Here is a 72,089-nt window from a genome sequence, read left to right as displayed (position 1 = left end):
CAAAAGGTTTGGTAGTGTCCGGAATTACTAATACTGGAGCGCTCGTCAGCTTCTGCTTCAACTCCTGGAAGCTGGATTCACACCTATCGGTCCAAGCGAACGGGTGATCCTTCCTGGTCAGCTGGGTTAACGGTGCTACTATCTTAGAAAATCCTTCTATAAAACGCCTATAGTAGCCCGCGAGCCCTACAAAACTTCTAACTTCAATAACCGAACGCGGACTCTCCCATTCCAAAACCGCTCGTACCTTGGCCGGATCAACTGAAATTCCACCCGCGGACACAACATGACCCAAGAACTGCACTTCCTTCATCCAGAATTCACATTTAGATAACTTGGCGTACAGCTCCTTTTCTCTCAACACTCCAAGTACCACCCTTAAGTGTTCCTCATGCTCTTCACAACTCTTGGAGTAGATGAGAATATCATCAATAAACACCACCACGAACTTGTCCAAATACGGCCTGAAGATGCGGTTCATATAGTCCATGAAGACTGCTGGAGCGTTCGTCACACCGAACGGCATGACCACGTACTCATAGTGTCCATAACGTGAACGGAAGGCTGTCTTCTGGATGTCTCCTTCCTTGACCCGAATCTGGTGATAGCCTGATCTCAAATCTATCTTAGAGAAAACGCTCGCTCCATGCAGTTGGTCCAGTAGATCGTCAATGCGAGGCAGTGGGTATTTATTCTTGATGGTCAGCTTATTCAACTGACGGTAATCAATACAAAGCCGAGAGCTGCCATCCTTCTTCTTCACCAATAACACGGGCGCTCCCCATGGTGACACGCTTGGACGGATGAACCTTTTGTCCATCAACTCTTCAATTTGCTTTTTAAGCTCCACCAATTCAGCGGGTGCCATTCTATACGGTTGAACGGATATAGGGGCCGCAGTAGTTACCAAATCTATGGTAAATTCAACTTCACGAACGGGAGGCAATCCAGGTACCTCATCCGGGAAAACGTCCGAGAATTCGTTCACAACCGTTCGTCCTTCAGCGTACTTATTGAACGAACGTTCACAACTCTTATCCGCCAACTCTCGGTCTTCATGCGTCATGATTAAGAAGCAACTGGCGCCTTCCATTATATCTTCTTTAATTTGACTGAGCGTCACTCCTAACTCTTCTTCATATTCCTCAGGAAAAATTAATTCCTTAGCCCCACAATCTATGAGGATGCGATTGGTATTCAGCCAATCCATTCCCAGAATCACTTCTAAGTCCTTGAGAGGCAAACATATTAAGTTCACCTTGTATCTACGCCCCTCTACTTCAACAGAACATCTAACGCACATGGTAGACGTCCTAACCTCTCCAGCCACTGGGGTTGACACCACCAAGTCGAACTGCATCTCACTCTCGGTTAATCCCAACTTATCAACGCACGCCTTCGAGATGAAGGAGTGTGTTGCCCCCGAATCATACAACACACAGCAAGGAATTCCATGAACTAAGCAGGTACCAGTGACGAGCGTACCTGAGCTCGCTGCTTCTGCACCAGTGATCGCATATACTCGCCCCACAGCTTGGGCTCGTCCACCTCTTCCTTGCTGAGTCCTCCCAGCATTCGGCGGCCTCATCACTGCACGTCCGCCCATATTACACTCGTTCTCCAGGTGACCATTTCTTTTACAACGAGTGCAATATTTCCCTCCAACCAACTGAGGGCATGAAGATCTGAAATGGGGTCCTCCGCACTGAAAACATCTGACCGGCCCTTGTTGATTTGCCTGTCCAGTAACTACCATAGATTGTGAACCACTCGACTGGACTGGACGAGCGTACGGGGTCCTGTTCCTATTCAAATTGGGTCTCGACATAACTGGTCCTCTCGACGCCTGTTGTTTCTTCTGCTGTTCTGCTTCCGCCATATTCTTCTCTAACACTTTAGCCCTCTCCACCAAGGCTGGAAACGACCGGATGCACAGGCTGGAAATCAATACCTTCAAATCGCTTCTCAACCCATTCTCGAACTTTCTACATTGCCACTCCTCACTAGCCGCCATTGTATTGAAACGAATCAAGTGCTTAAACTTGTTCGTATATTCAGAAACTGACCTTCCTCCTTGCACCAATTGTAAAAATTCCACTTCTTTAGCAAAACGGACGCTATCTGGAAAGTACTCCTCATAGAATTTACTCCTGAAAACTTCCCAAGTAATAGGTTGGTGAGCGTCCGTCAGTATAGCTTTCACGCTCGCCCACCAGTGGCTTGCCTCTCCAGTGAGTAAGTACTCAGTAAAAGCTAAGCGGTTCTCATCTGGACACCTCTTAGCGTTGTAAATTCTTTCCATGTCCTGCAGCCACTGATCTGCCTCATCAGGGAGACCCTTCCCATTGAACTTGGCCGGATGATGTTGGAGGAAACTTTCTAAGCTCCATTCAGCATGTGGTTGGGCAGCGTTAGAAGAAGACGCTCCTGAATGATGCCTAGTCGCTGCTAAGATTTCCATCAGTTGTCTTTGTGTAGTTTCAGAGTTGGCACGTGAAGCTTCCAAACTCTGCATGGCACTCTGATTTTGTTGCATTAGGGTAGCATTTTGTTCCATCAGTGTCGTGTTCTGCTGCTGTAAACGGTCGATCACTGTCTCCAACAACCTAGCATTGTTGGACGCATCAGGCTCGTTAGGTTGGGGTGGAGGAGGGAGTCTAGGTGCCATCGTTTTCTGGACCAGAGAAAACGAACGTTAGAAATGTCTAATAGTTAAAACAGTGACTCATTAAACACACGATAAGCACACAGCAAAAACGCAATGCACTCATAACCTACAGCGTTCTTAAGAGAACAAAACTGCTCTGATACCAATAATGTAACATCCCAAAATTATACAGTCATCAACTATATACTTAGAATAATCACATATATTAATAATTCAAAACAGTTTTAAAACACGGGGTTCAACAATAACGAAAAAGGCCGAACGGCCGTTAATGTACATAATTAAACGAGCATTCACAAAAGATAAGGACGAACGGTTTACAAAACAAATACCGAACGTCCAACTACAACAAACGATAAAAGAGCGCTCGCTCACAGCCGCTCGCTAACCTAACTAACAACCGAACGCCTCTACTGTTCGGCCTTTACTTCCACTTCTACGAGGTTGGCGTCCTCCAAATTTTCTTCTTCCAGCGTTTCTTCAAGTAACGCCTCCCCATCTGCTCACATCCACACGGATGATCATTGCATTCGACAAGACGGATATACATAGACAAGACAACACAAAGGAATTGCAAGGGTAAGCTTATTGAATTTAATTCAAGTCAAACATACAGTTCATACATACCAAACATATCAATTTATTCATAACACATGCATTCAAATTATACATTAATTCAACCAAATTCCTGATACTAGACCGACCGTCCGGACTGTATGAAACCTGTGTAGGTAAGGCGTCCGTGCACCCAGGTGAGTGACTGGAATACTCATCAGTAGCCACCTGAGGTTAGTCTTTTATGTTCAAGTTACAGTTATGAACTAGACCTCCTGCCATTGCCCCGCATGACATACTCATCTCTACTTGAGAACGAGCACTCACGGAATACCAGGATGGATCACCATCTAAGCTTACCACGTTCATACTACAAATATCAATATCCAGTCAAGAGTCGTTCCACCCTGGAACGCTCGTTCAAATTCCAAAATCATAATATCATTTCATATATGGTTCGCACATTTTATACTTCCCTCAACATCACATTTTCATTCTTAGTTGCATTTCCATAAAAAGACGAACGTTAATTAACTGTTTGGACGTACGCTATTTGAAATCAGGACGAACGCTATTTAAAAATCAAGACGAATGCTATTTAAAGATCAGGACGAATGCTATTTAAAAATCAATAATTATTCAATTAGTACGAGCGCTGGATAGGAGACCTTGCACGATTTAAAACGGACGCTCGTTATAAGGCCGAACGCTATCAAAGACTAACGCTCGACAGAGGGCCGAACGCTATCAAGGATGAACGCTCGACAAGGGTCGAACGCTATCAAGGACGAACGCTCGACATAAGGTCGAACGCTATTAAATACGAACGCTCGACAAAAGAACGAGCGCTATCAAGGACGAACGCTCGACATAAGGTCGAACGCTACCAAAGACGAACGCTCGACATAAGGTCGAACGCTATCAAAGACGAACGCTCGACATAAGAACGAGCGTTACTTATCGTTTACCTTTTTGAACGAGCGTTCGGTCTAAGACCGAACGCCACTTAGGACGAACGCTCAATTAGCATTTCAAATGGGGACGCTCGTTCTAAGACAGAATCCTTTCCAAATGAAAGAATTTCACTCTAAATCAATTTTAAAGAAACCGAACGGTATATGACCGTACAAGGACGAGCGTATTTTATCAATCAGAGAATATGTTATTTTCCAGATTTTTCAGTTTTCAATAACTTTACAGATTTCATACGATTCATAACTTATAATTTCTCTCCACCATAAATCTCATACATTACAAAATTCATATTATCATATTTCAGTTCATACTTTATACATCGTATCAACATATCGAATTACATACTTTATAAGATTCTCATTAATCATTCATACCAAGCAACCATCAGCATACGAATCAACCAATACGTACCACATTCATTCAGTGTAACAGCGATCGTTCATAACCAATACAACAGCATACAATTCATGCATACAATCCATACCGAACATGCATACAACACACAGTATAAATTAAATCACAATAAGCTTCCCTTACCAGGATTAAGCAGCGTGCTTTCGTTCTTCAAAAAGAACACAAGATTCCAGTATACTCTTCTACCCTTAACATTCAAAACCCCAAAACTCTTCCAACTAAAATTACAGGAAACCAATATTGGTTCAGAGACGGTGCATGCAGATTCAAAATGAAGCTTGCATGTTGAAAGTCAAGAGTAGTTGAGGACGTGAAACTTACCCGTTTCAGAATCCAAAACCGATCGGTTTGATGGAAAGCTCACGGTACAGGGATGCTTCTCACGGTGCTGAAACGTGAACGGAGCAAGGGATGGTGAGTTACAAAAGAGAGAAGAAGAAAGGTTTTAGAGAGAGAATGGAGAATTTAGGAGATCAAAAATTTGAGGAAGAAGATGAAATGCACAGAGAAAGGGGAAGAGTTTTCCAGAAAAATCATTTCTTTCCCCACGCAGGACGATCGTCCAACCGCCTGCTGCCACTTGGATTCCATTAACGTTTTTAGAACGTTCCAAAATGACACTTGTCAGCATGCATGCATTGTGAACGTGAGTGCGTTTTAAATGAAGGGTGTGCGTGTCAATGGAGGTGTACGCGTGGCAAGGTGCATTTATGAAAGTAGAGAGGTGAATCAGCAGAATAATTAATGGGGCGTGACAAATAGTATCGAAGCGGTCACCCATGTTCAGCTCCAATTGTTCAAATCTTGCATTCATGCTATTGAAGTTGTCCCCAACAAATGTTCGGAGATCGTTTATCCCTGTCATGACCTCATCAAATCTACTAGTTCATTGAACTGGTGGTAGTTGTAGTTGAGGAGGTGGTTCATTTTGAGGTTGAGGTGGAGGAGGAGAATTTCTGTGCACCCATCTGTTGTCAGCATTTTGGGTCAATCCAAATGATTGTATGACTCCTCCTAATATTGTCCAATGCCTAGTAGGTGGGACAGATATTTCATCCTCTAGTGGAACTTGAAAATGTTCCAAGATGCGGGTGACCAAAGTTGGATATGGTAAAGGAGCACCTGACCTCAAAGCCTTCTTCATCTTATGTCGGATGAGATGGGTCCAATTTATCTGCTTTGCCGTCATTATAATCCATATTATCAGAAGATCTTCCTCGGTTGCCTGTGCAAAGTTAGAAATACGTGGAAACAAAACACGACATATAGTATAATGTAATACTCTAGCCTCAGCTGTCATATTCCCTGCTAGAATTCTATTGGTAGGGGGATTGTGTGGCAAACAAATTAATTGTCTGGCTACATCTATATTGTATTCATTGGCCCAATCCTCAAATAATTTCCCCTCAAAGGGAAACCCAACAGAGGGAAGATCAGCTATAGAAGCAAAAATGCTGGGTTTGATAATAATTTGGACATTGTTCACCTCAGTTTTCATTGTTCCATTGTCAGAAAATTTGAGGTTACTATAAAACACACGTACCAAATCAGGATAATATGGAGCAAAATCACAACAAAATTCATCCAATCCCAAATTTTTGAGCATGCCAAAAAATTCAAAACTTTGGCTCTCAAAATAATCGTCATCTAGATATTTTGGCTCAATGATTTGACAGTCTTTAAATAGGGAGAAATACCTTTGGGCTAGTGCAGGAGTTGAAAATTGAAGATTTTGGTGTTCAGCAGTGGGTGACGGTGGTGGTGAGGGTGACAGTGAGTTTTTTGCCGGTGAAGGTTGACGGCGGCGGCGACGTCCCCCACCTGTAGAAGATGACCCCCTTACTCTTTGCCTTTTTGAAGAGTCCGCCATTTCAAAATCCAATCGGTGCAAATTGAACAAAATTGAAAGGGGAGTGAAAATATGGTGTTTTGAAGTGAAAATGGTGGAAGAGAAGATGATTTTGGACTGTTGACCCAAAACTTGTTAGCCGTTGCTAGGACTCGGGTTCAATCCCCAAATCCCCGGCAACGGTGCCAAAAACTTGTTAACCAAAAACTTGTTGGGCTCGATTTCGGCAAGCGCACCGAATCGTTCAAGTAATAAACCGGTAAGACCGGGTATCGTTTTCCCAAGAGACTCGTAATACTAAAGAGTTGTGAGATTAACAACTCATATAGACTCAAGAACATAACATCAATTTACAGAACAAGTGCAGAAACATAAATTCATACATAATTACAAAGTTGGACTTTGGTATTGAAGGCACTTGGAAATGGAAAAGACTAGAAATGGTATGAAATGACATTGTTAAGGTTAGTTTTCACCAATGCACTCTTGTGTATGACTAATTTCATCTCCTCTCTATCAATTTACTAAAGTCAATCCACTAAAACACTCTAGCCCTAATCCCTTAGGTGAAAGAGCCTAGGTTTTCCTTATCAAACTCCAATCCCTTGGACAATCTAACAAGCAAACCCGCATTAAAGAGCTAGGATCTAAGACAACATGTGAATCATCTTCCATCCCTAGAATCAATGAACCACAAGGACTCCTATTTCAGTTCTGGGTTTCATCTTACGTCCCCATAATCCATAAAACCCCAAAATCAAGTCATGAACGTCCCCATTACATGCAAGCTTTAAGATTGGAAACAAGAATACTAGCAATTGATAGAAAAGGCATATATATATATATATTCAAATCATTCAACAATTACACAAGAATTCAATGGGTACAACTAACCCCAACAAGATGGGTTTGGCTCTCCATTTCCATGGAGAGCCTTTAAGCTTACAAAATGGCCATGGAAGAAGATGAAGAACCCAAGAGGAAGAAGGGAGTGTTCCCACGAGCCCTAGCAGCCCTCCAAGCCCTCCTCTGAGTGAATTGCGCCTCCAAAGAACCAAAGACCCAAACCCCTTCGCGTTTTAGGGTTAAATAGACACTGTCTGCCACATCAGAAAAATCGCGCCCGGCGCCCTCTGTTGAGAGGGTCGCACCTCACACAAAAATTGATTACATATAAGAATGCAGTATAGTACTAGGAAGTGACTCCTAGGTCGTCTCTCAAGGACCAATTTTGGTTCAGTCTCAGATCAAACATGTAGGGGGAGGTTTTGTGAAAGGTTTGTGAATGCAATTTGACTAAAAATGAAAATCAAACACAAACGAATATAAATGAAAGCAAGAAAATAAAACTTCTCTACCATTAACCACTCATTTATCTATCAAAAGAAATTAAAAATTGTAATTGCTTATAAGGAACTACTCCATGACCGTGACATTATGTGGCAAGCAAAGAAAAAATATCAAAACAATTTGGATGTTTCTTCCTTCCAGACATGAACTTCCAACTTCTATAATCCTTTCATCGCATATGGTCCACTCATTTTTGCAAAAGGAATTTAAAGCAATTAAAATTGAAGCTATCACCGTACCTTGCTACTCCTAAGTTATCCATTCATGCTAAAAAAAAATAAAGGAAATGCATCCAATATCCGTGGGCCACTCTTCCAGCCAAAAACTCAAAACTTCTTCTCTCAAAATCAACCACCATACACAATACACCTACCCTATCTAATCACCTCTTCATCCTTCAACAATTGCTGCCAAATGTCCCATCATCCTATACTTCATACTAATCCACTCTTTTTATTCTTTGAATAAAAATAAAGACACCATCCACCTACCTTTCAATCAGCGTTCCAACAGCCGCATACCACTCTCTCCCCCTTGCGTGCTTCCTAAACGTGACACCATTTCACTTCTTTCTCCAAGAAAGAAATTAAAAACTCATTACCGCTTCATTCCAGGACGCTCCCATGCTTGTGCTCCAAGCCGAAAGAAACACTACACCGTGCTATTCTTTCCAAGTGTCCACCTTTCATTCTCTATTCCAGCTAAGCTAATAGAAATAAACTCCTAAAGTCAATCACCGTTCCATCTCTTCATGCAAGGTGAGTCACGCTTCACTTTTCTTCCAGCAAGCCGAGAGTGTAAAGTAATTCCCCTGCAAGCGTGCTGTTGTGACCGAGAGCTTCAGACCGAGACACGGTAGTTGCTCCAGCACGCTCCAGCACGTCCCAGCTCACTCTCCTCAACGCTGCTTCTCTTCTAAAGTTTCCAACTTTTCTTCCAAGGTGGCTACCGCATACTGCTGCTGCTCGTGACACCTTCCAACTCCACCTCACCAACACCTTACTGCTACCATTCTCTCACACCGTGACAATGTTGGACATAAACCTTGCACTCTTCATAACGAAAATCAAATAAACATTCTCATGAATCCAGGGGGCTTGCAAAAAGGAAATGGAAAAAATTCAAAATGTGCTTTTCATTCATGCTCCAAAACGTTCAAAACCGAGAGAAAAGGAACTAGTAAGCAGTGGCCAAAAATATGCAAGTGGCGGCTGGACAAGGGCCGTGTGTCCCTTTTTAATAAGGGTAGGGTCCACACAAAAAACCCTAGGGTGCCAAGTCACTAATTTCAAATTTTTGGGTCTAATCTAATTTACCAAAAATTGACCCAAAATATAAGAGTTGATACAGAAATTCTAAACTATTGAATTACAATTTAATTAATTCTAAAATGTCTGTGTGGAGAGTCTTGAATTTATTTGGCATTCTTCCTGATATCCCAAAATGTATTTCCGAAATTTTCCTGCACTTCAAAAATGCACTTAATCAGCTCAGAAAACCCAAATTAGCACAATTACAAATTTCCGACCAAATTAAGCAGAATTCGGAAAACGGGGAAATAACAAACAATTAAACACAATTCCCTGGTTTATTTAAGTGCAATAAACTAAATATAATTCAAGAAATAACGACTCATCACCCTCTCTGTCTCGCGCCTAGGCGCGAGACTCTCTGGAAAGTCACGCCTGGGCGCCCCATTTCTCACGCCCGGGCGTGAAACTCTCTGGAAAAAATCAAAAATCGCGAAAAGTCGCGCCCGGCGCCCCTCTGTCGCGCCCGACGTGGAACATTTGGATTTGGACGAACGTCCTTCTAGCTGGCTGAGCGTCCCATGATTTCTGGTCGAACGTCCTCTCTTCGTCCACAGGACGAGCGTCCCTTCTGCCAGATGAGCGTCCACTGCGCTTACTCTCTGGACGAGCGTCCTCTACTGCCTGGCTGGATGAGCGTCCTCTTCTGCCTGGCTGGGCGAGCGTCCGCTCGTGCTTCCACTTTGGACGAGCGTCCGCTCTTCTGCCTTCTAGAGGACCGTCCGCTTGTGCTTCCACTCTGGACGAGCGTCCTCTCTCCATGCTTCTGGACGAGCGTCCTAGTCTTTTCTGGACGAGCGTCCCCTCTAAACGTCCTGGACGAGCGTCCTCTTGCTGGCCACGAGCGTCTCTGCGTGTGCTTGCTTTGGTTCAGCTCTATTCTTTGTTGGAGACTCTTCCAAGCTCATTTTTAGCTACAAAACAAGGGACTATTGATGAAAGTACATCAAAGTAGCCAAAAACACAATTATTTAGAAAACAAGACAAAACAAGAGGATTAAGCAAGTTATAAGTTAGAAAGGAGTTGATTTTGCTACTAAAATGATGCTTGAAATATGGTAAAATTTAGCATTATCAAATACCCCCAAACTTACAATTTTGCTTGTCCTCAAGAAAAACTACTTCTCCTAGCAAAAAATTCAATCACAATGGTCTAGTAACTTTAAGCACACTTTCAATCAAATAAAGAAAATCAATCATGCTTGCTCAACTTAGAAATCACATTCAAGAGACAATATAGTCTTAGCAAGCTAAACTTTAATCATGGTGCTAACAGTTCAAAATCACATGATAGATGCAATTGATAGATCAACAAAAATGGAAAGATGTTTTCATTGAGTGCATGGAACCAACCTCACCAGAGAAAGTGTTTCACTCAAGCACAATGGTGTATAAGGATGTGTGTCTAACTCTCAAATATCACAATGTTACACAAATCAACTTTGCCTTTCGTTTCAACAATATCAAACACATTTAACAAGCAAGTTACATCACAAGGACTTTTTGAAGCTTGTATTGTGGCTGGGCTAAGAAGAAAATTTGATTTTTCTGGACAACAAAGCACCTTGAGATAAGAGACCAAACAATTTAGTTCATGATATAGCATAGTATCTCTTTTTCTCCAAAGTTAAATAAACCACTTCTCAACCTATTTCCCAACTCTTTTTCATTGAATTCATGTTTTTGTTTTTCTTCTTCTTTCTTCTTTTTCTTTCTTTTTAACTCAACTTATTGTTTTCTCAATGCTCCCCTTTTTGATAATAAGAACTCCCCCAAACTTAGACCATTCTCCTCACTCTAACATATATGTTCATCTCAACTCAAGGTAAGAAGGTTAGGGATTTTTCAATAGGCTTAAGGTTTCGGGAAAAAGAAAGTTTTTCTTCAAGGTTCAAAGGTTATACATTGGCTTTTAGGCTCAAAATGTAGAAGAGGTGGAAGAACAAGATGGCCTTGATCATTTGTAACATGCAAGTAACTAGTTCAAATAGAGAAACTTAGGCAAAATCAATTGTGATTCCAAAGTAATAGCATTCAACAATAAACTCTGAGGCACAACATCTCACAGGTTTACTCAAGGTTCCAAAATATGATAAACACCATGCCAAGAATTTTGATCACAATTAAAAGCAAGCATCTATCTCAACAGATACAAGCAACCACAATCTCAGTTCAACAAGCTCAACCACATAATCTCAATCAGATTTTCAAAATAATTCTCAGGGATAAAGATCAAGCACAACAGATTTGCATTCAATTCAAGCTTAACAAATGATTCACTCAAATCACCAGACCAATTGCACAAGAACTATCCACAAGGCAAGTAAAAAAGAAATCAAAAACACAAAAGCTGAAAGCAGATAAAACATGAAATTAAACTGAAAAACCGATTTAAAATGAACTCTTTGCAGCTCCAGTAGTGTAGAACACTAGCTTCACTTTTCATATGTAACATCTTCCTCCTCCAGTAGCTTATACTCCACAACTGCTCCACCTCCCCCATCAGTAGGGGCCTGGCCCCCAGGCCATGGTACATGAGCAGCAAATCTTCAAGTCATAGGGTGCTCAGCTCACACTTGGCTCAAAGGTTGGCCAGTGGTGGTTTCAAAATTGTTAAGTCCTAAGGAAGATCTTATACTGTAAAAAGAAAGCTCAAAGCAAAATTAGTATCCCATGGTCAACAACTGAAGAGAAGAATCCATAAAACAAACTAAAAGAAATATGCAAAAGAAAGCAAAGAAACAAGACAATGAAAGCCAAAACAAACAAAGACAAAAGTACAAGAACAAAGAGGGAAGTCTTAAAATTAAGCTTCCCACCGGTACACAAATACAAGAAAGGTTTAAAAACACAACAAAAGGAGTGTGTGAAATAGTGCAAAGCAAGAGAAAACTCAAAATCAATCAACAAAAATAGATAGGCAGAACCAGAATTTTTGGCTCTGGGCGCCCCTAGTGCCAAAAACTTGTTAACCAAAAACTTGTTGGGCTCGATTTCGGCAAGCGTACCGAATCGTTCAAGTAATAAACCGGTAAGACTGGGTATCCTTTTCCCAAGAGACTCGTAATACTAGAGAATTGTGCGATTAACAACTCATATAGACTCAAGAACAATACATCAATTTACAAACAAGTGCAGAAATATAAATTGACAAGTAATTACAAGGTTGGACTTTCGTATTGAAGACACTTGGAAATGGAAAAGACTAGAAATGGTATGAAATGACATTGTTAAGGTTAGTTTTCACCAATGCACTCTTGTGTATGACTAATTTCATCTCCTCTCTATGAATTTACTAAAGTCAGTCCACTAAAACACTCTAGCCCTAATCCCTTAGGTGAAAGAGCCTAGGTTTTCCTTATCAAACTCCAATCCCTTGGACAATCTAACAAGCAAACCCGCATTAAAGAGCTAGGATCTAAGACAACATGTGAATCATCTTCCATCCCTAGAATCAATGACCCACAAGGACTCCTATTTCAGTTCTGGGTTTCATCTTACGTCCCCATAATCCATAAAACCCCAAAATCAAGTCATGAACGTCCCCATTACAAGCAAGCTTTAAGATTGGAAACAAGAATACTAGCAATTGATAGAAAAGGCATATATATATATATATATATATATATATATATATATATATATATATATATATATATATATATATATATTCAAATCATTCAACAATTACACAAGAATTCAATGGCTACAACTAACCCCAACAAGATGAATCTGGTTCTCCATTTCCATGGAGAACCCTAAAGCTTACAAACATGGAAGATGGAAGAAGAAGGAGACCCAAAGGAAGAGGAGGAGATGTTCCCACAAGCTCCTCGCGCCCTCCATGAGCTCCAGACATACAATTGCGCCTCCAAAGAACCAAAGACCGTTTCCCCTTCGCGTTTTGGGGTTAAATAGCCACATCAGCAAAAGTCGCGCCCGGCGCCCCCTTAGTCGCGCCCGGGCGCGGGGCTCTCTGGAAAAGTCGTGCCCGGGCGCCCTCTCAGTCGCGCCCGGGCGTGAAACTCTCTGGAAAATCGCGCCCGGCGCCAGTTTCGCGCCCGGGCACGGAATTCTCTGGAAAAATTGAAAGTGGACGAGCGTCCACTGAAAATGGACGAGCGTCCCTTCTCGCTGCCGAGCGTCCACTGACGCTCCATGGACGAGCGTCTTCTTAACTCTCTCTGGACGAGCGTCCTCTTAGCTCTTGGACGATCATCCACTTTCTTGCAGGACGAGCGTCCTCTCTGCTAGCTGGACGAACGTCCACTTCTGCTAGCTGGACGAAAGTCCAATTCTGCTCGCTGGACGAGCGTCCTCTGCTCTCTTCGCTGGACGAGCGTCTTGCCTGGCTGGACGACCGTCCTCTTCTACCTGGCTTGGACGAGCGTCCTCTTCTACGTTTCTGGACGAGCGTCCGCTCTGCGACGAGCGTTCTTGCGCTGCTGATGGCATTTCTGCATGTGCTTGCTTCTTGGTCCAGTTCTGTACATGGTTGGAGACTCTTCCCAGCTCATTTTTAGCTACAAAGTAAGGGATTATTGATGAAAGTACATCAAAGTAGCCAAAAACACAATTATTTAGAAAACAAGATAAAAGAAGAGGAATAAACAAGTTATAAGTTAGAAAGGAGTTGATTTTGCTACTAAAATGATGCTTAAATAATGGTAAAATTTAGCATTATCAAATACCCCCAAACTTACAACTTTGCTTGTCCTCAAGCAAAAGTACTTCACCTAGCAATTAATTCAATCACAATGGTATAACAATCCAAGAGTCAATTTAAATCAAATAAACAAAATCAATCATGCTTGCTCAACTTATAAATCACATTCAAGAGACAATATAGTCTTAGCAAGCTAAACTTCAATCATGGTGCTAACAGTTCAAAATCACATGATAGATGCAATTGATAGATCAACAAAAATGGCAAGATGTTTTCATTGAATACATGGAACCAATCCTCACCAAGGAAAGTGTTTCACTCAAGCACAATGGTGTATAAGGATGTGTGTCTATCTCTCAACTATTACAGTGTTACACAAATCAACTTTGCCTTTCGTTTCAACAATATCAAACACATTAACAAGCAAGTTACATCACAAGGACTTTTTGAAGCTTGTATTGTGGCTGGGCTAAGAAGAAAAATTGGTTTTTCTGGACAACAAAGCACCTTGAGATAAGAGACCAAACAATTTAATTCATGATATAACATAGTATCTCTTTTTCTCCAAAATTGAATAAACCACTCTCAACTTATTTCCCAACTCTTTTTCATTGAATTCATGTTTTTGTTTTTCTTCTTCTTTCTTCTTTTCCTTTCTTTTTAACTCAACTTATTGTTTTCTCAATGCTCCCTTATGACAAGAACTCCCCCAAACTTAAACCATTCTCCTCATTCTAACATACATGTTCATCTCAACTCAAGGTAAGGAGGTTAATGATTTTTCAATAGGCTTAAGGTTTTGGGAATGAGAAAGTTTTCTTTTTAAGGTTCAAAGGTTTAACATTGGCTTTTAGGTTCAAAATGTAGAAGAGGTGGAAGAACAAGATGGCCTTGATCATTTGTAACATGCAAGTAACTAGTTCAAATAGAGAAACTTAGGCAAAATCAATTGTGATTCCAAAGTAATAGCATTCAGCAATAAACTCTGAGGCACAACATCTCACATGTTTACTCAGGGTTCCAGAATTTGATAAACATCATGCCAAGAATATTGATTACAATTAAAAACAAGCATCTATCTAAACAGATACAAGCAACCACAATCTCTGTTCAACAAGCTCAACCACATAATCTCAATCAGATTTTCAAAACAATTCTCATGGATAAAGAGCAAGCACAACAGATTTGCATTCAATTCAAGCATAACAAATGATTCACTCAAATCACCAGACCAATTGCGCAAGAACTATCCACTAGGAAGGTCAAAATGAAATCAAAAACACAAAAGCTGAAAGCAGATAAAACATGAAATTAAAACTGAAAAACCGATTTAAAATGGACTCTTTACAGCTCCAGTAGTGTAGAACACTAGCTTCACTTTTCATATGTAACATCTTCCTCCTCCAATAGCTTATACTCCACAACTGCTCCACCTCCCCCATCAGTAGGGGCCTGGCCCCCAGGCCATGGTACACGAGCAGTAAATCTTCAAGTCATAGGGTGCTCAGCTCACACTTGGCTCAAAGGTTGGCCAGTGGTGGTTTCAAAATTGTTAAGTCCTAAGGAAGATCTTATAATGTAAAAAGAAAGCTTAAAGCAAAATTAGTATCCCATGGTCAACAACTGAAGAGAAGAATCCATAAAACAAACTAAAAGAAATATGCAAAGGAAAACAAAGAAACAAACCAATGAAAACCAAAACAAACAAAGACAAAAGTACATGAGCAAAGAGGGAAGTCTTAAAATTAAGCTTCCCAAAGGTACCACAACACAAAAAGGTTTAAAAACACAACAAAAGGAGTGTGTGAAAGAGTGCAAAAGAATGGGAAACTCATCATAAATCAAGAAAAACAAAAGTGCAGAACCAGAATTTTTGGTGCTGGGCGCCCCTGGTGCAGCTCACTCTCGGGCGGCCCTGGTGCAGGGGGGCTGGGCGCCACTCAGTCAAGTTGATGCAGGGCGGCCCTGATGCAGCTCCCGCCCGGCGCTCCTCAGCAGGGGGGCTGGGCACCACTCAGTCAATCTGGAGCAGAGGCCTCTGGTGGAGCTCGCGCCCGGCGCCCCTGGTGCAGGGGGGGCTGGGCGCCACTTCAGTTTTCTGCATAATGCAGATTTCTACGAAATTGGCCACTCACCCTATGATTTTTGGTTCCAGACCTTCATTCAATGCACTCACACACCAAACAAGCTAAAACTAACCTAATACACTTATACAAACCATAAAGACAACATTACAACTCAAAAATCACAACAATGCAAAACTACACAAACATGCAAAACACAAGCTACTAATGCACATAACACAAAAATCATACAAACACAAGTAAAAAGGGTAAGAAAATTGGGTTGCCTCCCAAAAGCGCTTGTTTAACGTCATTAGCTTGACGGATTACTCAATGAAGTGCAAATGTTGATGTTGGTGTGCTCCTTCCACCAACTCTTCTTGAACCACTTTCTAGCCACCAAATCAACTCTCATAGCTTGAATTCTTCTTTTTAGCCCTTCCACTACCTTGACATCTTTAAATACTCAATCCTCTTGATCAACTTTGGCTTGCTAGGCTTGAGTTCCTTGTCTCTCATCAAAGGGTGGTGGTGACTAGTCTTTCTCTTTTCCTTCTCCCTTTCTTCTTCATCTTTCACTTAGCACTTGGAGCATCTTCAAGGGAGGAAGAATTTGGGGCAGCTTGTGATGCTCAACATAGTTGTCTCCTTGTGTCCTATAATTACTTCAATCCCAGGGTCTTCATGATGTTTTTGAGGCTGCAGTCCTCCTTGTATGAACATCTCCCTACATATACACTTAGACACAACTAGGCTAAAGCCACCAATTAGCCCAAAAAAAACTGAAAATCTATTTACAACAAAAGAGTTAGTTCTATATAAAAAATCAAGTCTACCTAAGTTAGAAGCCTCACAAAAGTCTAGTATCGAACACGAGTCCCCGGCAACGGCGCCAAAAACTTGTTGACCCAAAACTTGTTAGCCGTTGCTAGGACTCGGGTTCAATCCCCAAATCCTCGGCAACGGCGCCAAAAACTTGTTAACCAAAAACTTGTTGGCCTCGATTTCGGCAAGCGCACCGAATCGTTCAAGTAATAAACCGGTAAGACCAGATATCGTTTTCCCAAGAGACTCGTAATACTAAAGAATTGTGCGATTAACAACTCATATAGACTCAAGAACATAACATCAATTTACAGAACAAGTGCAGAAACATAAATTCATACATAATTACAAAGTTGGACTTTGGTATTGAAGGCACTTGGAAATGGAAAAGACTAGAAATGGTATGAAATGACATTGTTAAGGTTAGTTTTCAGCATCTTCGGGAATACCCGTCCCCGTCTTAGTCGAATACCTTTTCATTCCGCAAGTTCGTATCTTATAAGAATCACCCCTTGTCTTTCTCCCGGGCGAGCTTCTGCTTTCTATTCTGACTCTCCACTCCGTCCAAAGCTTGCAGCTAGCTCTTTTTCACTTTCTAATAATACCTTTGGATAAATCCAATTCTTGCTTGCTGGACTATTGTGGTCTCACTCAATACCATACTCTTTTATTTGAAAATCTTCGTAGGCAGGGACTCTCGCCGCGACCCGGATAATGCTTCCTTTTTTACGATGCCGGATCGATGCCAATGCCCACCTCTTTGGTTGGGGAGCCAACGAGTCCACCCAAATTCTGTACTGATTCGCTCGCTTTGTCCACCTTCGCCTCTTCAAGTTGGCTCCTTCTCGAAATGACTAAAGTCTGACGAAGCTCATTCTTAATAAACGATGGTCTCGCGTAGAAATGGTTAACCACTAGTTCCAAGAGCCATCTACGAGCCAGATAAGGCGAAAGAACTACGAAGGACCAGTCTTGGTCAGACTTTAGTCATTTCGAGAAGGAGCCAACTTGAAGAGGCGAAGGTGGACAAAGCGAGCGAATCAGTACAGAATTTGGGTGGACTCGTTGGCTCCCCAACCAAAGAGGTGGGCATTGGCATCGATCCGGCATCGTCAAAAAGGAAGCATTATCCGGGTCGCGGCGAGAGTCCCTGCCTACGAAGATTTTCAAATAAAAGAGTATGGTATTGAGTGAGACCACAATAGTCCAGCAAGCAAGAATTGGATTTATCCAAAGGTATTATTAGAAAGTGAAAAAGAGCTAGCTGCAAGCTTTGGACGGAGTGGGACCAATGCACTCTTGTGTATGACTAATTTCATCTCCTCTCTATCAATTTACTAAAGTCAATCCACTAAAACACTCTAGTCCTAATCCCTTAGGTGAAAGAGCCTAGGTTTTCCTTATCAAACTCCAATCCCTTGGACAATCTAACAAGCAAACCCGCATTAAAGAGCTAGGATCTAAGACAACATGTGAATCATCTTCCATCCCTAGAATCAATGAACCACAAGGACTCCTATTTCAGTTCTGGGTTTCATCTTACGTCCCCATAATCCATAAAACCCCAAAATCAAGTCATGAACGTCCCCATTACATGCAAGCTTTAAGATTGGAAACAAGAATACTAGCAATTGATAGAAAAGGCATATATATATATATATTCAAATCATTCAACAATTACACAAGAATTCAATGGGTACAACTAACCCCAACAAGATGGGTTTGGCTCTCCATTTCCATGGAGAGCCTTTAAGCTTACAAAATGGCCATGGAAGAAGATGAAGAACCCAAGAGGAAGAAGGGAGTGTTCCCACGAGCCCTAGCAGCCCTCCAAGCCCTCCTCTGAGTGAATTGCGCCTCCAAAGAACCAAAGACCCAAACCCCTTCGCGTTTTAGGGTTAAATAGACACTGTTTGCCACATCAGAAAAATCGCGCCCGGCGCCCTCTCTGTCTCGCGCCTGGGCGCGAGACTCTCTGGAAAGTCACGCCCGGGCGCCCCATTTCTCACGCTCGGGCGTGAAACTCTCTGGAAAAAATCAAAAATCGCGAAAAGTCGCGCCCGGCGCCCCTCTGTCGCGCTCGGCGCGGAACATCTGGATTTGGACGAACGTTCTTCTAGCTGGCCAAGCGTCCCATGATTTCTGGTCGAACGTCCTCTCTTCGTCCACAAGACGAGCGTCCCCTTCTGCCAGACGAGCGTCCACTACGCTTACTCTTCGGACGAGCGTCCTCTACTGCCTAGCTGGACGAGCGTCCTCTTCTGCCTGGCTGGGCGAGCGTCCGCTCGTGCTTCCACTTTGGACGAGCGTCCGCTCTTCTGCCTTCTTGAGGAGCGTTCGCTTGTGCTTCCACTCTGGACGAGCGTCCTCTCTCCTGGCTTCTGGACGAGCGTCCAAGTCTTTTCTGGACGAGCGTCCCCTCTAAACGTCCTGGACGAGCGTCCTCTTGCTGGCGACGAGCGTCTCTGCGTGTGCTTGCTTTGGTTCAGCTCTATTCTTTGTTGGAGACTCTTCCAAGCTCATTTTTAGCTACAAAACAAGGGATTATTGATGAAAGTACATCAAAGTAGCCAAAAACACAATTATTTAGAAAACAAGACAAAACAAGAGGATTAAGCAAGTTATAAGTTAGAAAGGAGTTGATTTTGCCACTAAAATTATGCTTGAAATATGGTAAAATTTAGCATTATCATGGACCTTGGAGAGGATGGAAGACGCTGGGAGCCGCTGCTGCTGGTGTGGGTTCGTAAGGAGAGAGAAAAAATTGAATTTATAGACTAGGGTTGGGCTGGTAATCGATTACGGGTTTTCTGTAATCGATTACCAGTGGACTGTGGTAATCGATTACAGAAACTCTGTAATCGATTACCAGGCTATTTGGTTATGTATTACAACAACTCCTATATCAGCCCTTACAGTTAGTTTCTGGTAATCGATTACCAAATTGCTATAATCAATTACCAGTAAGTCTGGTCATGCACAGTTCAAATTGTCTTCTAAGTCCTTACAATGGTTATCTGGTAATCGATTACAGAAAGCCTGTAATCGATTACCAGCCTCCAAGATAATGGATTACACCAAGTATTTGATTTATTGTTTGCTTTAGAATTGTTTGAATGTATTATCTATTAAAATTGTTTTTTATATAAAGTTGAATGCAATAATAACATCAGAGGATAACAGTTTATGATGATATAAATGTTATTCATTAATTAAAACCACATGAAAAAAAAATTACATATTTATAAATCAAGAAGGCAAGCAGTCTATCTATGTCCTCCAGTCCCACACGGTGGTCTTCGTCGTTGTCGTTGGCCTCGCCTTTGTGATTGTTGTTGTAGTGTGGGACTCTGCGTGTGTTGGTCTTCATCCGTGGGATGACTTTCATTGGACTGTTGAAGGTTTTGAAAATCAGATGTCGGTCGATACACGTTATGTGAGGATGAAGCGTGTGGGTATGAAGATGGTGGAGTCATTGTCGAGGTTCCAAAATAATTGGAAGGACCTCCACTTAACGGTGTTGATGGTGGAAAGGCGAAATAAGAGGTCTCAACCCCAGGATATGTTGATGTCGGTGGGATGTTTTGATGAAACCTTGAATTTGGAGGTGGATGTTGATAGTTGACATGGTCAGAGGCAGACCTTTGTGGATCATGATATGAAGAAGATGCACGGTATTGAGATGCCGGGTGGAACTGTTCGTCGTGGTCCATGTCATACTGCCAAACACAATGTGTCATACAGAAAAGAACACAAGATATTAACACTTTCATAATTTATATGGAGGGAATATTGTAGTACCTCTTCGTCGGTTGAATCTTCTATTATACCAATATAGCGGATGGTATGAGTTATATACCACTGCATATACTCCGATTCATCTCGCAAGTGACCATTTTTCTGGAAAGGAATCCCGTTGAACACACGATTATGCCGGTCGTTCCACAATGCAATCCACTGGTGATGGTGTTCATACCAATTCCAATCAGCGCATCCTCTCATATCTTGTTTATGTTCCTCATCTAGATTCATCGGTGGATGGGGTACATTTTGTCGAAATCCAAATTGTCGCATGACACGGTCTGATTGTTGGTATTCTACAACAGAGAAACATATAAGAGGCACAACTGCCCGACATGTCGGGGGCACTTCTACTGGAATGAGTTGAGATATTTCACCATGTCTGTACGGTGTCCATACGAACTGCAATATTGAAGTTTTTGGTATAAGTATTACTAAATAAGCCATCAAATGTTAACAAAATTTATAACACAATATTAAGTTCACAGTTGTGAAATACTTGTCTTGGTGATAGGTCGTCTATTTTGTGACGAAATTGTTTGACAGTTGTAGTCTCCTAGAATATTGACTGTTTTGTGCGACATCATCTTTTCGCAAGTGGAAAAACTGCACCAGAAGATATGTCGTGTTCTGTGACATCAAGTAATTCTGGTGAAAGACATGTTATTCTTTCCTATGCCCAACATTGTAACAAGATCATGCACCCTTCGATATTCTCTTGGTCAGCCCTAGTCCCATGATCAAGGGCGCGATACAAGTAGGAAAGCGTGGCAGATCCCCAACTATACTGTGAAACGTTCTGCAGGTCCGCCAATAGGGGAAGATACATCAAATGCACCATGCTTGCAGATGTATCTGGCATCATGACACTACCAATTATGATCAACATATACGCTCTAGCGTATTGTTCAATAACCTGTTCGGTTGCATCATGAGGCAATTGGCGAAAAGTGTTATTCAACCATGACAAATTGATTCTGTTGCCCCTTACACAATTCTCAGGAGGAACATCTCCTAGTAGTTGATGACAAAAAACTGTTAGTGAACCACTACTAATGCCAGTCACCACATGTCCTTCAATAGGAAGCCTCAGTTGTAATGCAACGTCTTCCAATGTAATCGTACTTTCACCAAGAGGCAAGTGGAAAGTATGAGTCTCGACTCTCCACCTCTCAACCAAAGCAGTGACTAGGTGGTGATTTATCTCCATACTTGATGCTTGCAAAATAGGGATAAACCCTGCTGCCTGTAGAATATTCTTTATTCTTTCATCAATTTCGTGGACATGCTTTGCTATCCAAATTGCATGTGTTCGAGGGCAAATGAGTCGTTCATTGCCTTCCCAAATAGAATTCACGATGTGTTTTTCTTGTAGACGTAGAAGGGTCATATCAACGGGAAGTTGACGGGCAGAAGTCATATTAAATTTTGTGGGTGAAAGTGGGTTATTAAAGCAATGAGAAAGGAGAAGTACTTTGGGTATTGGAACTCACAATTGAAATGGGTAGACAAGTGGGATATGAAAGCAAAGACAATGGTTAAGGGGTTTGGCTATTGGAACTGAGAACACCGTGGGAGAAATGAAATGCAACCTCCACCAATATATAAATATATAAGTTGAAGCATTGATGCCCAACAATCTTCAAATCACGTGAATGAGGAGGACATGGAAATGACAATTCATATAAGTTGTAATGAGTGCTCTTCAAAGAATCTTCAAACCTGCAAAAAAAAAAGAGAGACATGTGATTCAATAGTAGTAGCATTGAAGCATAAATCTGCACTAAATGTAGGCATGCAAATGAATAGGAAAGTTGAATAGCAAAGTTGAAGACCAAAGTTGAATAGCATTATTGGTGGTCAGTGGCAAATGTGGACAATGCATGTGTACAATCTCTTGTCACGTAACACATAATTGATGCATCCATAAATACCATTTACAAATTTCTAATGAATATTATTATATGTATGTAATCAATTTTTATGAATTATAAAAATATTATCCAATATTTAAGCATTTTATAAGAATTTAGAAAAATATTTTGAAATTGTAAAAACAATAAAAAAAGGATTTAAATAAAATAAATAAAAAAAGGGAAGTTGTGGGGGGAGGGGGGGAGGGGGGAGGGGGGAAGGGGGGGGGGGGGGGGGGGGGGGGGGGGGGTGGCACGACTTCAATAGGTGAACCCCACAACTTCCCTTTTTTTATTTTATTTTTTTAAAATTCTTTTGTATGGTTTATGTATTTTAAATTTTAATTATTTATAAACTATATTATTATTATAAATATATATTCTACGTTATTTATTTGTTAACAACAATTAAACAAATTATTTTGTCAATAGTGACTCGTGGAGAAAAGCTTTTATGAGAGGACACTGCAAAGCCAGTCACAGTGCTATATTCACAGTGATATATTATTGTTTAGTATTTCCTATTTTAGACCGTAACGTCCTCTCATATCATGAACGTTTAAACGCTCTATAAGAACTCCATTTTGCCATCCAAACTGCACGTCCAAGACCTCTCCTACTTCTCCAATCTTACAAACTCTTCCCAACATTTATTCAAATATGGCATCAGGAAACTTACCAGGATCTTCATCATCGCAGTTGATCGATGAACAACCTTTAATATTGGATAACGTTGATGACTTCAGCAGCGATGATGAATTAGACAACATACTTGAAGATGACAACAACGACGACGACCACATCACACAGTCATCTACACATGTCGTTCCAGAGTTGAATCAAGGTATGCAGTTCCAGTCAAAGGAGGAAACTATTCTTGCAATCAAACATTATCACATAACCAACGGTTACAAATACACCATCGTTGAATCCAAACCCAACATTTATGTTATTCGTTGTCTGGAATATCACAACGGTTTGTCAATGGCGTCTGAGGGCAGCTTATAGCAAAGTCCGTAAATATTGGGAAATCAAAAATATAGACGGACAACATTCGTGTTTCTCAACAATACTATCTCAAGATCATACAAATCTTGATAGTAGTCACATTGCCGCGATCATATCAAATTCAATCCGGACAAATCCATCCATTCCAATCAAGACTTTGATTGCAGATATTAAGGGTTGATTCGGATATTCTGTGTCATACAGAAAAGCTTGGATCGCTAAACAAAAGGCTCTTGCTATGGAGTTTGGAGACTGGGAGGACTCTTATAACCACATGCCGAGGTGGTTGCATGCCGTCAAGGAAGCAAACCCAGGTACAATTTTACAATGCACTGGTTCTCTGGTGCATATTGATGGACAAACCGACAATAATTGCTATATTATGGAAAGAGTTTTCTGGTCTTTCAGTCCTTGCATAGAAGGATTCAAATACTATAAACCCATTCTCCAAGTTGATGGTACATTTCTAACGGGTAAATATCATGGAACTTTGGTCACTGCCATAGGTCAAGATGGCAATAGAAATATTTTCCAATTGGCCTTTGCCATTGTAGAAGGCGAGACAAATGAGGCTTTGATATGGTTCTTTCAACTACTTCGAGAACATGTTTGCCATCAACAAAATATTTGCATCATCACTGACAGAGGAAAGGGTATACTATCCGCCTTAAGATCAGAAGAAGTTGGTTGGGAACAAGATGGTTTGAACTCTGTGTATTGCATACGTCATCTGGCATCCAACTTCAACAACAAATTCAAAAATCACGACCTCAAAAAACAATTCATCAATTTAGGTACTACTACAAACATTCTTCAAACACTTATATTTTTATAATTTTGTTAAGATTAAAAATGAATTTATTTATTTATTACATCATTACAGCTTACGAGGTCAAGCAACCAACTGTCACGGCAAAACTTGTTGCATTGAGAAACCAATACCCACAACAAGTTGAATGGATAGATAAAATCCCATTACAAAAATGGTCTCAGGCTTTTGATGGAGGGAGAAGATATGGACATATGACGACTAATCTTGCTGAGTGCACCAACTCCATTTTAAAGGGAGCACGTTCATTATCAATATGTGATCTCATCAAAACAACATTTGAGAGGACACAATCATGGTTTGTTGAACGCGGATTAAAGGAAAACTGTATGCTATAAGCAGGACACCAATTTCCTGAACAAATCGCCGACATCATTAGGAAAAATCAACAACAATCCGCATTTTGTCATGTTCATCGCTACAACCGTGAAAATTCTGAATTTGATGTTCAGGAAATTTCAACACCTCACCACTACCGTCCTGTTCCACTTTCCTACAAGGTCAGCCTAAATGAATGGTGGTGTGATTGTGGTCACTTCCAGGCTACTCGTCTCCCATGTCATCATGTCATTGCTGTTTGTGCATTTTCGCATATCCCACTAACCCAAGTAATCGATCCAGTGTACAGTCTTAACAACATTTTCAAGGCATACGAAGTGCAATTTCACCCAATCCAAAATCAAGATTATTGGTCTGCGTATACAGGTCCAAACTTCATACCAGATCCTAAAATGCGACGCAAGGCATCTGGAAGACCATCTACAAATAGGCTTCATAATGAAATGGATCAATCCAATCCAGATAAGCATAAAAAATGCTCTTACTGCCGCAACGAAGGTCATCATAGGGGAAATTGTCCCTTTCGTCATTAGTTTTTTCTTAATCTTACCCAATTGTAATCAAATCCATTATTGATATATTACTATTAATATTTCTTATTGCAAATATTTATTTTCTCTTCTTGTATAACACAACCAATACATAACATATGTAAAATGCAAAATCATTTTCTAAAACCAACCAAAAACACACTGGTAATCGATTACAAGTACATTGTAATCGATTACCAGAGTGGTTCTTGGATCACAAACACACTGGTAATCGATTACAGACGTGTCGTAATCGATTACCAATACGTTTTCTGCCTACTCATTTGAAGTCGTGCAGGGAGGTCACGATTTCACCACTCTGTAATCGATTACCAGTACATTATAATCGATTACAGGACCCCGAAGTCGTTTTTGGGGTGCACGACTTCACATGAACAGTGCGAAGTCGTGCAGGGGGCACGTCTTCTTCATTTGAAGTCGTTTTGACCCCCCACGACTTCACTTTGGGTCAAAATTTGCCCATTTTGGTAATATTGAAGGCATATTTGCCTACTTTGGTGCAAAAACCCCACCCAAGAGAAAACACTATTCTCAACGCAAGAATCACCTTCAAAACCTCCAAGCTACACTCTTCTCATTGAAGGGTTTCCAAGTACGTGAGGATTCTAATCATTACCACAGAATAGTCATCAAAATCTTATATTCTTGGGACAAAACCACCATGCACATGAAATATACCCTAGTTACTCTATACCGATTTCACAAACAAAGAGAAAACGTTTATCACAACACCATGACCCATGCAACGTATCAACATTCACTACCCTACCTACACATGATATTTTCCTAGCTACTCCCCTTACCTGGATTCAAAAGAACTTTGTTAACATCTTTGAAGGTGCTTCACGTCCAAGGAGATCTTCTTCCTCTCGTGGCAGCAGCCTACCCTCCTCCACACCTTAGTTTCTCCCTCACACTGCTGCCGCAAAGGTTTCCCTCCCCGGTCTCTTCTCCATAACAGATTTTTAAAACCCTAATTATCCTCAAGATATCACCCTTTTCTTGTTACTATTTCCGTTTAGATTTTACTCTATCTTTAATATCAGTAAGCTAATTCTCTCCACGTAAAACAGGTGCTTCACAGGTCCTAAACTATTATCTTCTTGGATTTCCCTTGCCAAGCCCAACACCCCAACCTGTAGCCCTCCAGCAGCCCAACCGCAATAGCCCACGTGAATTCCAGCCCTGCACAAGAACCCAACCCAAATCAAGTCAAGACCAATCAAAAATCAAGATGTTATGAAGACTTGTATTGATATAGAAAGCTTTTGTAATACTCTTAGAAATATGTATAGGACTTAGATTAGAAAAAGAAAGTGTTTTGCAAAATTACTGTAGCAAAACACTGTAGCTAATCGATTAACAAGGGTGGTTAATCGATTAGCGCTAATCGATTAGCAGAGGCGGTTAATCGATTAGCAAGGTGACCGTTTGAAAAACTAGCCGTTTTTGAGCCGTTGGACTATCCGTTGTTTTGTCTTTTAGTGACTAATCGATTAGCAACTTAAGTTAATCGATTAACACAGTAAGAAAGGCTGAAAACGAAAAATGGAAGAGCCTTTGGATGAGTCTATAAATAGACTCTCATTTCCTCTCAAGGGGAACAACCAGAGACACAGAAACTCTTCCCTTGTGCTCAAAATACTCAGAAATTCTTGAGACTTGTGTGTTCTTGTTCGGCTTGTGAAACTCTTGTCTGTGGAGCTGGTGAAGTGCTGCTACGGTGACAGAAGAAATAGCTGGTTCATCCTTGGTGTGTCTGAGGAGGTGTTCGGAAGAGAATCATCCTTCGTGAAGTATTCGGAGGAGGTGTTCATCCTTCGTGAAGTATTCGGAGGAGGTGTTCATCATTCATGAAGTATTCGGAGGAGGTGTTCATCCTTTGTGAAGACTCAAAGGAGGTGTAGTTTCATCTCTTGTGGTATCAAGAGAGGTGGTTTCTAAACTCTTACAAATTGTATCTTTGTGATTGTAGTTTGTAATTGTTTTGTGATTAGTGAATTGTTTATCTTGTTTTGAGATAAGCGACTGGACGTAGGATTGGTAAGATCCGAACCAGGATAAAATCATCTGTGCAAATTTCTCTCAACCTTACTCTTGCTTTATTTGTCTTTATTAATTGCTAAGTAAGTTTAATTGAGTAGAAATTAAAAGGCACACGGTAGTATTAAAAACCCTCTTGGTTTGTTATTCCACGCTAACCATTCCGCTACAGCCGATTCTGACAGTCAACATTTTTACAAAGACACGTGACATTTTTTTATTGGTTGGTTTGTAATATTTTAGTAAGAAGATGTATTTTGACGCGGAGGGTATTTTTTGAAAGGTTTTTGAGATTCTCTTCTTTATTTCGCGGTTTTATTTGATATTTCCTCTCTCTCCACCATTTTCATTTCTGTCTTCTTCGTCTTTCTCCACCATTTTCACTTTCTGTGGAGTATTGCTTTCATTCTTGCGGGTCTTTCTGTCCATCGAAAGAAATTTTGTCGTCGTGTGTTCCTGTTTTTGGGTTGGCAACATTTTTCTCTTCTTCGTCTCTCTCCACCATTTTCACTTTGTCTGGAGTAATGCTTTCATTCTCACGGAAGACATTTTTCACTTGAGTTGGAACTTGTACATGTTTTTTTGTATACAAAAGATGATGATTATAAATGTTGGGTAATATCTACTGATAATATATTATATGAATACAATTTTAATTTTGATCTAGTAACATACGTTTTCTCCTAGTGTTGTTCGACCATTGAAACCTTTATTTGGTTATGGGTACTAGTTACAAAAATTGATTCTGTAAATTACCTTGATAGACTTGAGTATTGGTGTCTAAAAAAAGATCCAATTCAATGGTGCCTAAAAAAGAATCACATCATACCTTAATTATACTATTATTTTACCTTGCATTATGAACCGTTTATAAAAAAACACCACATAAATAGCACTTTTTTAAATAAACACTATCAATGAATTTGGAAAACAATAACACTTATTTAAAAAAATGCTATCTATAACTACAGTAATATATAACGTTTTTAAAAAAAACGCTATCTATAATTATTTAATATTATTTTTTTAATTTATAATTTGAAAAGGACGTAGCGCTTTTTTAAAAACTAAACAGATAACGCTTCTTATGGTACGCGCTATCTATGAGTATTAAAAAATTCCCATTCCCGTTACTCCTTCAATTTGACGCACATCTTCTACTCCTTCAATTTCATCACTTATTCGCGCTACTCCTTCAATTTCACGCACATCTTCATCACTGCTTCATGCTTCTCCTCGGTTTCATCAGTGCGTTAGGGCTCCTTCTGCTCTATTTCATCAGTGTGTTAGGGCTCCTTCTCCTCTGTTTGATCAGGGCGTTAGGACGCCTTCTCCTCCGTTTCATCAGTGCGTTAGGACTCCTTCGGCGGTTCTCCTTCTATTAGTGCTGGCTCCCAAATCAATGAGTGTCTTCCCAACAGAGATATTCCCTATAGTACAAGGAATAGTGAAGCTTCCTAGATCTTTCAACTTGGGAGGTAGGAGCTTTTGTATGATAGCACTACAGTTTCCTTGAACTTCAATAGTTTCCTCTTCAATGTGTTTCCTCTTCCTCTTTTTTTTTTCTTTTCTTCTATCTCTTCTTCTTTTCTCTCACTGTCTTCTTTTTCCCTCTCATTTTCATCTTTTTCTTTTTCACTCAACCTCTTTTTCTTTTCTCTCTATTTTTCTCTCATCTAAAACTTTTCCACTTCTAATAACAACAACTTTGCATTCTTCTCTGGAGTTAGCTTTCATGTTACTCCCTAGATCATCCAGCTTTTGAATTATGTGACAAAGCTGTTTTTCTATCCTCTTGAATGCTGCTTGATTATTTTTATGATGAGAATCAGACACCTGCATTAACTGTTGAAGGGTGTCATCCATCTTAGCCATTCTTTATGAGAGGGAGGGTTGTTGCTGCCATTATTGTTGTCTGACAGCTTGTCCAAATTGATCTGATCCCATGTTAGAGTGAGATTTCCACTTGTGGTGGAAATCAACTTGTTCGTTTTGCATACTGCACACTAGACACAAAACCCTAGAACTCATTGTTAGCACAAAAACAAAAACAAATGACACAAAACACAAATTAAAAATAGGATAAAAATAAAAATAAAAATAAAGTCCAAGTTAATTAAGAATCACACAAATAGAATAGTTTAAACCGTGAGTCCCCGGCAACGGCGCCAAAAACTTGTTGATGGATTGGCAAGTGTACCAAATCACACAAGTAATATAAAATGGTAAGCCCAAGTATCATATCCCAGAAGTCTCTCGACACTAAATAGTTGTGTGATGACTCGATTAATTAAGACATAAATAAAACGAAATCATTGGTTTAAGATGCAAAAGACTGAAAATTAAATATGAATACAATTTGATCAATAGCAGAAGAGATCAATGATAAATGGATGTTGTTTGTAATGAGATGAATATGTTGTTGGGTTAGACTTCATCAAGTTCCCTCTCATGTATGTAAGAATTCTTCTTTATGCATTAATGTTAACGTCACTCACTAAATCATCAAATTCAACCCCAACTCTCTTATTCACACAACTAAACAAGAAAACATGATTCCAAACAAGTTTCTAAGTAGAAAAGGGTGTATTTAGTATCAAAATTATATCATAAATAACAATATTTTCAACCGTTAACCGTATGCAAAGTGTGGTTACTATACCAAAACCAGGATTTAATGGTCCTCCTAATTCATGAAAAGTCTTGTGGAAGGGACCAGGAAAAAAATTCCACGTGATTATTGTTTTACTCTCATGTAGCAACTCTTTTTTAATGAGCTAATTGTTCTTGATCTGTGTTGTTTTGCAATGTTATTCTTGATTAATTTTAATGGTTATTTGCTATAGTAGTATTTAATGGGATATTCAGTGGGAACATAATGTAGATCAGAAATTCCTCCTCTCACGTTCTCTGCACCCTGCAGCTTCTTTCTGCTTGCATTCTTTGGGTTAGTGTTACTTTTTCTATTTGCCATTGCTAGTTTATTATCATATTTTGTGTTTTCCTCATCATTAATTTGGATTCCTGGTACGACTGTTGCGGTCATACAAATTTGATACAACAAAATAATGCAGTATAGATACTAGGAAGTGACTCCTAGGTCGTTTCTCAAGGACCAATGTTTGTGGTTCAATCTCAGATCACACATGAAAAAAAAAGGGGTTTTATGGATTGTTTTGCAAGGAAAATTAAATTAATTAAAAGTGGAAAGTTAAAAACAATTAACAAAATTAAAAGCAGAAAAATCGAACGGTAAAAACCGAACGGTAATATAAAAGACCGAACGGTCAAATGTAAAGACCGAACGGTGCACATTGCACAGAAATGAGGTAATAACATTGAGACCGAACGGTCTCTGCAAAATGAAAGGAGCGAATGCTAAATACCGAGCGTCCTAACAAGAAGCAAGACATGGTTCTTTTAACAGGACCGATTGGTTTTGACAACAACGTGTCGAAGACCGATTGGTTCATCAAAAACCGAACGTTCAAGGTGGGGACGATCGGTTGCAGCAGTAAAACAGAAATACGCACAATAAAACCGACAGTAAAAGTAGCTTAAACAGTTAAGGGAAAAGGACGAACGGTATTAGGTGACCGAACGGTACAAAAGTATTGAATCATTAAGCTAAAGGTACCAAGACCAGAGCTAAACCAGAAAATAAAGAATCAACCGAACGGTTAAAGCAACAAGGTAAAGACCGAACGTCCATACTGTGACCGAACGGTAGAATTTAGCATAAATGAAGGAGCCGTTCGGTCTCTAACAGACCGAACGGTATGAACATTAAGACCGAGCGGTCTCTAAACAACAAGCACTAACGAACGGTTCTAAAGAGTGACCGAACGGTATGACACGCAAAGACAGTGAACATGCAGAATTCAAAATCAGCAGAAACGTAATTACAGGAACATTAAACTCGCATAATAAAGATATTAGTACGAACGTAAAAATTAAATTGCAAACAATCAAAATTGACAATTCGGTAACAGGTAATTAAATTACATTGTTCATTCAAATTAAAATTCATTACAATATAGAAAATTAAATTCGAACCGTACACCTCATATCGTTAAACGTCTACTGTGCCAACCACCTACTGTCCAGCCGTCTATCCACTGTTCCACTAATCTCCTTCACGGCCCTCTCTACCAAACTCCCTACATCACCCTCACTACGCCATTATTACATTTACTGAAATTAAAATCACTCTCTGAAGTTTTCTCACTACTGGAACAATTTAGAGCTATATGGAAGAGAGGAGCTCTCCCAGGCCGTCTGCCTCCTATTCTACTGGAACTCTCCTAGGCTTTTTCTACTCTACTCGAATGGAGGTACTGAGGAGAGGAAGACTCCCCCAAAAACCGTCTGCCCTCTTTGCTTCAATCTCCTTCTCTTATAGCCAATTTTTCTGTCCAGTTTTGAGTTCCGTTTTGTCTTCTAACAGCAAGAATTTCTTCTGCTTAACAACGTCCTCCGTGAGAAAATAAGGTGAGCGCCCCTCCATTTGCCAACTAATATTGTCCTCTTCTTCCTCTTTTATCCTGCACATTCTTTTTCATTGCTCACGGGTGCTTGTTCCTTCTCCGTTCCAATCAGCTGATCGTGATGCTGCCCACGTGAACTCCTCTATGGGTCTTGTTGCTGTTTTGGATGCTTGAAGCCATTTCCGTGACTGTTCCAGCCCTTCACGGCTCCTTCCCTTGCTGTCGGAACATTGCTTCTTTGCATGTGGCTGGTGGACGTAAAGATCGTGTAGATGATGGCTACTGGATGAAGTTGGTGGCCGGAGCATGGAGCAGGAGTTGGATCGTGGAGAACGATGCTTGCAGACCGTGAGCTGCAGCGTGAAGGTTTGTTGTTGCTGCACCAGCCGTGTGTGCCTCTTCATTCTGCCTCTCTTCAAACTCCAGCCATGACCGAGAAGGCTATGTGCGTGTGAAGTGCTGGACTGGAATCAAACGCTGCTGCTTCTGCTTCTTGCCATCTAGCCAATGAACCATGAACGGTAGCTGCTGTATTGGAGATAGCTGGACGGTCCCTTGCTGGATGCGTGCACATGTTCCGTGTAAATTGCAAGATTAAAAACAAAAGCTTGTGAAAGGAAACCGTATGGTGTTGCATCATCTCCAGCCAAACCATTTGCTTCTCTTTCTAAAAGTGTGGTGGTTCCCACCTTAATTCCAAAACATAATGCTTTTTCCAAATTCTGGTGTAAGAGATATAACCGTGTATGCATCCAGCTTATACCAATTTTAATTTTATCCATGGCCCCACTCTTTTGTTTTGTTGTCTCCCACCTTCTTCCAAGAATAGGAAATTCTCCATCTTGTCTTAGGAGCCGTGAGATGTCTCTCCCTTACGTGAAGTGTTGCCAAATTCCTTGGACAATTTCGTTTTTCTCCTTAGCAATAAAGGCGTAAGCTATTCCAATTTGTGTGGGTTAGCTTCATTCACGTGGCCCCTCCATGTCTTCACGTTTTTCCATTTTCTTTTATCAATTAAAACAAGTGTCATGTGATCCAAGACCGTATAATTCTTTTGATTGGTGGCCAACATTCTCTTCCAATTATTGAATATAAAATGAAATGCGCCCCTTTCTCCACGTCTAAGAAGTCTTATTCTTTGGATGAAGAACTTTGGATGGAAGCTGGCATTATATTTCTCGGTTCAAGATATACCAATTCCACTTCCATTTTTCAATTTCAACAAAGGCCATGTACTATTTCATTTGTGATTTTTACTCTCAAACAATTTGCTTGCTTCAAGAAGAAGTTAGTCCTTAATTTTATCCAATAATTTTCCTACAATTAATAATGCACATAATTAGTCTCAGATAATTCAAATTAATTAAAATCAGAATTTCTGGTCAATTTAAGCACAATTAGTAAAAATGGGGAAATACCGAACAATTAAGCACAATTCCCTGATTAATTCTAGCACAATAAACTAAGTGAAGTGAATAAAATATCGACTCATCAATTCCTTACTTGTCTTTTATAATGTAATTATTTTTGTTGGATTCTATTCATTCATGTGGGCCTTCATCTTCTGATTTAGCTTTTTATTGAGCTCGCCAACACTTGCATCAGCCCTTCTTAATCTCGTTCCAGCTTTCACTTTTATACTTGCTCTCATTTTCAGTTTTTTTTTTGTTTTTTTTTTCTATACTAATTGTGACTTTGTCTATTCAAATTATAAACATTAGGATTCTTGTTTCTACAAGAATTTTCTAAATTGAATGGTTGGTTTAGGATGGAAGAAGTACGGTGGAGGAACTCAAGCAACCAAGCTAAAGTGTTAGGAACAATATCATCAATTGCAGGAGCATTTGTTGTGATGCTGTAATTGTATTTTTCCAACTCTGATCTTCAACCATGCAGTGTGGAGTATTTGCCTTAATTGCTGTGAGGGATCCAACTGAATGGAAGCTCAACTTGGATATAGGGCTGATTGGCGTTCTATATCAGGTGGAAAATGAAAACCAACCACATGAAACTGAAACACTGAAATACATTTACATTTGTGTTTTTGCTTTAACTTTTATAAATGTTTAAGGTTGGTATGAAAAATATTTGTTATAGAAAGTTTAAGGTATGCTTAATATTGTGGATAGGCAATAGTTGCAACAATGATATGTTACCTACTATGCACATGGTGCGTCCTTAAAGCAGGTCCTCTATTTTGTTCTACGTTCAAACCTGTGGCAATCATTTTCACCGCTTTCATAGGTGCAATCTTTCTTGGAGATGATTTCAGTCTTGGAAGGTAAAATTTGAATGCTATAGATTAGAGAATCCCTTATCAACATGTAGATGCATGCCACCTGAATTTGTTTGGTGATAAAATTTTCTTATGAACTTTCTGTAGTTTGATTGGTACGTGGAAACTAATAATGTTGTAGTGGAAAATCTGAAATAGCTTAGTAGATGTAACTTTTGAACGAAATAATTAATTGCATACCTGATTTCTATGGATCAGTTGATACTTCGTGATACAATATATGCCTTCTTTTACTAGGTGTTTCGGTGTACATTTTCCTATGTGTCTCTGTTGCTCCTGGATGTCTGGAATGCTTGCATTTCTTCAATTGTTGTCCTTCATACTCGCCAAAGGAGGGGGAGGTACCTGCAAAGATACTCCGACGCTCAAGTCAGATATGAGTTATGGAGCTGAAGCTCAGAAGAGAGTAATTGGATACTGCTCTGAAGTATTATTCAGGATCTCTAGAGCATAAAGAGAACGTACCTAGACTTTTGTCCTGTCATTGTATTTATCAGCAAAATAAAAATAACCACCTTACCTACAAATGTGGCTAGTGACTTTGACAAATATCTTAACTGTCTAAAATATCTAAGATATTTATGTTATTACATAAATATCCTTACTACATAACATGCCCCCCAAGTCCGAGTTAACCGTTCTGTTTTATGAACGTGGTAACTATAGGACTTATGAGTTTGAGGGAGGTTGTGTTGGGGAGCGTGTTTGTAGTTGTCGTTTATGTGTGGATTGAATGTTTTAAATCAAGGATGACCGAGCAATTGCGTTTGATGAGCCAAAAAGAGGCCAAGACGAATGGTAAAAAGCTGGGTTGGCGAACGCTTAAGAAACAAAAGGTCGAACGTTCATGCACCTGGGTTCGTGAGGCCGAACGGCCAACTTCTTGAAGGCTCGAAAACATGGATTGACGAGCGCTTGTTGATGTGGATTGACGAGCGGTATTTGAACGCTCGTTGCAATGAATGTCGAGCGATATTTGGACGCTCGTTGACATGCATTGGCCGGCGCTTCTTGAACGCTTGTTGATATGAATTTGCGAGCGATGTTTGAACGCTCGTTGACATGCATTGGTGAGCGCTTCTTGAACGCTCGTTGATATGAATTTGCGAGTGATGTTGGGACGCTCGTTGTACTGAATTGGCGAGCACTTTTTGAACGCTCGAAAACATGGAATGTCCAGCGAAGTTTGGACGCTTGTTGACATTTGATTGTCGAGCGTTGAGGCCGAACGACGGACTAAGTGGACGCTCGTTGACAATTGAATGTCGAGCGTTGAGACCAAATGACGAACGCCTTCGATGTTGAACGACAGATTCTTTGAAAGTAGATGTTCTTGGGCGAACATAAGCTAGGCTATGGGGATGGTCCCCTAAGTTTGATTGTTTGGGTGTTCTGGGGCGAACATCTACCAGCGGGAGTGTGTCCCTTTGTTCGATGCACCTGGGTGTTCTAGGGCGAACATCGGCCAGCGGGAGTGTATCCCTTTATGCACGTGTTGTTCGATGCACCTGGGTGTTCTAGGGCGAACATCGGCCAGCGGGAGTGTATCCCTTTATGCACGTGGGTGTTCTTGGGCGAACATCTGCTGGGTTTAGAAGTGCTTCAGGATGATCGGCTTTCAAGTGTCCGCTTTTATGTACAAGATATGCTTATCTGCACTATAAGAAATAATATTAAGCATATAGGTGAGACCGTTTGGTCAAGTTGCAAACGTGGTGGTCGAACGTCCATTAGGCCGAATGCTGGACGCTTGTGTTGAAGTATGGTCGACCTGGAAAGTGGCGAACGGCAATGGGGAAGAATGGGAGCGGCGACATCAGTGAGGCAAAATGCTGGACGCTGTAGGCCACGGAAAGCCGAACGATTGAGGCGGGTTGGCCGAACGTCAGGGAGAGTGAGTGTTGGGCGCTTGAGGCCGAACTTCGATGATGGGCGAAGTGACGAACGCTTTAGGCCGAACGTCCGTGAAATCTAACGGCCGAACGATTGAGGCCTAGAGAACGAACGTTATTGACGCCGGATGGCTGATCATCAGCTGGGTCGAACGACTGTGGCGCTCGAATGATAGGACGCTCGTACACAGGCACTGTCGAGCATTCGAATCCGAAGGGCGAGGCCGAACGGCCGACTGTTTGACGTCGATGTCGAGCGAAGCGACGAACGCTGTAAGCCGAACGTCCGTGAGATTTAATGGACGAACGATTGGGCCCAAGAGAACGAACGTCGTTGGCGTCGAGTGGCCGAAGGTTGGAGCGCTCGTAGCCGTGAATTGTCGAGCTTCCTCGAAGCCGAAAGGCCGAACGTTTGAGTCCAGAGCAGTGACCACATGTGACGCCAAATGTTTGAAACCGAAGGGATTGTCGAGCGGTTGAACGTGAGGACGCTTTTGACACTCGACACATAGGTTGAACACGTGGACCGTTTGAACGCTCGTCACATGGCTTGTCGAGCGGTTTTTTGAACGCTCGTTGATATTGATTGTCGAGCGGTGACAGTGGCGCGAACGCTGAAGTGCTCATGTTGACGTATGGGCGAGCGGTAGAGACCCAGGATGAGCGAAATGTCGAACGGGAGTCAGAATGAATGCTGAAAAGCTTCATGCTGATTTTCAGAACGAACGTTATTAAGGACGCAGGCTGGACGATTGATGCTGCAAATTGTCGAAGGGCGGTGAGACCGAATGGCCCAACGATTGAGTGTTGAGATCATGCATGACCGAACGCTAAAGGCTGAATAGTAAAGGCCGAACGTCAATAAGAAAGGCCTAACGGTTCATGCCAATCTGCCGAACGTCGATGAGACGGATGGTCGAACGGTTGAGCCCAAGCGTCCGAATGTCGTTGAGAGGGGTGGCCAACATTAATGGTGTCGAAGGGACGAACGTTGGAGCGTGTAGCGGTCGTAACCAGAAGGCGAGGACGAACGGTCTTTTGTTTGAACGCTCGTCCACACTAAGTGTCGAGCGGTCGAATCCGAAGGCGAGGACGAACTGCTGATTGCTTGAACGCTCGTCTACAGGCATTGTCGAGCGTTCAAGTCCGAAGGTTGAGGACGCACGGTCGATTACTTGAACGCTCGTCCACAGGGATTGTCGAGCATTCGAGTCCAAAGGGCGAGGACGAACGGCTGATTGCTTGAACGCTCGTCCACAGGCGTTGTCGAGCGTTCGAGTCTAAAGGTTGAGGACGCACGGTCGATTACTTGAACGCTCGTCCACTCGGATTGTCGAGCGTTGGAGTCCAAAGGGCGAGGACGAACGACTGGCTGCTTGAACGCTCGTCCACATTAAGTGTCGAGCGTTCGAATCCAAAGACGAGGACGAACGGCTGCTGTTTGAACGCTCGTCCACATTGAGTGTCGAGCGTTCGTTTCCGAAGGGTGAGGACGAACGACTGATTGCTTGAACGCTCGTCCACATTAAGTGTCGAGCGTTCGAATCCAAAGACGAGGACGAACGGCTGCTGTTTGAACGCTCGTCCACATTGAGTGTCGAGCGTTCGTTTACAGAAGGCGAGGTCGAGCGTCTACTGTTTGAACGCTCGTACACATACTGGTTGTCGAGCGGTTGAGTAGCACGTGAGGTCGAGCGCTAGGGATCGAAAGGAGGCCGAACGCGAGGACGGTTCGAACGTTCGACACATAGGTTGTTGAACGCTCGTACAGATGTCGAACGGTCAATCTGGGGTTTGAAGTTTGGGGAATAGAAATTGGGTTGGATGACGTGGAGGCAGAACTGAACGAGGCGTGGATGGCGCGAGTGTTGCGGAAGACGTGGAGAATGGGTCTGACAATACGGCGTACTTGGAGGCGCCGAAAAGGCTTGTCTCTGAGTTTGGGAATTTAGGGTTTTCGGTTTGCGGACTGTGCGATCGTGGAGATGAAGCAATCCTGATAAAGAGGAGAAAACTGGTTGCAATCCTGAAACCAATGAAGAGCTACGTGCAATCAAGGTTGATCCAGCCGACGCATTTGATGTAGGAGCAATCCTGGCGAAGATGCGGCGGATATTAAACCCTTGACGGTTCTTTTGAGACTTATGGCGTTGCCATAACCGTTGTCGGTGTCGGCGAAGATGGGAATGGCGCTTTTCCGGGTGGATCTTACAACGGCGACGCTGATGGAAACCCTTGCTAGCGATGACGGGGACCCGTCGTAGGTGTCATGGTGTTGTGATTCTTCTCACCTGCGAAAGGGATGGTGCCATTAACGGCGAGGTGAATGTCAATCGGAGACTCTTCAACGGCAGCGGAGTCACGAGATTCCTAGAGTACGCGGTTGTGTTAGCGAGAGTGGCAGTCCCTTGGTGGTGTTTATGATGAAGGGGTGCGCGTATTCAACATAGCGATCGCTAGTTGATTGAAAATTGGAATTGACTTGACGATGCAGAAAGAGTGTGCCACCGAGAACTGTTTCCGCTTCCGCCGCCTTTTTCAGAAAAGATAGCTCTTAAATTGCAGAAATCGCGGCGTGAGCCATGTTGAGTTTCCAAGCTGCAGCTTTTCACACCTGATCTAAAAGGAATGTCTTCTAAACCTTTAAGCATGATAAAGTATAATAAAATGGAATAAAACAAATGTTAAGCGAGCTTTTCGTGCTGCCTGATCATATTATTATGGAATCGTGGGAGGGTGAGATTATATATTATATTATTATAATATAAAAGAAGTGCGTCAGTGTATAATACTTATCTTGTTGATGAACTTCCACATAGAGATCACCACTCATATGATGTATTTTTCACTTTACTGAAAATTCCTAGTGTTCATCCGAAGCAGTGATGTAAAGATTGAACGCTGGTCTTGGTTCCTTGCAGCTTCAGTGGGATGCCATTCGGCCCCACGGTGGGCGCCAAAATGTTTCGGTGTACATTTTCCTATGTGTCTCTGTTGCTCCTGGATGTCTGGAATGCTTGCATTTCTTCAATTGTTGTCCTTCATACTCGCCAAAGGAGGGGGAGGTACCTGCAAAGATACTCCGACGCTCAAGTCAGATATGAGTTATGGAGCTGAAGCTCAGAAGAGAGTAATTAGATACTGCTCTGAAGTATTATTCAGGATCTCTAGAGCATAAAGAGAACGTACCTAGACTTTTGTCCTGTCATTGTATTTATCAGCAAAATAAAAATAACCACCTTACCTACAAATGTGGCTAGTGACTTTGACAAATATCTTAACTGTCTAAAATATCTAAGATATTTATGTTATTACATAAATATCCTTACTACATAACACTAGGTAACATTCTGCTTGAGAATAAACCTGCATGTATTGCAGTTATCTATTCTGTCAATTATGAAGTGACCAATCTTTCACATGACATTGCAGAATGTTTATAATTCATAGAATATATATATATATATATATATATATATATATATATATATATATATATATATATATATATATATATATATATATATCACTACAAGAAAATAGCCAGTTATATACGGATAATTATATACGGATTAAATCGGTATGTAATAAACGTATTATATACGGATATTTTATACGGATATTGGGAAACCCGTTATATACGGATAAATCCGTATATAATTGAAGAAATCATTATATACGGAAAATCCGTATATAAGAGTTGTATGTAATTTTGGCTCTTTTGCGCGGGATGCTTTTCCCCTCTCACTCTCGAAAAAAATTCATTCTTTGAAAAAGAATTAAAAATTTCTGACTGAACTTTCATTCCCGAACCTCTCCCTTTTCCTCTTCGCGAACCTTCATTCTTGCACTTCTGCACTGAACTTCTTCACTGTCAGTCCCGCACCTCTTCTGTTCTCCCTCTCTGTCTTCGACTTCTTTCTTCCGCATCAGTGTTTGGTCGTGTGTTTTGCCATCGCGAGTTGTGTGGATTCAGATTTCATCTGTCGAACGCGGTGAGTAAGCCAAGGTTTGAGGTTAATTTCTATTTTCATTTTCTCTTTTTGTTGTTACATTGACCTATTTTTGGTCATTACTGTTTGGAGGTTTGATATGTCGACTTTGGAAACCCTAGGTTGGTTTCTTCGAACTGGAAGCTCGAGTTGTGGTTACTTCTTGCTCGTTGTAAGTTTGAATCGCTTAGATTTGAGGTTTATTTCAGTTTTCTTTTCTCTGGGTGTTGTTACATTGACCTATTTTTTGTCGTTGTTGTTTGGAGGTTTGAAATTGCAATTTTGGAAAGCCTAGGTTGGTTTCTTGGAAGTGGAAGAGATAAGCTCGTGCTGCAATTGCCTTCTGCACTTGGTAAGTCTGAATTTCTTAGATTGGGATTTGTTTTTATTGGCTGTTATTGAAATCTGATAAAAGGTCATATATACTATTTTAGTATTTGTTGAATCAACACTTCCTGTGCTAATTAGTTGTTTTAGACCATTATTAGTGTAGTGTCTTAAATTGATAGATTTCACTCACTTAGTTTAGTAGTAGTTTAAATTGTTTGGCTTTTCATTCTAAATTTGATTTGAATTTCACCAAAAGAAATACTTCTTAGTTGTGTTAGATGAACATTAAAAACTGTTTTAGACAACTTAGTGGATTTTTAGATTACCCTTAGATAGATTTTGTTGTAGTTAGTGTGCATGTTAGTTGAACTGACTTTGTGGATGCCCACACTGGCCACCTGGTAGCAGGGTTTAGGTCTGCAACTCCTTTCTCTGCCTCATCAAAAAACATCCTTGTCCTCTTTATCTGTCCATTCATGAATTTACTAGGTTTATCTATAACTTTACCCAGGAAAATGTCATCATCTAAAAGCCTAGCTTTTGCCAATTCATCTTGTCCCTCCTCCTAGTTTACTTCCCCTTTGTTGACAATGACATATTACCTTATCTGCTACTCTTCTTTCTCTTAATTACGAATAATCTTCTGCAGATCAAGCTTTGTTTGTCAAATCTGCTTCTACTTCTTTTACTGCATTATTTGTTTAGGTGGATGATATTTTTTTAATTAGCAATGATATGGCAGAAATTAATCATCTTAAGTATTTGTTTGAAATGATTGATCTTTTTATTTATGATTACATCTAGAAGTATTTGTTTTCTACTAGTTTGGATACAAACATAAACTTCTTTCTTACTGTTAGGATGTGTGCACCTGTGGAAGAGATTTATTGACATATTTTCTGGAATTCATGTTTATCCAGCCTCTTCAAACCAAGTTTTAAGTACTAAACTTAGCTGAAGATCTTGGCAGGAGATTGTTAGCTGTATTCGATACTCCTAGAGGTATTACTCAATCTTGTATGTCAATGATGGTTGTGTTTTAGTAACTTATCTCTCATAATCATCTTTCTGAATACAGAAAAGGACTGTATTGCATGTTTTTATAATTTAAGATATATTATCTTGTATGATCTTGTAATATTATGTTTATTTTTCAGTAATAAATTTATGTGTTGTTCTGGTGTTTATAAAATATGGCAGCTCTTGTTTCTTGATTGCCCCAGACCTTACATTATAACCTTGATTCTTTTCCCAATTATATTTACAACCCTTTAGAAATTACACATTTAAAGAGGACCTATCAAATATCCTATACATACACTGTATAAGAAATCAAAGAATGATCTTGTGTTGTATTTTATTGTGTATTGAATAAGGCTATTATAAGTCCTTAGACCAGGGAAAGCCTATAAGAGGGTGGTATAAACCTTAAAGCATTTCAAAATATGAGCTTAATCAGATAAAGGGAGCTATATGTGGATGCATATAAAATTGAATACATATATTGACTGATTAGTTCCAATCATAGGAGAAGAATTTGTCACCATTAGATAATTACCAATTATAGAAAGATTAAACCAGCACTATAGATGTCGAATTTGTCTGGTGAATTGAAGTGTTTAAAACATGAAACCATATTAGGAACCAAAAATCCAACATCATTACATGATAAAGGGAGCTATATGTGGTAATAGTTGACAAGAAATATTTAACTTGCCATAAGACTGGGAAAGTGCAGTTGCAACTGGAATTGAGGGTAGTGAAAGAGTTTGTGTGGTCATGATGTATTGGTCTGGTGCAGCATATCTGTATTGGAAGAATTGAACACATCCTATGGTGTTAGAATTTTAATTTTTACTTGATGGGATGTGTACCTCCTTGTATTGTCTCTTAATTTTCTGGAGATAGATGTGGTCTCCCACATATCAGATTCTTTTAGTGGTTTCAGCCACTTCTTCTTCAAGTTCATTGACTTGTGCCTTCTTAGCACACTTATCTCTAGCTTCCTTCCCTCTTGGAAGGCCGTATGAGCTACAACCTCTGCCTACACACTCCAAAACCACACCAAACAATTCATCAAACACCTTCCGTTAGCCTCCAACTACATCTGCGTTTTCCAATTCTGCTGCCACCTCTGGTCTGAGAAGCTGCTCATTCTTGAAGAGTAAATGCCACCTCTGGTCTGAGAAGCTGCCACCTCTGTTTAGCTGTATTTCTTTTTCTTTTTCGGTTTTGTTGTGCCTTAAGCAGTTGCTAGCTCTCTGATTGATCATATAAAGCAACGACATCATGTCCAGCTTTGATCAGTTTAGCCAATTAGCATAGCACATTTTGGTTCCAGTAGCAAACTGTCCATAAACTGTACTTTCTGGATTGAGTTGTATAATCTGCTTTGGTCCAGTTTTCTGGTGTTTCAAGCTTTGACCAAATCTGCTTTATGAGTCTAAATGTGTTTAAACTGATTGCAAACTCATATTAATCTCAGAAAAGCAAAATGAATGGTTTAATTCCTCACACTATGATTTCAAAAATCTGCATCAATATTCTTCACTGGTTTCAAGTTGGCTCACTGTTGTTGGTCAGATTTTGTGGTTTTGAATCTTGGTACAAGTGTGTTTACTATTGTTAAACATGTTTCAAGTAGTAGCAACTCTTGTTAATCACTAAAATGCAAAATGCATACCTGAGTTGCCTACTTTCAGTAGCTTGTGTTGTCTTTGTTTCACAATTCTCCAATTCAATTTCTGGTCTACTTTGGTGAATATTGTTTCTACTCAGTTTTGTTGTGTATAAAGCTTGAGACAAGTTTCTTTTATGATTTTAAGCATGTTTGAAGTGATAGCAACTCCAATCAATCACAGAATTGAAAAATGAATGGTTGAGTTGATTAAATTCTGGATTTCAAAACTGTCACAGTTTTAAGTCAAGTGTTTGCACCGTGCTTGCTGTCTTTGTGTGGTTTTAGGTCACTTTAAATCTTGTAGCTGATATCCTACAGTTAGATGTAGTGTTTAGGCATTCTTTGAGTCTTTATTTGAACCAGCCAGCTTTGAATCTACTGTTTTATTAAATCTGCAAAAGTTTTCAATGCATTTTTCGGCATTTTAAGCAACTGCTGCTGTCATATGAAGCCACTGGCTGTGTCTATGTATTCTAACCAATTGAGCAAGTGTATGTTGTCATTTGAAAGTTGTGTGCAATGTTCAAATGGTCCTTGAGAAGCCTATATGCACAATCAGTTTCTCCTGCAAACCCCTTCCAACATATATTAAAATATTCCAAGGTTGATTTATCATTCACGTAACTCATGCAGAAAATTAATTTGGACTTTCTTATTCAATGTAAACCGTGGCCTCCCAACTACTCATTCTTCAACCGAAAATAATAAAACTTGAAGCATTACATTCTCTTAATGGATGCTTCAACCGTGCCTTCTCCTTTCCATTCATCCATGGCTTCTCTTTTCTTCCAATGGTTGGACACTCTCTTAATGGATGCTTCACCTTGTTCTTGCTACAACCATCATTCCATTTCCTTGGATATTAGCTACTGTCATTCTTCAAAAAATAATCTTGAGCTTCCAATAAGTAGTGGCTGGAACACAACACCGTTCTCCTAAGCCATCCCCATTGAATTAGCGCCTCCTTTCTTGGTAAAGAATAAAATGACAGCAGCGTAATGGATGCCCATTTTTAAAACGAAAATCTGAATGAAAGGTGCTTCCAAGTTCTCCCTCTGTCCGTGTGCTCTTCAAAATGAATAATATATATGTGTAAAACGTGAGTGGCAGCTCCTGTACGTCCCCCTCTAAAAAGCCAAAACTGAATTAAATTTTCTCCAAACTGGAAACCACGTTCCAGCCAAGGTTGTGCCAACTTAGATGTTTCGAAAATGAAGTTTTCCATGGTCACTAGGCCGTCAGGTTTTGATAGAATGAAAAAGATTACTTTTGATAGTGGATGGTCCCCATGCAGTGACAAATTCTTAGAAGTTATAGCTCCACCTTTTGTCTTTTATTTCACCATGTAAAACACTTTTCCAAACACTTTTATTTCATTTGGAGCTTCTCTTACGTGAACAACATGGTGGTCCCTTTCTTCCACTTCCCTTAAATTTGCCAAATTGAATTTTTGATTGCACAGAAAACCGTGACCACCATTTGGAATGTGGTCCCCTCAATTGGTTCAAATGCTTTTTACAAAATTCTGAAAGAAAGAAAGGAGTTGCATGAAACCCTTTCCATGAGCTTTAGTGGTAGTCCCTTGTGTTTCTTTTCTTTAGTGTATCTTTAGCCAAATAAGACCGAGAATTCCTCTCAGAAGATGTCATCCTTCTTTCTTCAATTGCTAAAGTGTTAAAGCCATAAGGTCCCTCCAAGCTACTCGTACCGGGACATGTTAGACACCAAAACAATGCTTCCATTATTCTTTGCAGAATGCGTGACATGGCAAGGGGAATAACTTCCCAACGTGTTGCATTCTTATCTTTTGCTTCGATGTGTAGTATTGGCAAACAAGAACATCATCATCATGTTCTTTTCTTACTTTTCCTTTCCTTCCATTCAATTGTAAAAATATATTGACCCAACAATTTTGTTTTTTGTTCAAGAATATGGCATCAGATGGTTGTGACCCTCCTATTCCACCTTTAGCAAAATCAGATAAGGAGAAGGGCAAGAAGAAATCTTATATGGTGAAGTTGTTAAATCGTTTCAATAATGTAAATGCTTCAAGTAGTCAACCATCTACACCTACCTCTACCTCCACTGCTAGATTTGTTCCACCACCATTACAAGTTCCTGGTTTGACACCTACTGCACCATCAATTCCACCTTCGTTGGAAGTTCCTGCCTTCACACCTAGTCCACAACAATTTGCTGCTGATCAATGGAGATCACCCTCCCCCCATGTTGGTTCTAACCCAACAACTCCCACAAATATGCCATCACCACCTCCTATAGGGGATAACCCTCCACATTCAAGTTCAGCAGCCAATGACTTTGAAGATGTTTCCAACAATCGTCCAATCATTACACCTATTGGAGGAGGGTAAGAAAACATCAATTTAATGTTCCAAGCATATAGTGTATTATTCTAATATTTGACTTTTATTTTGGTATAGGTTTTATCCAACAAAAACAGCATCCAAAGCAATCACAGCCACCATCAAGCAACAGTTTGATGAGCCATGGGTGACATGGGGAAATATACCTCAGACACAAAGAGATGTTTTCTTTGAGCGTTTTAGGGTACACTTGTGTTTATTTACATTATGTTATCCAATATTAGAGTACACTTGTCCTCAATTATCTTATCCAATATTAATCTTTGTTGTCAACAGAGGAAGGTTTCATGGAGGTCTAACCATGAAGAAAAGGTGAAAAAAAATTTCCACACCAAAGCATCTCATAGATTATCTGAGATGTTTAAAAAGGCTCGAACAGAAGGAAAAAAACCTAATTGGATGGGGGATATTGTTTGGAATGGTCTTTTGGAGAAGTGGAACATGCCACTTTATAGACAACAATGTGAAACGGCCAAAAAGAATAGGACATCTGATAAGGGTGGTTGTTTGCACACTGGGGGATCCATTAGCGTGCATGAGCATGCAATTCGTCTGGTACATATAAATTTATTTTTACATTTCTAGTCATAAACTTTACAAATATTTCATGTTAAAAACTTACATCTTCTTTGCTTTCAGTCACAGGAGCTTGGTCGGTCAGTACATGTTGATGAAATATTTCAGCAAACACATATTCGAGCATCAACAGGACAATTTGTAGATGAAAGGTCTAGGCGGACACATGTTAGTTTCTACTAACTCCATTATATTCTTTATTAGGTTGTAATTCTTAGGTCTATCTATTTAACGATAATCATGTATTCATTTAACAGGAAGAGTTTGAAGCAAAATTTTCTCAAATAAGATCTGAGACAGCATCTGTTGGTGCTTCAGCATGTTCTCCCCTAGACCCTGCAGATGAGGAAAGATTGAGGAACCAATGTTGGTTGGACGTTGTTGGTGGAAGGTACAAGGGACGCGTATACGGCATCGGAAATGTCAGTGCTCAAGATGACTGTGTTGATAGTTACATACAACAGACACAGGCATCTTCTTCTCAGCAACCGATGGCAGACGACATTTCTAACCTCCACACACGACTATCAACCCATGATGACCAACTTCGACAGATGAACTCTCAATTGCAAGGCTTTATTGGCGTCATAATGCAGTACCTTCCGCCTCCTGCAGTCGCAATTGCACAACAATATTTTCAATCCCAAAATCAGCCACAACCTAATGTTCAACCACAGCAACCACAACAAGCACAGCAACCACAGCAAGCACAGCAACCAACAGATCAACCACAAGATGATAATGTTTATGGAGATTATTAGTTATGTTCTTAGAAGTAGGGCATCTATGACTCAAACTTATTCCCTCAAGAACTTATTTCATCTTATTTGAACTTATTATAATTCACAATTATGTAAACATTCTTATTAGGATTATTAATGTGAAACGCTTGTTTGTCGGCTTTTTAAGACTTAATTTATTTATCAAATTTGTGAATGGATATAATGTGCAGGTCTTGTGAATTGTCTGTGTGGTATGGGCAGGTCTTGTAAATTGTTTGTTTAGATGAGCAGGTATGCTATTCAAATTGATCTGTTTAACCGTATATACGTTATATACGGAATATCCGTATATAAATTATATACGGATTATCCGTATATAAGTTATATACGGATAATCCGTATATAAGTTATATACGGATTATCCGTATATCAGTTATATACGGATTATCCGTATATAACTTATATACGGAATATCCGTATATAACTTATATACGGAATATCCGTATATAACTTATATACGGATTATCCGTATGTAATGTTATCTACGCCCTTTTTATATACGGATTTTTGACCGTATATAATCCGTATATAACAGCACTTTTTATACGGATTTTTGATGTTATATACGGATTTTGGCCGTATATAAATGCGATTTTTCTTGTAGTGTATATATATATATATATATATATATATATATATATATATATATATATATATATATATATATATATATATATATATATATATATATATACACTGTACTGAACGCTGGTTTATTAGTTTTGGTATAGAAGTGGATGATGTATGGTCGTTATACATATTATACTATTATCAAAATTATGTTCAGCTTAGGTCTATTGTGATACCATGACTTTGGAGCTAATGATGTTAGTTGTGTATGGATGTTCGATGATTTGATGTTGAATAATTTAGTATGAAGTACGATAGTGTTTTAGAATTGTTTTAGGGAATTGAATGTTGTTTTAAATCTCCCTAATGTGTATTATTTGTGCTATATGAACGAGTTAATGTTAGTAAGGCTTGGTGACACGTTGAACACTTCTTTTGTACTTGATTGGAATGGGTTATAAACTTTTATAAACTTGATTGATGTGGTTTAAGTCCTATAACAACAATTGAATTGTGTGAATGATTCTAGGACTTTTGGATGGGTGTTTACATACTATGAAAGAGGGACAATTCTAATTGAGGTAAGTTATCTTCATTGTCATAATTAATTTGTAATTAAAATTTAATTGACTAATTTTGTTATTTTTCTTTTTTGCAGTATTTTTCTAGTTGTAAATGTCAATAATATCGTGACAATCAAATCATTAAAGTTAGAGAAGATTGATGTTTACATGTAACTAGTACATGCTTATAGGTTATGTTATGATGATGTCATGCTTATATGTATTGATAGAATATATATGTTATGGTTGTATATATTCTTATAAAGCAATGTATGTCATGACACGTACCGGATCACTTAACGATTGTATTTTGAAATATTATTGTATTAATAGTTTTTATTCATATTAATGAACATTTTTTTTGAGACATTTGTCTGTCATATTTTTCTTAATATTTTATATTTTTTTGTATATAATAGAACCTAAAGATAACATAGGTTCATACATAATAAAACCAATATTTAATATTTTCTTTTTTTATTTTTTTAAAAATATTTTACTAAAAAATTATAATTATTATTTTTTAAAAAATTTAGACCAATAGATAGCGTTTTTTTAAATAAGCGCTATTGGCAGACATCAATACATAGTGCTTGTTTAAAAAAGCGTTATCTATTGTCAGATATCAATAGATTGCGCTTTTTCTAGAAGCGCTATCTATTCATAGATAGCGCAATCATAGATAGCGCTTAAAAAACACTATTTATGATAAAAAAAGTGCTATCTATGCACTTTTTTGTAGTAGTGAAAATAAAATATGAAACATGAAATAATAACTTGAAAATAAACTCATTTAGAAAGCTTAGGAAAATTTTGTTTTTGGAAAATTAACTACATCTAGTACAGTCATCTAAAAATTATGGGTTGGTATTCATTTGAAAGCTCTTTGAGTCTAGATTCCAACAAAACAAGAATCAACTAATTTGGAGTTCGTTGGAGAAAGTTAAAAAATTACAAATTAGTAGTCACTGAGAAGATTTTTTTAGTCTAGTTTCTAATAAAAAAGAATCGCATCATTTGGAGCTCGGTGGAAAAAGTTATCATTAAAATAGCCAACAAAGGTCTTAGCTAACTTGGTCATGACACCAACATTGGGTCTTTCCTCCACCATGGATTGCCCAAACCTCGTTTTGAGGCTCTACTCCAACTTAAACACTAAAAAGAACTCTCATCCATTCAAGAAATATGAAAAAATTACGTGAGATGTCTTTGGCTACTTATGTGCCTACACTGTAGCATAAGATTTTGTACAAAACCAACATTTTTTGTGTGTAATCATTTATAGCATCCTAGTAATCGATTACAAGAGACAAAATAGGCAGCGCATGTCAGAAATGCAATAAAAACTGGTCATGTCAATATTGATGGATGATACTTAATCACATTGGCCACTTTGTTTATTCACATTCCAAACAAAAGCACATTTGATAATGAAAATAGCGAAGAGAATAACACTTCAATTAACATTAACAATAATTAAGGGAAGTAAAAATGCATCTTTTTTATCATTAAAAAATTTGGTTATAATACACTTACTTGTTGATCTATGTACAATGTTGTATTACTTTCTATAACAACTAAATACATAAATCACTCATGTTTCGCCTTATTTCAAGTGTATGGAGTTCTAAGCTCTTTGCCCTTGTAGACAATTAATTCTTCAACCACCCTGTCAGCCCCTAAACGTCCGATATGGTGGGGGGGAGAGGGGGGGGGGGGGGGGGGGGGGGGGGGGGGGGGGGGCGGACGTCTATAATATTATAGACGTCCGGCCCCCTTCACAACAGACGTTTAAGGGGCTGACAGGGAAGTTGAAGCGTTCATTTGTTCAGCCTCTTAGACGTCCGTTGTGGGGGGGTCGGACGTCTATAATATTATAGACGTCCGGCCCCCTTCCCAACGGACGTCTAAAACCCCGGCGAATATCAAATTTAAATCCCCCAAAGACGTCATATTAGTGATGGCCCCGACGTCTATAATATTATAAACGTCGGGTCCCCATAATACCGGACGTCTAATAGTATTAATACTAAAACGCGAACTCTCTCTGTGACATTGCTTTTCCAGGTGCGTTTTCTCTCTTTTAGACCGTTTAAATTTAATTTCAATCCGATTACATTGCTCTGTGATGAAATATCTTTGTTCGTTGCACAGGAAGATGAAAAATGACTTGAGAACCATGCTTCAAGGGTAAGTGTTTCTCCAAAAATGACTTTGAATTTGATGTTCACCTTCAACTTTTATGATAAATATAGTCATATTAATTATACTTTGTGTTTTCAATCTGTACAGAGTTATTGGTAAATCTCGTGGTCAACTGGTTCAAATTTTGTATCCAAAGGTTGTAAGTCATTTATAGTTCTAATTCATTTTCTATGTTATTGAATGATCTAAATTCTTAACTATTTAGTTTGTCATTTTAGTGTAACCAGCAGGTAGATTCATGAGAATGTGGCTTCTATGTGATGTGTTGGATTAAGACCATCATTCGAGCTGTCATTACAGATGACTGGAATGAGGTAATGATGTATACCTTGAATACATTACAAATCAAATTCATCTTCAAACATATATGAAACCATAATGAATCTTTCTTGAATTTTGCAGCGCTTCAAGAGTACATCTCCTATACCAGAGGACACAATTAGGCAGATAAGGTAGGAGTGGACTGCTTATCTTCTACAAAGATGGAGTTAGGAATAATTTTATTTCTTGTTGGACATTGCTTAGTTTTAGTTTAAGTTTAATCTTGATAGTTTAGGTAGTGGATTATTTTGTACATTAAGTACAACTTTCTTTATATGAAACGCATATATACATTATACTATATTGTTCTGGGACAATTTTTTGCTTTTCAAGTGTGTTTTATTGCAAAAATAAATTAATTTTAAAAAAAAACACGCACAGTAGACGTCTGTTAGTGCATTGTCGGACGTCTGTAGACGTCAGCCAGTGCACAAACCGACGTCCAATGCCACCCTAGCACAAAACCATTCAGGCATATGGTCGTCGGGGGATACACCTTGGACGTCTGTGTAGACGTCGGGGGGAGGAGGCGCCGGACGTCTGTGGAGACGTCGGGGGGAAGAGGAGTCGGACGTCTACAAAGGAGTTGAGCTTACACATCGGACGTCTATATACACGTCCGATGTCGAACCCCCGACGTCTGAGTAACGTCACCCACAAAGACGTCGGGGGTAGGTCGGACGTCAAAAGGCCAAAAGAACGGACGTCTAAAGCCCTTTCTGCACTAGTGACTAGAGGTGCTTGATGCATTATCTTCCCAAGCAATCTAAGCACTCTTCTTCTTAAGAAACTTCTTTTCTTCACCCTTTTTGATGTTTGGAAAATCCACATTAACATGCCACTTTTCTTCGCAACCATAACACCTGTAATTTGAAGAAGATCCTTGTTTCTTCTTTCGATCATTTTTAAATTGTTCCTTGCCTTTAAATTTCATAAATTTGTTGAATTTTTTAATTATGTGACTCATATTTTCATCGTCTAAGTCTCCATCTTCAGATTCCTTACCCTTCTTTAAACTCTTACCTTTTGAAATTTTAGTTTTGAAGGCCAATGTTTTATTCTTTCCTTGATCTTCCTCAACACTTAGTCTATTTAACTCGAGTTCATGCTCTCTCAATTTTCCAAAAAGTACAGCCATAGACATGGACGTCAAGTCTTGAGACTCAGTTGTCGCATTAATCTTTGGCTGCCACGTCCTGTTTAAAGATTTCAGAATTTTAACATTTAATTTGTCAATGTCAAATTTTTTACCTAAACCAAAAATATGGTTGACGATGTGTGTGAAGCTTTTTTGCACATCAACGATGGTTTCACCTTGTTGCATCCTAAATATCTCATACTCCTGTATCATGGTGTTCTTCTTAGCATGCTTCACATAGTTAGTTCCTTCATGTGTAACTCAAAGAACCTTCCACATCTCTTGAGCTATCTTGCACACTAAAATCCTATAAAATTCATCTAATACCAAAGCAGATGATATTATATTGTGATCTTTTATATCAAATTGAGTTCGTCTATTTTCTTCAACAACCATTGCAAATATGGTTTTTCTTCCTCTATACCATCTACGTTTACAATAGGAATAATAGGACCATTCACAACCGCTTCCCAGATACCCCTGCCAATAGACACCAAAAATATTTGCATTCTGACTTTCCAGAAAGCATAGTTATCACCAGTAAAAAGTGGAGGTCTGTCAATGGAGGCACCCTCGACATAAACTTGGTTTTGTCCGACCATTTTCAAAAAAATTTGAAAAACTATCAAAGCAAGTTCTGATACCAATTGTGGGGACTGATATCTCATAGTGGAATGTTTTAAAGGAGCGTGAAATGAACACAAACCAAGAAGGGAGGGCTGAATTGAATCTAGTTAAAATTTGATTCTCTTTAATAGGTTTTTGCTTTTATAAGTTTCTTTGACAAATATGAAAACTTATGTTGAATAAAAGCATATAAATAAAGTAGAGAAGGATGGAAAAAAATTACACAAGTAATTTTTATACTGGTTTGGATCAAAAGACCATACGTCCAGTTGTTAATCTCTCCAAAAGAGGGCTTAACCTTTTCACTAAAATAAGAAACAAATTACAATAGATAAATAAGGATTGAGCTTAGAAAACACCTTTCTTAACATATAAGAGATGAAAGGGACCTCCTTTTGATGCATAAAAGGATGAACAACTTGACTCTGATCTGTAGGTATACTCCACCACTTAGACACACTAGGAAAGAGCACTTCCTCCTACAAGCACCAAGAACACAAGCTCCTTTTTCACAGACAAAGAGTTTCCCTTAGGCACACATCTCTACTACTCTTAAAATTAAAAGTTACTCTCTAAGAATTGTGGAGAACTCTATTTATAAGCCAACGTTCGTGTAGGGTTAAAAACTGAAAAGGTAGCTCTCAACTGCAAGGAATAATTGATTATCAAAAGAGATAATCGATTATTTTAGGTTGTTATGGGTTTTGAAAAAAGTGATAATCGAATATCCTTAGTGATAATCGATTATTGTTGAACCTTGGACAATTATAACTTTCGGTAATAATCCATTATTGGCAATTTAAAGTGTTTTCTCGTTTTACACATGATAATCGATTATCCTTCATCGTAATTAATTATTGCTGCAACATAACTATACTAGCAAGCAATTTACAAGTCTTCTAATGATGTACAAGTGAAAGCAAAAGCCTAATACAAGGTTTTTTATAAAAATGCTTTAACAATGTAAGTAAATAATTCTTCAAGGCTTCAAGTGCATCATCATCAAAATCTCTTCATAGCATCAATGTTTCTCATTGGTAACAATATCGTCTAAAGGAGATATGCACAAAATTAAAGAATATACCTTTAAGTTTAAAGGACAACACTTCACTCCTGAGAAGAAATATAATACAAAACGTTGTTGCACACAATTAATCAGTGATATAAGAGGTGTGGAAGATTGCTAAGACAAGGTCAAATCGTCTAACATCTTCATACATTTTGAGGTCTAATGAAAAATAATAAAATAAATGAGTATTTGATTAAAATTTATTTTTGTGAAATTTATTTTGTTGAATGAGTGGTTTCTCATGAAAAAGCTTTGTGAAATCTTAATGTTTTAAGTAAATGGGTTGATATCTTAGTAGATGCAATATCAAATGACATTTCAGTAAACACTTCAATATGTCATATGAGAGTTTTTCTAAATGCGCTCGTGTTGTATCTTGCTAAACAATGCTAAATGAGCTCTCACTATACCTTGCAACATGATGCTTTTGGAAAACGCACTAAAAACTATAAACAACGCTCCAAAAACAAATGTGTTGAGTAACACTATTCTGAATGTGCTCTTGAACTAAATATAGATCATTAAAAGATGTGTTGTTAGTAAATGCCTTGTGTAGGCTAACGGTACTATATACCAAAAAAAAATTTCATCCAACGATGAAACCTTTATGAATTACTTGGTATCTTTTCATAAATGCCTAAACGATTAAATCTTGGTTGAACAATACAAAATTTGAAAAATACATAGTTGGTTTGAACACGCATTAAGGAGAGTTAAATAAATAGCGTCTCAAAACAACAAAAGTGATAAGAAAAAGGACATATTTGTCTGCATTCATATCTACTCTACTCTTTACAATTGCCTATGTAAAGTATCCACCTGTTTTATCATATACAAGTCATAAGTGGATGTTATAAACAAAGAAAACATTCACAGAATGTTCTCACCTTCAAAAGTCCAACAGAATAGTCCGTACAACCTACTTTTGATAAAGTACTGAAAAAACATGTCTACTCTAACAAGTAGTCTTCAACCTATGACTGATACCTGTGAAAAGGCTACGAAGATTTGAAGATCAAGGACATGCATCATCTATTGGATATTTTCTCATAAAGACTATAAATAGAAGGTCACTTGATGAGAAGAATGAGAGGATAGACACATAAGTAAAATAAAGTAAAAATCATCCTCGTGTAAGAACAAAATTTTTGAGTATACACTCCGAGCTATATTGAGTCAGAAGCTTACATTAATAAGAGGAGTGAAAAACCTACAAGGTTTACGAGATTAAGTTGTATTGTAAACACATCCTCTCTATGAGAGCTATTGTCTAGGACTTGTAAGCAATCTAATTAATTGCACGTTCTGAAGAGAATTCAAAAACTTATTGATTAACTCGGTTGAGTAAGATGATTATTAGGCAGTGTATTAGGTTGATATCGTGATATTCTAGTGGAAACCAAGAGTGGGTGAAACTCAACTAGGCAGCATATTAAGAAGATACTGGGATTGTCTAGGGATACCAAGAGTGCTGAAGAATACTACACAATCAGGAGTGGGTGATACTCAATTCTAGTCAATGTAACAAATGTTACCAAGATTGACTAGTGTAACCAGGAGTGGGTGAAACTCTAAAAGCCAACTTATCAGGAAGATACTTGGATTGCCTAGGGATACCATGAACAGTGAAGAATACTACACAATCAAGAGTGGATGATATTAAGTTCTAGTTAACGTAACAGGTTTTACCAAGATTGACTAGTGTAACCAAGAGTGGGTGAAACTCAACTAGGCAGTGTATCAGGAAGATACTAGGATTTTCTAAGGATATTAGGATTTTCTAGGGATTCCAAGAGTGGTGAAGAATACTACACAACCAATAGTTAGTGATACTTAGTTCTAGTCAACGTAACAGGTGTTACTAGGGTTGACTAAGAAAACTATGAGTGATGTTAATACTCAAATGTAACCTTACCAAAAATCTAGTGAAACCCTCTAAAAGGTTTTAAAGGAGAACTGGACGTAACTCAATTGAGTGAACCACTATAAAACAATTGTTTGGGTATTACCTTAGCTTTGCAAACTCCTTATCTATAAATGTTATAATCACTTATAAAAGTCAACCATTGTTAAACGATCCTGTTGTCAATTGCAAACGTCATTTTCTTTAAGAGCTATAGTGTTGAACGTTGCAGTAAATTTTCTAAGCGCTTGAAAAACATTTGAGCTCTAAACTTTTGATTTAAATAATGTTTTGTAAATCTTTCAACCACCACCAAAGTTGTTAAGTATCATTTGCGAAAAGTTTTCCAAGAACTATTGAACCCCCCATTCTAGTGTTTTCTCGCAATTTCAAGGTCATTAATGGTACCAATTATGAGAAGAAACTGCATCAACACACTCACTCTTTGAAGGAAAAAAGCCTCATAACAAACTTCACAATTAACTATAGCATATTACAAATAAGTGGGTAGCTACCTTATAAATTTTGCATAGCTTTTCCTTAATGTGAATCTTTGAAGGTTCTTACATCAACTAACTCTATCAAGTGCTAATCTACCATTCAGGTCATCAATGGTACCATTTATGAGCAAACACCATATTTTTCCTTAACACTAGAAATATGAAATACAGTTAAAATTAGAAGTTATCACTTCTGCAATATGTCTAGATTTTTCAAAACTTCACCTTTCACATAATTCAAAAAAATATGTTCTTACATTCAAATTAAAGATCATTGAATCAAGAATGAAAAACAAAAATAATAAACCAAATTGGATAATTATGGCAAAAATTATGCATCAATCAATCAGTAAAGGTCAAAGTTGTCCTTTAATGTCCAATTTGAATTTTCGAGAATAAACTGCATCTTTCACAAAACTAAAAAAAAATGTTCTTATATTGATATTGAAGATCATTCAATCAAAAAATGTAACGAAAAATAATTAGCTCAATTGGATAACTGTGGTGAAATGAACAATGCATGTGATGTTTCATTAGAGAAAAATGGTGAAATCAAATACAAAGTAACTTTGATAAGTCATGAATAGTGCTTAGCAACCACCTGAGTATTTTAACTCATTATCAGCTTTCAATAATTAGGAAAGTAGAAACCAAATTTTAAAAACATATGCAAAGAGTATAAAATAAAATGAGCAACAAATAAAAGGGGATTGTCTAAGGTTGTAGGGAGTGTGCTAAAAGAATGAAACTAAAATAATTAAAGAAACACATTGATTCTCTAATTCATTCACATATGAATCTTTAATTAGTTATCGTATAATTATCATTCATCCAATTTTAGAACACAATCAAATTAATCAAACAAAAGTGAATGAATTGATTAAATATCCAGTAGGGTTCAAGCGTATACGAATGATGTTGAGATTGTTGATAGGGGAGAAAAGGTTCAGCTTAACCTACAATCTCAGTGATATTTGTGTTTTTCATGATGACAACACATAATTAATAATACATGAGTATTTTATGTTACATGTTCTATATTTACATGTTATATGCTTTTGATCAATGTGTTAAATCTGTTTAAGCATATATGAGAGCATGATTGTGTTGTTCATTGCATATCACTGTGTTACATATGCGTTTTTATATGTGAATGCATGACATATGATGTTGAAAAGGAAAACCAAAAGCACTTATGTTGAACTTTAAATGTGTGGAAAAATAACAGTTTTAAGTCGATTTCATTATGAGATGAATCGATTAAAACTCGTGTATTTGCACAAACTATTTTCAAGTGTGTTGTGAGATATTTTCAAAGAGAAAGTTTTTCAAAACTATGCTTAACATTGTTACTTAGTCGATTGCATGTGTGATGTATTCGATTAAGTCTGTTATTATTTTGAAATTCTTCTAATGCTTGACATAACTGTCTAATGATCATATTTTTAATTGTGGTTACCAAGCATTAAATGATAATCGATTGCATTAATTGCGCATTCAATTAATTGTCGTGTTTGCTGCTAACTGTTATAACATAATTGTTATATTCGATTACTTTAGTATCTTAGTCGATTAAATTGCGTCTGAGATGTGTTATTCTATAAATTGACGCGAATTTGATTTCTATAAGAACTTTTGAAAAATCTAATAGTGTGATATCTTTTACAGAAAGCTGTGATCTTACAAGAAGAGAGAAAAAGCTCCAAGAAACAAGAGTGATCGTGGAGATCATTTACTTGTGATTTCTTGAAGACCAAGACTATTGTGTTTTTCAAAGGCTGATCAACTTGCACATTTGGGTGTCATTGAGCAATCAGATTTTGCAATCTTTTGAAGATTAGTTTGAGGTTCCCTATTTTGATTACAAAAAGAAAAGAGTATGACGTTCTTGACTTTGAGAGTGTCTCAAAGGGTTAGACGGCAGGAGAGGGGATTCTTGCTACTGGTCTTGTTGTGTACTGCCTATATTTTGATTAGAGGGTTAGAGAGGTGTTTTCTATTTTTGACGTGTGGTCGCTATAAAAGCCTTGTTGTAAAAACCTTGATCATTATAGTGCATCAGCTTCCTATGGTTGGAAGGACACTGGATGTCGAACTAGTATAAAAACACAGTGTTTGAATTTTCTCATCCCTACTCTCTTTATTAAAACGATTACGTTCTGCATTCATTCAATTAAATTTCCGCTGCATTGAAAATATTTTACCTTGCGATTCAAGAAAAGTATAAATGCATCATTTTTGTGAAAAAGATTTTAAAAGATTTTGTTTTTCCATTTCACCAATTCACACCCCCCCTTGGTGTGATAAATTGAGTCATTCTATTTTAACAAATGAGATGTTTATTCTTTTACCTCTTGAGTAAAGCAAACAACATATTGTTAAAATTAAACAAATTAACAAGAATTCCAATGAAAGAACAAAATTTATTTTTCAACCAGCGTTAAAAAAATATCCAATAGAAAAACTTAGAATTGAAAAAGAATAAACAGTTTAAGCATACTCTGCAATAAAAATAGACAAGTGAACCTGCTTTTCATAGAACCTCAAGATTCACTATGAACTCACAAGAAAATTAACCCAAAAAGTTTTAGCATTCCATGTGAAGTGTCGAGTGTTATGTCTTCTCTATTGGTGTGTTGGCCTATCTTTAAGTAGCCCTTTAAGTAAAATTTTTGTAGCTTTGAATCAACTAACAATTGATTTTGCATAATTTTCATTATCAAATGCATATCTTCTTTTTTTGGCATACAAATTATGTAGAAAATTCTAATATAATCTTCAAAGTATTTTTGCATCTTTTTGTGTTTAAGGAAACAAATCAAACAATATTGCAAATACGGTTACACATTATAATTGATCATCATTGCTTCTTCCCATAATTGGATATTGTGCACTTCATGAATAAAATTATTCAATTCAAATCACCAAATCAAATAAAAATTGTAGTTTGTTCGTAGGTTCACTAGACTGTGTCTATTAGGGATAAAAACTAATTTTAATCAATAATTCCATGTAAGGTTCAAATAATTCCAATTGGACAAATTCTAACTAAAATAATGGATTTAATCTGAAAACAATCCAAGAAAGCTAAAATTAAATGTTCTAAATGTGAGTAAAATTTGATCGTCATACTAAATTTCTTTATTGATTACTTTTGTTATGCAACTGATAATATCTTTTCATCACTATGATGTTGGGTTAAATTGTTTCCTCTCGTTTGTTCAAGGATTAAATTATTGTTATTGATGGAATAAAGCTCCAAGGAGATGACGGTGCGATGGGAACGTGATTACAGGCTCCTCAAAGCTTCCTCCGATGAATGACGAGTATGACGCATCAGAAATGACGAAGATGAAATGTGAAATGAGGCGCAGTTCTTACAATAAACCCTAGGTTCGATAGAGAGTGCACAATATGAATGCAGTTTGATCAATAGCAAAAGAGCAAAGTGATAAACGGTTGTTTAATATGAGATGAGTATGTTGTTGGGGTTAGATTTCACCAAGTTCCTTCTCATGTATGTAAGAATTCTTCTTTATGCATTAATGTTAATGTCACTCACTAAATGACCTAAACCGGATCCCTTAGTGAATAAGTCTGTCCTTAGTCACCAGTTCATGCAATTCCTAGTAATTAAATGTGAAGATCAAGAGCTTAAAGATGACCAAGACTCATACCCTCATCCTTGAGCAATATTACTCTTGGGAGAATTCAATAAGAACCTGAATTGTAAGGAACCTCCCAACACTCATGCAATTCATAAATCATGCGATGAATGAGTTAAACAAAGCATGTAATAAGAACAAATGAATTACTCTAACAATTAATGAAAAAGCATGTGTTATTAAGAATCAATTCAAATACATGAGAGTTCACAAGGTTACATCATCCCCCAACAACAAATAGAGTTTAGTTCACCATAGACATGATGAAACTAGATGAATAATGGAAAAGCATGAGATAACAAGTAGAGGATCGAAACTTTCGCATCCAAATCCGCCTTCAGAGAGTGGAAGAGTGTGTTGTTGTGCTGCTCCAACCAAAGATACCAAACCTAGGACGTCTAGGTCCTTTAAATAAAGCGAGAGCAGAACAAAAACAAAGCCCAATCCCGAGTCAGTGGGGCTCAAGCTTCGAGGACTCCTCCTTTCTGGTGCTTTTCCAGTCCTTTTTGAGCTCTATCTCCATGGCACTTCATCCATGTTTTCCATATTATCTCATTTTCTATCAAAACAAGGAAAATTAGTCATAAAATCATTAAATTCAACCTCAACACTCTTATTCACACAACTTAACAGAAAAACATGATTCCAAACAAGTTTATAAGCAGAAAAATGTGCATTTAGTATTAAAATTACATCACAGATAACGGTATTTTTAACCGTTATCAATCGGTAGACACAAAAACGAACGGTGAAAAACCCTAAAAATCAAGAATAAACCCTAGAAAAGGGGAGAAACTAAATATGAACCGATTAATCGGTTCAAACGCAAGATTGATCAGTGTAAAAGTGTTTAAATGGTGCAAACGGTGACAACGGAAGGAAAAGGAAAAATGGAGAAGAAAACCTAACTAAGAGTGATTTTTCGATATATAATCGAGAAACGGTGAGGAAAAATTAAAGAAGATGATGACTCTATGACGAAAACGAGACTTATGGTGGAAGAACTCTAGAGAGAGAGGAATGGAGTTGTGGCTGATGCGTGAAGGAAATGAGTAATACTCTCTGATGCGCGAGAGAAGAAACGCGAAAATGAGTATGTGGCGTAGAAGAACGTGTGGCAGAGTGTTGAGGCGTGGTTGAAGCCCTGACGAAGCAAAGCGTTGGCTGATGATTATTGATGTTGCGTGGAGGAGACAAGAAAATGATATGGAAGCACAATGGAGAATGGAAAATGAGAATGGAGGTGTGTGCTTGGAAGGTGGCTAAAGGAGCATCCTTAGAATTCTCTAGCCTGACTTTCAAGGGAGAATTATTTCTGATTGTCAAAAAATCAATTCTCATTAATCTCAAAAGTATCTTACAAAGATGAAGCTTGAGTATTTATAGTGTCCCATGCTTCATGCAAGCTAAAGACATACACAATAAAACGTAAAAAAATATAAATAGAGGACACCGAGGAAGGTTTATCAAGTAATATTCCATAAGTTATCTTGGAAGACATTCAAGAGTTGTTTGATGTTTGATTTTTTTTTCATTGATGTAAACCAAAAGTTGAACATGTCATCCTTTATTTTACTCAGGAGTTGATTTAGTTGTGTTTCATTTATTATATATAAATTGCATGAATTGAGTGCTTGTAATATACCTATAAAGGTGAATTTCGTTTTTCTAAGGTTAAATGGCTAAGAGTTGATGTAGGATTTGTTATGATCTGAATTAGTAAAAGTTATTATTTATTCTTTCTCATCATTTCTTAGTCTTTTACATATTAACCTTGTTGAATTGTTTTCTATGTTAAATCTTTGTGAAGCTTGATTCCATAATTAATTGCATTTAGTTTTCTAATAAACTAGTTTTCAAAACAATTTAAGAAAGGGCAAATTTTTCAAAAAAAAAAATTCACCCTCACTCTTGGTTTAGCTTAGTGATATAAGTTTGTCTTATATTTTGAATGAATGAAACATGTTTTTGTTTTTGTTTCTTAAGAAAGCTCCAAGAACATTCCAACTTCAAAGGAGCTCAAAAGAGATAATAGAATAATTCAATTAAGTGGAAAAAAGGAACACAATATAATAAACAACATAATTGTGGAAGCATGTAATGAACATAAGAACATATAAGTTGAAAAGGAAACAAAAAGATGAAAAAAATAGAAGGGGATAGGAAAGAAAGAAGATCACACCACTTGGAGGTACAAGGCTATCTAAGATAAGTGGTGGTTGCCACCACTTGAACCAATGTTCAAGATAACAATAAGAGTTAGAACATTATTAAAAGAGCAAATCTCACAATGATTGAAATATAAGTCTATTCACTCAAAATTTTGACCCTTTACAAGTAGTGTATAAACTCCCTTAAATAGGCATGAGTAGAGGCCTATTAAAAATTCCAAAAATTAACATTTTCGAAATTTGGGCAACCCAAAAAGCATATATGGTTAGCCTTTGTCCTCTAAAGATGAGAAAATTTTTCCAAATCTTCTAGAAGGCTAATCATTGGCTTTCTCTCTCACTACTAGGTGCAACCCAATCATCTTGGGTCCCATCAAGATCTTCAGAAAAGGCTCTTTTTTCTCTCTATGCGTGTGGGCTACCCAAGCTATGTGGGGACCACACCAAGGAGTCTTCTTAGCAAAGGTAAGGGTGTGGTGAGTGTATTTCCTTGGACTAGACTCTTCCTTGACTCTTTTTCATTCTTTTAGAAAGGTCATAACATCAAAAAGGGAGGTGCGAGCAAACCTACAAAAACAAAAACACATGAGAAAGATAAAATATAAGAAAACTTCCCTTCTAAACAAGTTTATTCTCCCTAAGGACTTCCTTTCATCTTTTTTAGGGGTTAAAGGCTCATCACTTAGTCTCATTATTTTCCAATTTTGACCTCAAAGTTGGTTTAGGAAAACTACTCAAAACAAAAATCTTAAAAATATTTTCCAAATGACTTTTCAAAATCAAATTTTTTTCGAGAATGTTGCAACAAACATAACCCCTCTATTTTGTGGTGAGAATAATCCTTTTTAAAAAGTAAGAATGCATATCTTCTATATGTAAACATTTCTAACTCTAAGACTCAAATAAGATATCACCATCAAACAAGAATATCACCCACTTCTAGATGCTTTCGGAGAAATGTACAAAGAAGTCAACAAACTTATTTGTTTAAAAAATAGGCTTAATATTTATTATAAATGGTTAGAAAATAGATTAAGACAATTAGAAGAGAAAAATAATAATCTTAAACTTTATTAGGAAAATTTTGAAATCATTTATAAAAATTCATCCTATAATTATAATTCAACCTTACCAGTTAAGTTTTTTTGGTTGTAAAGGTTGCAAGAACGTTGAAAGCAAAGCTAGCAAGGGGAAAATCTCACTTGAATGCCCTTCTTAATTCCAAAAAGTGTGCAATGGGTACAACCGAGGTTGTATACACTTTTTCGACAAATCAAATCTCATTCAAAAACTATTTTCCTTTTAGGAATCCATTCAATAACCCTTTTGTTTCCTTATTATAGTGTTTAAAGAAAGATCATATGTAAAATACTTGTTTTTAAAATGTTGGTGTACTTAGAGAAAAATATTATTGGATTCCTAAAAGTAATATTAAGACTACTAACATTACATAACCTAACTCTATTCTAGATACATAATTCAAAATATTATCTTTTTTAGGCAGAAAATAACTTCTAAATTGTAGAATCAAAATTAGACTTCTAGATCTTGAAGTTCGTTTCTCAATACTTAATCTAAAAGTCTTTTATTTTACTAATGGATAATTTCTAGATTTTATACAATATATAATGCACTTTAGGAATAGCCTTCTATGTTGCGTGATCTAGAAACTTTTACAAACTGAAAACATTTTAGTGTTGCAAATTTCGAAAGCACATGTAGGATTCTAAAATCTAAGAAATTTGCAAATTAAACCATCTAAATAATGTGAAAAACATACAAACATAAAACCATCACACCTTTCATGATAAAAAAACAACAAAATAATTTGTGGCGATAATAAATGGAATAACAATAATGGTGACGATGACCACAACACTAATAGGTTGTAACAATAATAACCATTAAGAAGTATAGGGAACAAGAGAGAATAACACGAGAACACAAATTAAGGAAATGACACACATTAGGTTTAAGGGTATTTTGGTCTTTCAAACAATCCTATTATGTGTAGGAGAAACTTATGGAATTCAAAAAGTAATCCCTACAAATAAATTTCAAGTGAACTTCTCATAAAACTAGATTCAAATAACAATAGGATATTTCCAATGCTTTCTCTACAATATTTGTTTTAGTATCCCATACCTTCTTCTTGCACCTCTGTAGAAATGGAAAAAGCTCAAATTAATCACAAGTTGAAATAATTTAAAATTATATAATACATAAATTTGTTTTGAATTATATAATTCAAAAAATATATATATATACACTAGTAAAAAAAAGCTATTTTAACACGCTATATACGCTTCAGTTTTACTGAAACCGTATAAAAGCGCAGTGGCAATTTTGTAAATACTGAGTGATTATATGCCTCGGTTAATTTTGAACCGGTGCCTATGTATGTTATTGTCTCGGGTAAAAGGACAACCAAAGCATAAAAGTCATGTCATTTCACCACTTTTTTTTCTGACAAAGCGCTATTACCTCGGTTCAACTCAGAACCGAGGCATAATACGCGTTACTGCTTCGATGCAGACCCAACCGAAGCATAATGGGCTGCCCTTGGGTTAAATCTGAAAATCTGAAAAGGCTTCTCTCTCACAGGATTTTCTCTCGCACGCCTCTCTCATCTTTGCCTCTCTGTCGAGCCATCAAGATGGTGTCTGCCTCCCTCCGCCGGTGCTTCTAGACTCCACGGTGCCTCCAGTTCTGTCGCTGCCGCCGCTTATTCCTCCGACAACTAACATCGGTGCCTCCGGTTCTCACGGCGGCTCCAGTTCTCTCTGCTCTTCCTCCGATTCTTACTCAAACCCTCCCGCCAGACCCTCCCAACCCATCATCATCCAACCAGTTTTCTACTCTGTCAAGCCCAAATCCCCGCCCCTAGAACCCTCGCCGGAATCCTCACCACCACCTGCCGAACCGCAATCCCTCCGCCCGCCGTCGGACTTGCAGCGCGCATGGAGGCCAGATCTGTGGTCATCGTGAGCCTCCAATGCCAGATCTGTGGTCATCGTGAGCCTCCGGCCACCATCGCGCGTTTCGCCTCCGCAGACGCCTCCGGTACCGTCACGATCTGGGGCACGGGAAACGATCTCCGGCCGCATCGACCACCATCAGTGGTCCCCCGACGGCCTCCGAATCAGTGCTTGCGGCGAAGGCCTAGAATCTTCTCGAAACTTCTCTGTGTGTGTGTGTGTGTGATATTATGTTTGATTTCGTTTATACGTGTGTTGTTGTTCATACTGAAAGTTCTCGAATCAGTGATATTATGTTCTTACTGGTTTTTATCTTCTCCGAATCAGCTTTCTGTGTTGTTGTTCGCTGTGTGTTGTTCGCTGTGTGGTTGGCTTGTTGTTCGCTGTGTGTTGTACGCTGTGTGGTTGGCTGACAGTGAAGAGATATGCCTAAGCCAAAGGATGACTGTTTACTAGCTTTGTGAACGTTAGAAGATCATTTGACAGTGAATAAATTAAAAAAAAAAACAAGTTATCACCTCGGTTACCTAAAACCCGAGGTATAATCCATTTTTTTCTGACTCAGTTCATAACCGAGGCATAAAACCAATGTCTTATTACCTCGTCTGCATATGCTTCGGTTGTAAAACCGATACGTATAAAGAAAACCAACCGGTGCCATATCCTCGTAATGCAGTAGTGATATATATATATATATATATATATATATATATATATATATATATATATATATATATATATATATATATATATATATATTTATTTATTTCAAATTGTATAGTGAATAAACTTTTTAGAGAGATTGTATAATCTAAATTACATTTTCAAGTTCAAAATATATTCACATTATACAATCCAAAAATATTTTTAAAGGGTAGAATTCGAAATATATTTTAAAATTTCGTAATCGATAAATATGTTTTATATTATACATTTTTAAAATTTCTTTTCAATTTAGGTAATCTAGATTAAATAATTTATAAATGCATTCTTATTTGTAAAATGTGAAATACATTTTCAAATTGTAAAATTCATAAATGTATTATAGATTACATAATTTAAAACCTTATTTTGAATTAAGCGATAACACATTCCAAATTTTATAAACCTAAAATTCAAATATATAATCCAGAGTAACCATAGCAGAGGATAACATCTCCTTACATAGGTGTTGTATTGTATATGACTGAGTAGAAGGTAGCACTGTTACAAGGTTTGTACTAACACTAGTGCAGTCAGGAAAAACGACAGCGGTTATTTTTGCTGATAGACACCGGTTCCTGAATCAAGGCATATTCAGGCGAGGTAAAAAGTGGTAGACTTTATGCCTCGGTTCAGAACCGAAGCATAAAATGGTAAGATTATACCTTAGTTCCTGATGAACCGGAGTCGTTTGTCCCCCTCTACTGCTTCACATGAACCGAGGCAGTAGGGTCCTTTTTTTTTAATATTTTTTTCTTCTTCTTTAGTCAGTCATATTGAATCTCAAGATTTATGTGGATAAGTTTCGCAAGCAAAGATCCTTCAAATTCCTGAGCACAAAATCACTCAAGTCAAATTTCAAAACAAAGGAAACTATTGTTCAAAACAACACTGGTTTACAAATAAGCAGTTTCTGAGAAAAAGGGTTAAAAAAATCAGCACGTACAAGGCCACAACTCTCCCATCTGAGCACTCAACTCCAAACCAATTACAAGGGTCAAAAGATGAATTATCATCCACCCAATTTGACAGAGCACCAAAAGGGTCATCCACTATTCGCTGCCTGAACTTCAAAAGAGCGTTACCTGCACACAGAAACCACGTTTCACGTTTCAGCATCATCCAAATTCCTCAAACCAAAAAATCCCACCACTAGTGAAGTACCTTCTTCATTCAAAGAACAAACAAACCCAAACTCTAAAACAAGAAAAAAATCGCCACAAGGCCCCCGTCCCCGCGTCGTTCGTCCCTACGTCGTTCGTCCCCTCTTTCGCCACCTCAATTGATGCTGCCTCCGCCGCTTCTCCTCCTCCTCTATCGCGCCCTCAACATCCGCCTCCGCCACGCCGATATTCTCCTCCAATCGTCATCTCATCGGAGATTGTCCACTCCTCGCCCACCGCCGCCGTCGTTGCCTCAGTCATCAACACGTTGCCGCTATTCACGTTCTCCTCCGTCACACGCCGCTCTTCCTCCGCTACCGCCGACTGCGCGATCTCCCTCTCCAAGTTCTGCCACCAGATTTGGGGTTGGCAGTAGTGTGGTTTAGTTGTGGGAGGAACTGGGTGAAGAAGTGAGCAGTAGGGTTTGAGTAATAGGAGAAATGAGCAGCAAGAGAAATGAGCAGTAGGGTTCAGTGCAGGTCAGGTAAAAAAGGTATGTTTTGAGAGAATCATAGGCCTATGTTCTGCATTAACCGAGGCATAAACCTATTTCAACACTAATTCTGTTTAGAACCGAAGCACTATATCATGTGTCAGGCCAAAACGCAATTTTGCAGAGGGTCAGGTGACTTTTATTACATAGTATTAGGCATCGGTTATGCTTTGAACCGAGGTAATATGCACTACATGCTTCGGTTCTTCACAAATCGGGGCATATAAGTTCGTCTAAAATACAAGATTGCCACCGCTTTCATATATGTTTCGATTTTTCTTTGACCGAAGCCTATTAGGTGAGTTAAAAAGACTATCTTTTACTAGTGATTCACCGTCTTTTAACCTTGATTTTTCTTTTTTTCAACTTTCCCTTTTACAAAAGTATTTACATGTGTACTGTATGATCCGATCGATATGTCATTTGATAAAACAATTATGATAATAAGTGTTTTGTGTTGACCGAATGGTTGAGATAATTTTGAGACCATTCAGTACATTTTTCTAACTTATGAATTAAGCAGGTAAAAATGGGCCTAAATGATGTTGGACTATAATTGGATTATAGTTAAGCCTATCCTAACTAAAAGCCTATAAAGAAACCTATTAATATTGAGGTAAATTAAAAAGGTAAAAGTTAGATTGGTTAAATTTGGATTCTTAACTGTAACTATCGTATATTAATCAAAATTTGACTTGAGCATCAGAGTGTATTTAACAGGTACAATCTGATAGTAATTCGAGCTCTAATTCAGGCCCAAATGAAGGAACCTGCACTAAAGAAGTAAATGACCCAACAACATCAACAAAGATTCGTAGGGTGCCAAAATACTTAGCTGACTATAAGCTGTGAGAATTGGGGTGTGGGTGAGGGAACATTTATGTATGACGTGTCAGTATCTTAGTGGGTTTGTTATCAACGTTTTTGTTATATAGTTGCTGATAATGAATGAATGAGGTAAGAAAGAATATTTCAATCATTTCTCCACCCTTTTTCTGTAGGAGGCCCCTTGACCTAGAATCAAGGCAATTTTACCTTATCATTTTGGTGCTCTCGTTGTCCCTTTCTATCCTTCTTTCCTTTTTACCACTACCTCACCATGTCATATCAACACTCGTTCCAAATCCATCACCAATTTGGAAGAAGCTGTTCTCAAACTCACCATTAACTAGAATGACATCACTACCCGTTTGGACACCATTGCTTTTCAGCTTGTAAACCGCGACACACCCTCTCCCCGTTCTAATGAGTGTCGCTCCTTTTCCATCGATGCCCCTTCATTTCTACCTCACCTCCGTTTGGATGTTCCTCGGTTTAATGGCATGGACCCCATGGGTTGGATTTTCAAGATCTCCCAATTTTTCGAGTACCATCGCACACCGGAGGTAGATCGGCTCTGGCTTGCATCTTTTTGCATGGAGGGTCCAACTCTCAATTGGTTCCAATGGTTACATCAGAACAACATGATCCCTTCCTGGAAAGAGTTTCTTCAAACTCTCGAGGTTCGTTTTGCCCCTTCTTACTATGACGATCCTCGTGGTTCTCTTTTTAAATTTACCCAAAAAGGTTTTTTACAAGATTATTTGCATGAATTTGAACGCCTTGCTAACCGCATTGTTGGCCTCCTTGCAATCTTCTTGTTGCGTAACTTTATTTCTGGGTTAAACCCGAATATCTGTCAAGAGGTTCAAGCTTTGCAACCGCAAACGTTAACTCAGGCAGCAACATTAGCTAAATTACAAGAGGACAAACTAGCTGACCAGCGTCGTTCCTTACATCGTCGTCCCTCGCTCTCTCCTTTTTTTTGGACTGCCCCTGCTTCCCACACCGCCTCGACCACCAGCACCGATTTCCACCCCGTCTAAACCGCATTACAAAAAGTTAACTCATGAGGAGATGTTGGCTCGTCGTGAGAAAGGGTTGTGCTACAATTGTGACGATAAATTCAGTCCGGGTCATAAGTGCAAGGCTAGTTTCTTTTTGCTATCTACTGTTGATGATGAGAATGATGACATCAAGGTTGAGTCGCCACGTTTAGAAACGGTTCCGAGCATGCTACATCTGGAATTTACAGATTTGGGCGAAAGTGAAGCTCAAATTAGTTTTAATGCCTTGGCTGGGTTACCAACACCTAAAGCCCTTCGCATAATGGGCCACATCTCTAACCAGCCCACTACTATTCTAGTTGATAGGGGCAGTACCCACAACTTTATCCAAGACAGAGTAGCCCACTTCTTGAATTTGGATGTTATGGCGACTAACACTCTCAAAGTTATGGTTGGAAATGGTAGTGAAATTGAATGCCACAATATCTGCTCAGGGTTGGAATTAGAAATACAGGGTCACAAGTTTGTGGAGGACCTCCATGTGCTTCCCATCAACGGTGATGGTGTCGTCCTTGGCATTCAATGGCTCAAATATTTGGGCCCCATTGTTATTGATTACTCCCAACTCACTATGAAGTTCGTTAAGGATGGAAAATTTCTCGAGTTTAAAGCTGACACCCCTCCTAAGCCTAGTGCATTTCAGCCCAACAAGTTAAACGTATCCTCCAAACAAATGGTGCAGTAGGTTTTTTTCACATTCGTATACTCCCTACTACTCAACCAATTTCACCTAACACACAAGCCATCCCTTACCATACTCTTCCCCAAATTTCTACGCTCTTACACAAATATTATACGCTTTTCCAGAAGCCTACATCCTTACCACCCTCTCGCAATAGGGACCACCAAATTCACCTCCTTCCCAATTCTTCTCCAGACCAGTGAGGCCGTATCAATACTCGCATTTCCAGAAAGTAGAAATTGAGAAACAAATTGGAGAGATGTTGTTGGATGGCATGATAAAACCAAGTCATAGCCCTTTCTCCTCTTCCGTTTTACTTGTCAAGAAAAAGGACGGTAGTTGGAGATTTTGTGTTGGCTACCGTGCCCTTAATGCTATCACCATTAAGGACAAGTTTCTCATTCCCACGATCGATGAATTGTTGGACGAGTTAGGGGGAGCTTCATGGTTTTCAAAACTGGATTTGTGGCAGGGATATCATCAAATTTGCATTGCTCCTATTGATATTCCTAAAACAGCTTTTTGTACCCATCATGGGCATTATGAGTACACGGTGATGCCGTTTGGACTCTGTAATGCCTCGTCCATGTTCTAGGCAACTATGAATGAACTGCTAAAACCATTTCTGCGTAAATTCCTTATTGTTTTTTTTACTACATACTGGTTTATAGCAGGCCTTTGGAGGATCATATTCAACATTTAGAACTAACTTTCCAACCACTGATATTGGGCGAGTTCTTTTTGCGTGGATCTAAGTGTTTATTTGCGCAACAACAAGTTGAATATTTGGGGCATGTGGTTTTTGCCGTTGGTGTTGCACCGGAATAGTAAAAAATTCAAGCAATGTTGGATTGGCCACCTCCTACCACTATTAAAGCATTACATGGTTTTTTGGGATTGACAAGGTTTTATAGGCGGTTCATAAAGCGGTATGCATCCATAGCTTCGTCCTTGACTGCACTTTTGAAGAAGGACGCATTCATGTGGACTGGTGAAGCTCAAACCGCTTGACACTCTGAAGAAGGCCAAGACTGTGGCACTAGTCCTAGCCTTACCCAATTTTGACTTGCCTTTTATTTTGGAGACAGACGCATCAAGCTTAGCCATGAGAGCCGTTTTGATGCAGGAAAGTCATCCAATTGCGTTCCACAACAAACCTTTTTGTCCCAAACTCATGCGTTCTTCTACTTATGTAAGGGAACTTCATGCCATTACAACTGTAGTTAAGAAGTTGCGTCAATATCTGCTTGGCCACTTCTTTACAATCCTCACGGATCATCGTAGCCTAAAGGAGTTGATGATGCAAATTATCCAAACTCTAGAAAAACAAGTTTATTTGTCAAAATTGTTGGGGTTCGATTATTCCATCCAGTATAAATCAGGGAGGACAAATGTAGTGGCAAATGCTCTCTCTCGCCCTGTTGATTTCGGTGACAGCCAACTCTTCATTTTATCAATGCCTCGTTTCGTGTTTCTTGAAGAACTTCGCAAGGCTTTACTAACAAGTGTTGAATATGTTCAACTGTTCAAGGATGTTCAGGATGACCAGGATACTCATGAACACTTCAGTATTCACCAAGGCCTCTTGTTGTACAAAGGCAAAATTTTGTTGAACCAAGACAATCCCTTTGTTACAATTTTTTTGGAAGAATTTCACAAGACTCCACTTAGTGGGCACATAGGGGTTGCCAAGACTTTGTCAAGGCTTCAACATAATTTCTATTGGAAGGGCATGCGTGAGGACGTTTAGAAATTCGTTGCTCATTGCACAACTTGTTTGCAAACCAAGTATAAGATTAAGCGGCCAGTAGGATTATTACAACCCCTCTCTATTCCAGTGGAACCATGGGTTGATTTGTCCTTGGATTTTATTACAGGTTTGCCACCTTCGTAGGGATATACAGTTGTTTTGGTGGTTGTTGACTGCTTTTCGAAGGGTGCACATTTTGGAATGTTGCCTGCTCACTTCACATCCTTTAGGGTTGCACATTTGTTTCTAGATATGGTTTGTAAACATCATGGATTCCCTCGCAGCTTGGTTTCGGATCGTGATCCTGTCTTCATAAGCAAATTTTGGAGAGAACTGTTTCGATTGTGTGGCACCAAGTTACGAATGAGCATCTCCTTCCACCCTGAAACTCATGGCCAGATAGAGGTTCTAAACAGGGTCTTAGAATAGTACATGCATTCAATGGTTCACAACAAATCAACCGATTGGGGTAAATACTTGGGTCTGGCAGAATGGTGCTACAATACCACCATTCATTCAGCGACTGGAATGTCTCCTTTCCAGGTCACGTACGGCAAAGAACCTCCTTCGATTCCTCAATATTTAGCGGGTTCCTTGTCAGTAAAGGCGTTGATTCTCTACTATCAACTCGCCAAGACATGTTGAATATCCTCCGAAAGAAACTTCAAAAGGTTCAAACTCAGATGAAACTGGTTGCAGATGGCAAGCGGAGACAGGTGGACTATCAGGTTGATGATTGGGTTTATGTACGGTTACGACCCTACCGCCAGAATTTTGTCCGAGGTTCAGCTTATGAGAAGTTGGGCAAGCGTTTTTATGGTCCCTTTCGCATACTTGAGCGAGTTGGACCTGTTGCTTACAAGCTAGAACTGCCTTCAAATTCCAAAATTCATCTGGTTTTTCACTGTTTAGAGCTTAAGGCTCATCGTGGCCCTTCCCCTCTTCATCACGTTGATTCTATTGACACTTCCACAACCCCTCATGTGAAATTGGTTTTGGTGCAGTGGCATGGATTGGCGCCGGAAGACACAACTTAGTAAGATTGGAATGATTTGCAGCTGAATTATCACCTTGAGGACAAGGTGTCTTTCCCAGGGGATAATAATGATAGTAATTCGGGCCCCA

The 72,089-nt window shown here is 38.7% G+C and overlaps 1 protein-coding gene and 1 pseudogene across 5 annotated transcripts; both read left to right on the top strand.

The window, feature by feature from the left end:
• The first annotated feature begins 23,049 nt into the window (after window positions 1-23,049).
• LOC108322528 (uncharacterized) lies at window positions 23,050-25,098 on the top strand (annotated as a pseudogene).
• A 14,285-nt stretch (window positions 25,099-39,383) lies between these two features.
• LOC128194009 (uncharacterized) lies at window positions 39,384-46,698 on the top strand. 5 transcript variants are annotated; one of them, XM_052868381.1, is made up of 9 exons: window positions 39,384-39,829; window positions 39,949-39,998; window positions 40,093-40,178; window positions 41,077-41,158; window positions 44,765-45,204; window positions 45,278-45,404; window positions 45,497-45,775; window positions 45,860-45,964; window positions 46,054-46,698. In XM_052868381.1, the coding sequence occupies exons 5-9, from the start codon at window positions 44,768-44,770 to the stop codon at window positions 46,555-46,557; spliced, it is 1,452 nt and encodes a 483-aa protein (XP_052724341.1). In that variant the 5' UTR covers window positions 39,384-39,829; window positions 39,949-39,998; window positions 40,093-40,178; window positions 41,077-41,158; window positions 44,765-44,767; the 3' UTR covers window positions 46,558-46,698. The 5 variants fall into 5 exon arrangements, with proteins under 5 accessions (XP_052724341.1, XP_052724342.1, XP_052724343.1 ...); XM_052868382.1 differs by having other exon boundaries at window positions 41,017-41,158; XM_052868383.1 differs by having other exon boundaries at window positions 39,920-39,998.
• The last annotated feature ends 25,391 nt before the right edge of the window (window positions 46,699-72,089 follow it).

The sequence above is a fragment of the Vigna angularis genome, chromosome 9 (assembly GCF_016808095.1).
Source record: "Vigna angularis cultivar LongXiaoDou No.4 chromosome 9, ASM1680809v1, whole genome shotgun sequence".
Taxonomy (NCBI): domain Eukaryota; kingdom Viridiplantae; phylum Streptophyta; class Magnoliopsida; order Fabales; family Fabaceae; genus Vigna; species Vigna angularis.
This window is presented reverse-complemented; position numbering and strand designations above follow the sequence as displayed.

Excerpts from the sequence above, each read along its gene's own strand:
- LOC128194009 (XM_052868381.1), top strand. The coding sequence starts at position 44,768 with ATGGCATCAGATGGTTGTGACCCTCCTATTCCACCTTTAGCAAAATCA. Across the intron at positions 45,205-45,277 it reads ATTACACCTATTGGAGGAGG|GTTTTATCCAACAAAAACAG; the intron begins GTAAGAAAACAT and ends ATTTTGGTATAG. Across the intron at positions 45,965-46,053 it reads AAAGGTCTAGGCGGACACAT|GAAGAGTTTGAAGCAAAATT; the intron begins GTTAGTTTCTAC and ends TTCATTTAACAG.